This window comes from Chiloscyllium punctatum, chromosome 49, assembly GCF_047496795.1.
Source record: "Chiloscyllium punctatum isolate Juve2018m chromosome 49, sChiPun1.3, whole genome shotgun sequence".
NCBI classification, from domain to species: Eukaryota; Metazoa; Chordata; class Chondrichthyes; order Orectolobiformes; family Hemiscylliidae; genus Chiloscyllium; species Chiloscyllium punctatum.
Genome location: NC_092787.1, coordinates 33,086,600 through 33,158,688, shown reverse-complemented (window position 1 = coordinate 33,158,688; position 72,089 = coordinate 33,086,600). Strand labels below are relative to the sequence as shown.

General features: G+C 41.6%; 1 long non-coding RNA gene across 2 annotated transcripts; it reads left to right on the top strand.

The window, feature by feature from the left end:
* The first annotated feature begins 30,636 nt into the window (after nucleotides 1-30,636).
* LOC140469546 (uncharacterized) lies at nucleotides 30,637-60,187 on the top strand. Of its 2 annotated transcripts, XR_011956145.1 has the most exons (4): nucleotides 30,637-31,132; nucleotides 39,676-39,798; nucleotides 54,845-55,010; nucleotides 58,944-60,187. It is a non-coding gene; the product is annotated as an uncharacterized lncRNA (long non-coding RNA). The 2 variants fall into 2 exon arrangements; XR_011956146.1 differs by lacking the exon at nucleotides 54,845-55,010.
* The last annotated feature ends 11,902 nt before the right edge of the window (nucleotides 60,188-72,089 follow it).

Here is a 72,089-nt window from a genome sequence, read left to right as displayed (position 1 = left end):
GTAGTGTTATGCCCCACTTTCTATTCATGCGTTTAGGTTTCCTTGGATTGCTGAATGTCATTTCCTGTGTTGGTGCTGAGGCTTCATGTTCTTTTTCTCAGATATTTGTGGATAGCATCAAAATCTATGTATTTGTTGATAGTGTTCCAGTTGGAATGCTATGCTTCCAGGAATTCTCGTGAGTGTCTCTGTTTGGCTTGCACAAGGATGAATTTGTTGACCCAGTCAAAGCGTTGTCCTTCCTCGTTTGTATACAATGATAGTCGTGATCTTGGGTCATGTCTTATCATGCTGAGGTGGCATTCGTGGTATCCTGCCTGCTAGGTTTCTGCTTATTTGTCCAATGCAGTGCATTATTACAGATCTTGCAAGGTGTTTTTAAGTGCATTCCGCTTTCCACTTTAAGGTCTTTTCTGCTCAGTAGGTGGGTTTGTCGACACCAATGATGTCAAGTGCTCTCTATAGTCTGGCAGTAGTTTCTGACGTGTCTTTTTTGCAGGGGAGAGTAGCTAGGGTTTCTGGGCGCTTTCTATAGAAATATATAAATATAGACAGGGAGAGAGATTGAAGTAAGTGGATACAAGAGACAACCCTATGAGATATAGAACACAGGAGAGAGGAAGAGACAAAGAAAGGGAGAGAGGGAGAAACAACAAAATACAGAAAGCAGGAAGGATTTTGAGGGAGACACAAAGGCAAAAACTGGGAGAAAAGAGAGCAACAGGCAGTATTTTGCGCATTTTTGGCCCATTGTCGCAGGAAGGATGTACTGGCACTGGAGTGTGTTCAGATGACATTCACGAGGATGGTCGCAGAAATGAACAACTTAACAAGGGTGGAATGTTTGATGACTCTGGGTTTATACTTGATTGATTGTATTTGAGGAGGGTCAAGATTAGTTTGGCGTTCAAGAAGCACAGCAGACCAGATTGCACCAGAGGAGGATGAAAATCGACGTCTTGAGTCAAACCTCTTCATCGGGAATGAGGCAGGCATCCTCGAGGTGGAGACACAATTGGGAGGGGTGTGGGGCTGGGAAGAAGGCGGCTGAGAGCGCAATAAGTGGATGGAAGTGGGGTGAAGTTGATAGGTCAGAGAGGAGGTTGGAGCGGATAGCTGAGAAGAAAGATTGACAGGTGGGACAGGTTATGAGGATGGTCCTGACGTGGAAGGTGGGAAATGGGTTAAGGTGGGGGGGAGGATAAATTAGGAATCTGGTGATTTACACATTGATGCAGTAGGGTTGAAATGTCCGAGTCAGAAGGCATTTTTCCCCTTCGGGCGTCATGTGGTGAGGGAGTAGCGGTGGAGTAGGCCCAAGACCAGCAGGTCCTCGGCAGAGTGGGAGGGCAAGTTGACAAGTTCTGCCAAGGGGTGTTGGTGTTGATTGTTTTGCAGGGATCCCAGAGCTATTCCCTAAAGCGTTCTGCGAGATGGCATCCACTTTCCCCAATGAAGAGGAGACCGCATCAGGAGCAACAGATACAATAAGTGACACATGTGAACGTGCAGGTGAAACTTTGATGGATTTGGAACGCTCCTTGGGGGGCCTTGAGCAGAAATGAGGGGGGAGCTGTGGGCACAGGCTTTGCTATTTCTGCTGGCAGGAGGAGTTGCCATGAAGGGACAGTGGGTTATTAGGCTGCGTGGACCTGACCAGATGGTCACGGAGGGAATGGTCTTGGAGAAAATCTAATAGGGGTAGCGAAGGAAATATGCGGAAAGCGGACAGGGTAGGAGAGGGAAATATGCTAGTTTCTGTGGAGAATGAGGATCTAATTGAAAGATCAATGATAATGAATGGCTTCGGTGGAGTAGATGTTATGAAGATGTTTCCACTGGTAGAAGAGACTATTACACGAGGGCATAGTTTCAGAGGAAAGGCAAAACCTTTTTCAATTGAGTAAAGGAAATACTTCCTCAGCCAGTGAGTCATGCACCCACGGGATTCATTGACATAGAAGGGCATGAAGACCTGGTCACTGAGTTAACTTAAGCTTTAGTTAGATAGGTTTTGTGTATCAAAGGGATCAAGGGTTACACAAGAAAGCAGGAGAATGGGGATTAAAAAGTGTATTTGCCATGATATCAGTGCAGATAAAATGGTCTGAATGATCTCATTTCTGCCCCAATGCATTGAAATTCCAGTATCTCTCCCTCCCTCCCTCTCTAACCGACACAAATAAACACAACTGTTTCATTAACTCCCGGCGCTGTCACAGAAGCGCTCCTCTCTCCAAAATCCCAGTTCATCCAGTCTGTTCCCAGCTCCCTCTAGCTGGAACACAACTCTGCTAGGAAAGGGGCAAACCAAGAGTTTTTTTGTGAGATTAAAGAAGGAAAGATCGAGGTGGAAGGGAAAGCAGCTTCTCAAATGGCAAGGCCAATGGTTGCTATCTGACCCTCGATTATCCTCTCACACAGATACAATCTCGCTAAAACACGCGTGCGCGCGCACACACACACACACACACACACACACACACACACATATGCATATCACAGAACTTGAAATCCGCACAGAGACAAAGTTGCAGATTCAAATCGGGAGAAAGTAAGGACTGCATATGCTCGTGATCAAAGTCAAAAATTGTGATGCTGTGAAAGCACAGCAGGTCTGGCAGCATTCACGTCGCAAGAGAATGCACGTTTCTCGGATAACCCATCATCAGGAATGTGGTTTGTCGGCCTTTGGGGTTGGGGACTGAGAGATGAATGGGATGTGTACGGGGCTGGGGGCAAGATAACTGAGAATTCTAGAGATAGATGAAGGTGGGGAGAACGTGATTCGTCGGAGAGGAGGATGAAGTGGATAGATGGGAATGTCAATGGTCAGATCAAGAGGGAGGTGCAGAGTTGGAGGCTTAAGATTGGGCGGCACGGTGGTACAGTGGTTAGCACTGCTGCCTCACAGCACCAGAGACCCGGGTTCAATTCCCGCCTCAGGCGACTGACTGTGTAGAGTTTGCACATTCTCCCCGTGTCTGCGTGGGTTTCCTCCGGGTGCTCCGGTTTCCTCCCACAGTCCAAAGATGTGCAGGTCAGGTGAATTGGCTATCCTAAATTGCCCGTAGTGTAGGTAAGGGGTAGATGTAGGGGTATGGGTGGGTTGTGCTTCGGCGGGGCGGTGTGGACTTGTTGGGCCGAAGGGCCTGTTTCCACACTGTAAGTAATCTAATCTAATCTAATCTAATCTAATCTAAAGTGGCGGAGGGGAAATGAGGAAACTGGTGAAATCCGTATTCAACCTGTGTGGTTGCAGAGAGCCAAGGTGTCAGATGTGGCGTTCTTCCTCCAGGCATCAGGCAGTTAGGGTTTGTTGATGGAAAAGGTCCAGGACCTGCATGGATACGTGGAGATGGATGGGGAGTTGAGGTGCTCCGCTACGGGCTGTGGGGTTTGTTGTTACGGGTGTCCCGGAGATACTCTCTGAAATAATCCACCAGTTAGTATTCTGTCTCCCCGATATAGAGGAGACCACATCGATTGCAACGGATACAATAGACAATGAGGGGAATTAGGGGAAAAACGTGTAAATTTCTGTCAATTATGCAAGGATTATTTAGGGCCTTCGATGGAGGTAAGGGGGAGGTTTGCGCGCAGATTTTGGAATTCAGGCAGTGGCAGTGGAAGGAGCAGGGAATGGGATGTGGGCTGATGGGGGACGTAGAAATGACAAAGGTCTCGCAAACATCTTCCCAAAACGGTGATTGGAGTGGAGAGGGAACTATATCGCAAGTGGTCGGGTCTGTTTGCTGGTGGCGGAAGTGGTGTAGGATGATGCAATGTATCTGGAGTTTGGTTGGATAGACGATGAGAACCGCGGGTAGTTCTGTCCTTGTTGCATTTTGGTGGGTACAGTTCAAGGGCGGATATGTGGGTCATGGAGGATGTCCTCTGGATGTCATAGTCGACCACATGGGAGTGAAAATTGCGGCCTTTGAACAAGGAATCCGTCTGGGAATTTATATCGTGCAATTGGTCATACTGGAATATTGCCTAACCGGCTGTGCTATTTCTGCACCAACTATCAACTGTGAAGCTTCAACCTAACTGCAATAAAATTGAACTCAAAGAGGGGAACATACTCTTGTGCAGATTTACCACAAAAGGGAAAACCATATCTTTACTCAGGAAACACGATATTTATGTGGGAATGAACTTAACCAATGAAGTCTGTGAATTTGCTTTCAATGCGTTTCTGAGAACAAGGATCAATCCGATTCACAGATGAACATTATGAAATTACACTGATTTGATTTATGAGTGTACGCTTGTTCATTGACTTCTTCTCTGAACAAAAAAGCAAGGGACATAGCAGCACTCACCTTCTTTCTCATCATAATTCAGCAGGATAAGTTGGGAATTATCAGATTGACGCAAAGTGTATTAAAGATGTTTTAAATTCAGGGCAGTGTCAGTTATATTATACAGTGTTCGTCTTTATGCAATTGTGTTTCTGTGTGCATTTCTTTTTGAAGGTATGCACTTGTCTACGTTTATTTATCTTTGCTTGTGTGTGTCATTGCGTTTGTATGAAAATGTATCTGTCAATGTGTAGGTTTTTGTTAGTTTAGCTGCATGTGTCAGTATCTCTGAAAATATGTTATCTTGCCTGTATGAGTGTGTGCTAACGTTCTGTGCATGTGTGTATGTTTCTGTGTTTTGAGAATGTGTGTGTGTGCGTATGTGTGTCAGATCGTGTCTGTGTGTGTTTGAGTTACTGATGGTATGTCTACGCATCAGTGTGTCTATCTCTAACGGAATAAATCTGCATTTTTATAATTGCACGTGAATGAGGTTGTGTATATGAATCTATGTATTAGTGTGTGATTTTATGTCTGTGCATCTTTGTGTCTGCTTGGGTTTCTGTCTCTGTATCTCTGTGTATATCTACTTTTCTCGAACTGTCTCCTGTACTTGCAGATGTGTGTTTGTGTGTCTGTGTGTATGTGGTTGCGGGTGTGATAGCTGGTGCATATGGATGTTATGATTGGAAGTTTGGTCGCTGAGCTGGAAGGTGAGATTTCAGACGCTTCCTTACCATACCAGATAACATAAATAATGGGAGTCTGAAACTGTGGGCAGGAAGAGTTAGGACAGACAGAAATAGAGAAAGATGCAGAAAGAGAAAGACAAATAGACTGGTCCCGACCTGCAGGGTGCAGACAGAGACGGAGAAATCCAAGGAGACAGACAGAACGAGAATACCATGCAGGATAAGAAGAAAGAGAGAGAAAAATATGAAAAAAGCCCAAGGGATGGATTCAAGAACAAATACAGTGAAACAGGGAGAAATCCCATTGCGAACAAGAAAAAAAGGGCAGAGAAATAGCTTAGGGGAAATACACCGAGGGACAGAGTCCGAGAATCAGGGTGAGAGAGGCAGAGCAAGATAAATCCCTGGAAGGGTAGAAGAGTTAGAGATATAACATCGAAAGCGAGTGGGAGAGAGACGGAGGTGGATGCTGATGTCATAAAGCTCAAGTAACAACAGCACGATCCGACAGAACAGAGACAGAAGGAAAGATGTGGAGAGAAGTGAAAAGTGCATTTCAGACATCGGGAAGACTGACTGATGGAACAGTTCTGTTGAAACCCTGGGACGAGAAAAAGTCGAGGGAGGGAACTGAGAGGTGGAGAGAGACTGAACGGGATGGGGAGGAGGTGTGTAGGATTTTGGGGTATCGGAGACTTATTGAAAGCTTTGGGAAGACACACATCTGCGAGTATTTAGGCAGAGAGAGATAGGGAGATAGTGATTTCTGTGGGATTACACTGCACAATAGGCCCTTCTCTTCCCTTCGTGTCACCATCCACTAAGCGAAGAGTACACCAACTTGTGGCAAAAATCCCAGAGAACTCCTCAGTCGCACAATTCTTTGTCGATCTGAGTTTGGAATTGTGTAATTGAACGACAAGGAGACGGCATAGCTTATTAGAATTATTGAGGTCTTTCTCTGTCTGTCTAGAATTTCAGCTCTTTACAGAGGATTCCTCATGATAGAATGTTTTGTTCTTTCTGTCTCTGCATCATTCTGAGATTCATCTTGCCAAACAAACATCCTCGGTATTGGGAATGGAACCACTCAGGAAGATATAGAAATTGATTAAAATAAATATAGTACCAAAAGCACAACAAGATTCCCTCGTTCCTTACTTCCAAAATCTGACTCATTTGCCCCTCAGCTACACCATAGCAAGACGTCACTGCTGGGCTTGAACCTCCGTCATCCTAAAGCTTATTTGCCCAATGCATCCAATGTAACTAAATCCAGAGAAATTGGGTGCAGGAGGTGTCGCAAACTGTCTCAGGATTGGGCCAGCGTTTTTGTTGCAGGGAAACAGAACTACAGATACCTACTGTCGAGGCCGTGACTCAGTTCCTCCTTGATAAATTACAACAGCTGTGTGTCTTCCTCCCCCTCAGAACCCTTTATCCCCCACTTCCAGAATCTGCGTGTCTCCCTGTGCCAGTGTCGAAGCTTGCGTCTCTGAGAAATCCTCCGAGCATGTGTGAGACAGTGCAACAGAAATTGATAAAATTATACTCAAGAAGATTGCATTCAAACATAAAAACAATCAAACACGATGTCTTCACTGAATGATTTCCAAAGTCTCTCCGGTTTTTCAGCTTTTTTCCCTTGGCTGAAACCTCAGACAACAGGAACACGTTTCATCTGGAACAGGACGCAAATGCTGCCCTTGTTTTTTCTTTGTTCTGAGAGAGTGTATATTAAGATAGTGAAGAGGCAGCCACTGCTCAGAGCCCAGCAATCTCCCTCCGTCTCTCTCTAACTCACTCTGCCTCACTAATTTCATCTTCAATTTGCCGCCTCCAACTAGTTCTCAGACACGCCAAGTGTTTATGAAAACAACAAAAACAAGGACAGCAATGTCCTTTCCCCGTCCCTCTCCCTTAAAACGCCCAGAAAACTTGTGCTGCTCCATCCAGTATTGGTACTAATTCGATATGAAATAGAACAAATGAAAAAGAAAGCTAATTCACATGAACAGGCCCTTCAAACCCACAATCCTGCGCCGATCCAATTTTTCTATCGAAGCGTGTCACCTAATTTCCAGTGATATGTATCCCTTTGACACCTGCCCATTCATCTGCCTGTCTGCACACATCATAAAAGACGCTATTGTGCGCGGCTCTACCACCTCCACTGGCAAGTCTTTCGAGATACACATCACGCTCTGTGAAAACAACTTCCCACGCACATCTCCCTGAAACAGTTCCCCTCTCAGCTTGACCTCTTGAGCCCTAGTAATTGAATCCCCACTCTTACAAAAGGCTTCTTGGTTTCTTGCCTGTTTATACCTCTCATGAGTTTTCGGTCTCAACGATTTTTCTCCCTCCTGACCCCAACAACCTTCTCCTTACTGATCAAAATAATCCTTACCTCATCAACTTCTTTTCTTGGTTATTGCCCTCCATATCAGGCAACATCCTGTTGAATCTCCTCTGCACCCTCTCCAACGCATCCACTCCTTTTCCTTATGCATTAACCAGAACTGTACACCATATTCCAAATGTGGTTCAACTTACACTTACTGAAATTTTCCCATGACCTTGTACTGAGTGCCCCATCTGATGAAGGAACACATGCAGTTACTGGACCAAACGATCAACCTGCATTTCTACCTTCAGTGTGTAATGGATTTCCCTGTACGTCAGTGTTGCCCAGTGCCTTTTTTGTTTACCACATAATTCCCTCAATAATTCGTTCTTCCAAAATGCACCATTCACATTTGTGTGGATTGAACTTCATCTGCCATTACTCTGCACAATTCTCCAATCCATCTGTGTTCTTATACATTCTCTGACAGCCCCCCACCCCCACCCCATCACTGACCGGTGCTCCACCAATCTAAGTGTCATCTGCAAATTTGCTAATCAGAATACTTACACCTTCTCCAGATCGTTTATGGATATCAAACAAACAACAGTGGTTTCGGCACGAATTCTTGTGGAAGATCATTGGTCATAGGTCTTCATATTAAGAAACTCCCTTCCACTACTACTTTCTGTCTCCTATTGACTGGATAGTTCTCTATTCATCTAGTTTGCACAGTCTGGGCGCCAGGTGACTTCAATTTCTGCATTGGCGTCACATGGTGAGTCTGCCCAAACGCCTTGCTGAAATCACGTACAGACAGCTCCTCAATAATCAACTTTATCACTTCCTCAAAGTATTCTATTAAATCAGCAAGACTTGACCTTCCATCCAAAAAAAACCCATCTCTGATAAGACAATTTTCTCCCATATGGTAAATAGATCCTCTCAACAAATATCTTCCTCAGCAGCTTGTCTAACACTGTTGTGAAGCTCACCCGTCTATAATTATGTTGGTTGTACTTCCTACCCTTATTAAACAAGAGGACAGACCTAGTAATTATCCAGTCCTCCATAATGCTGCAGAGGAAGTAGTGGAAGCTGATACAATTGCAGCTTTTTAAAGTGATCTGGAAGGGGATAAGAATAGGAAATCATTTCGAGATGCTGGTCTCGGACTGCGGTGGACAAAGTTAAAAAGCACACAACAGCAGGTTATTAACCAACAAGTCGAGAGGAATATGGGACTAGTACTGGCAAACGGGACCCCAGATCACGTTGGACATATGCATGATATGGACGAGTTGGAAAGAAAGGTCTGTGACTCAATGACTCTATGACTCCACAACCTCACCCGTGTTAAAGGATTCTCCAAATTTATCTGTTAAGGCACCAGCAATTTCTTCTGACACTTCCCTCATTAACCCCGAATAGATCCCCTCGGACTTCTGAACTTGTGCACTTAATGCCTTTTAGAATACCCAACACTTCCTCCCTCCAAATGCACACTTGACCTAGAATAATGAAACATCGATCCCTAACCTCGACCTCCGTAACATTCCTCGCCTCTGTGAATACCGGTGCAAAGTCATCATTAAGAAACTCACCCATTTTTTCAAAATCAACGCATAACTTTCCTCCATTCTCCTTCAGTGGGCCACATCTTTAACTAGATACTCTCTTGCTCTTTATTAACGATAAAGGGTTTTTGGATTTGCCTTAACACTGTTTGAAAAGCTTATCTCATGATAACGTTTCGCCTTCTTCATCGCCTCATTTCAAATTGATCTTACTTTCCCAATATTCTTCCAAAGCCTCATCTGTCACCGAGACCATACGTATGCTTCCTTTTGCCTCTTTGATAGATTCACAGCTCAACTGTTATCCATGGTTCTCTCATCTTGTCACGTCCATCGCTCAGTTTCGCACGGCACCTCTGTCCTGCACATGCACCAAACTCTTGCACATATGAAAGGTAGATTTAACCTCAAACAGCTACTTCCAATCCACATTCTCCAGTGTCTGTTGAATTTTGCGATTGTTGGTCTGCCCCTAATTTAGCAGTCTTACTTTTGGACCACTCTCATCTTTGGCCACGAGTTATCTAAAACTGAGGAAATTGTAATCCTCTACTGGTACTTCAACAAGCTGGTCATGCTAATTTGCCAACACAAGCTCCGGTATGACCCGCTCCTGAAACGGGCAATTTTCAGCTTGTTCTGCAAAACGCATCTGGATTCTCCTTACAACTTCTACTTCATGCAAAACTTTAACAGTGAGTAAATGCCAGCCCATTAAAACCTCCCGTCACCACCACCCTATTGTTGCTACATGTTTCAATAATCTGTCGACATACTTGTACCTCAATCTCACGTTTACTATTGGGAGGCCTGTAGTACAGTACCAACATTGTTACTGCACCCTTCCTGTTTCTGAAATCTGCTCATATTGTTACACTGGTCGTGTAATCCATCGTGTCCTCCTTCGGCAGAGCTAAAATATTTCTCTGTCCGCATGCAACTCCTCCACTCGTTTTACCTCCCTCACTATTGCTGCTGACGAATCCACATTCTGATATATTTAGTTGCCAATCTTGCCCTTCCCTGAATCAAGTCTCAGTAATAGGAATAACATCGTGCTGCAAGATGCCAATACAAGCTCTAATGTCATCTGCCTGTCTAGTACACTTATTGCATAAAAACAAATGTACCTCTGGTCAACTGTCCCTTTGGATTTATCATCTGCACACGGCCGACTCTTCCACTTCGTCATTTTGATTTCATTATCGAACTCGTTCCCCACATTAGTTGCAACCTCCTTAATGTACACTAACCTCTTCAGTTGATTCACACCCCCTGCGAGATTAGCATAAACCCCCATAACAGCGTTAGCAAAAGCATTCCCGAGGATATTGGTTCCTGCAGTGCCAGTCGGATTTGTAATAGTCCTCCCTGCCTCAGAACAGGTTTCCTTATACCAAACAACTGAACATCTCTCTCCTGCACCATCCCTCAACTCACTCATTCGTCCTGGCTTTTCTTTCATTTTTTGCGCTGGCTAGCACGTGGCATCATATTAAAGATGATCATTTCACAAGTACAGGCGCCTCCCGGTCCATCTTTGTGCCCTATCTCTCTCTTTATCTCTCTCTCTCTTTATCTCTCTCTCTCTCTCTCTCTCTCTCTCTCTCCCTTGCTCTGTCCCGATTATTCTCTATATCCCTGGTCAGTCATTTCCTGCTCTCAAGATTTGATCAATATCTCTCTCTCTCTCTATCTGTCTCTCCCTTCCTCCCTCTCTCACTCTTTCATTCTCCCTCTTTCTATCACCCTCCTCTCTCTGCTCATGTTCAATTTCTCTCGCTGTTTAGCTTTCTTCTGCTCTCAAGAAATGATCAGTGTCTCTATCTCTCTGTTCTCCTTTATTCCTCTCTCTCATACACACACAAACATACTCTTTCTCTCTGTCGCTCTCCACTGTCATACTCTCTGTCCTTCCATCTATCCTCATTCCATTCTTCATCTCTGCTCAGTTTTCTCTTGTTCTGGGAAATCGATTGCTCTCTCTGTCCTCTAATTCCTTCATGTTTCGATTGAAATGTCCTCTACTGCCCCGCGTTTACCAGTGTTCCAATCTGGAAGCTGATTTGATATTATTATATAACGGCATGCTGATTCATTTGTGTGATCAATAAATCTGCATTTTTCCATTGCTTCCAAAATATTGTGGCATTTTCTCCTAAACCGTATATTATAAGGTATATTGCCCGACGTTCACCTTAAGTTAATTACTGCAGTTATGACAAAGTGAAAATGCTGTCCAAGCTTAAGGTGTTAGCACATCTTAGCTAACACCTTAAGTAACAAGTGAAATGCCAAACCACTGCGATGATAAAAGAAGCTGATCCAATAAAAAGCATCTTTAAAATTAGTATTATATTCACAAAAACTCACAACATTGTTCTCATGCAAAATAACAAAACTCTTAAAACCATTTTTACTACAACAGCTCTCTGGTAACTTTGTTTGATGTTTATCTCGTCATATTTGTCACTCATGCTGCACTTTACCTAAAATTATATGATCATTTTTATACCTGCTCTACGCTACAATTTCACTAATCTCAACCACGACGCCATCAGTGCACGCCATACTTAAATACGCGCTGGTCAGAAGAAAAATAAGTTACCTTAATTTCTCGATTCTGCTTCACTTCCAAAATATCACAAAGTTAGGTCTTATGGTTTCCACTCTGTTACCATGGGGAAACATGTTTTCCTTACTCCCATGTTGAATGCCATGATAATTTCATTAAGTTCTGACAGTTGTCTTCTTAGCCTCTCTGATACGAGAATAAACAGTCAGAAATTGTACAGTTTATCAATTCGACTGAACTCTTCCTTGCTTTGAAGCATGATTGCAAACCTCTTCTCCACATTCCCCAATAAATGTTGAAACATGCGTAAGATGCAGCACACAACGATCTGTTTTATAATCAATTTATGGGACGTGAGCATCGCTGACGGGTTCAAGTTTTGTCGCCCAAACGTTTCTACCCTTGAAACGGAAATGTTGAATTGTTTTGAGTACAGAAATATATTTGCTTCACCAGAGAAACAGTCCTAATATGGAAACATTTTCATCACATGGTTGTGCACCCATTTGTATGCTGCTCTTTCGTCTAGGATGTCAGTAGTTCTAGGTTTGAAGGGTGCTTTAAGATGACTTGATGTTTTTTTTTTACGGAATACATTAGCTAATTTCTAATTTATATCCTATAAATGTTGAATACATTCTCCTTGCTCTTCTTTCCCTTCATTAATTATTTAGATTCAGAACAGCATACATAGTCTTAACTGACCTAAATGCTCTACTGTTTTTAATGAGATTCACCCATAACGACTCACGTGCTCCTGCACAACCATTACAAAATTACCCTTTATTTATTCTTTTACTTCCCAGTCATTTCATCAAAATATATCACATTACTGTTCTGCAGATGATATTCACCTATGACTAATATGACCAGGTCAGCAATGTGTTGGTGAGGTCACTGTTCTTAATTTATAAAAACTGTTAAGATGAAAGCAAACGAGACATAGTTTGTAGATTTGCGGATGACTAAAAAATTGCTGATACAATAACAGTGAAAAACGTAATCGAAGAGTACAACTTGATCAAATGGGGCAATGGACAAATGTGGTGCTTAATTCGGATAAATGGAGGTCTTTCAGTTCGGAAAGAGACACCAAGGCAGGGCTTACCGAAATAATGGCAGAGTCCTAGGGAGCATTTTTCCACACACAGTCCAAATGCACATGTATATTTCCTTGAACGAAGCATCACAGGTAGATCGGTTTTTAAAGAAGAAATTTGGCACCACTGATTTTATTGGTTGGAGCATTGAGTACAGACGTTGAAATGTCACCTTGCTGTGTGTAAGACATTTGTCAGGCCACGTTCGGAATATTGTATGCAATTTTGTTTACCCTGCCTTAAGAAGGATGCATTCAACTGGACAGGACAGAAAAAAAGTACTTCCTACCATGTTACCAGTAGTAGAAGTTTTCAGTTGTCAGAAGTGGTTGGATTGTCTGGAACTTTCTCCCTGCAGCTTAGGAGGCTCAGATGTGACGTTATACGGTTTTCTAAATGCATGAGTGGCATAAATAATGTGGACAGCGAAAGTCTTTTCCACATTGTCGGGGTGCCTGTATCTCAAATGACATCAGTTAAGTTGAGAGGATAAAGACTTAACAGGGACCTGAAAAGAAAATGTTTCAAACAAAGATGGTGTGCAAACCGAAAAACCTGACAAGTGAAGTAGTACAGGTGGATACATTTGCAACATTTAAAGAAAACAATTGACAGGCATGTGGGTAGAAACGTTTTTGGGAGATATGTACCTAAGTGAGGCAAATAGGATAAGTTCAGTTTCGGAAAACGAGCTGGAATCGGCAAAATAGACGAAATGATCTTGCAATATAACTCTGTGATTCTATAACATTGAAATGTGCTCGGTCCTTCTCAGAGCTCATAGTACTTCGAATGTTTAAGTAATTTTCAAAGATTGGAGTTATCCTCGACACACGAAGTGCTCTATAATTCAATAAGAATGAGAGAAAACAATCCTGAAAATCTCCAATGCTCCATGGAGAACATAACTGGAAAGTTCCTCCAGCACAAAGAAGCCGCCAATTTATGACCAGTTTGTTTGCTATCATTCAGTTTTATATCAGCTTTTATGATATATCCGTTGACACCAATGTTAGAGACATTGAAATTAAAAATTATTTGAAGAATTTGCAATCTAAAAGGAAATAATATTAGTACTTTTAGCGTGTTAAAGATTGGTGGGTCGCTACAACCTGATGAAGTTTCTTCCACTGGTAATCAAGGCAGAATATTGCGAGAAGGCAATAAGACACAGGAACCCAATTAGTCCAATCGTCCAAACGAGTTGTGGCGGATAGATTTTTCAATCCCATTTTCCCACATTATTCCAGTAACTTTTGATCTCCGTCGCAATCAAAAGCTTATTTATTTCTGTTTCAAAAATATTGAATGACCTGTTGTCCATGGCCTTCTGCGATAATTAATTACACAGATTCACCACTCTCTGGCTCCGAAGTTTGTTCCCATCTCTGTTCTAACGGGTCTTCCCTTAATTCTAGGTCTGACCCCTCGGGTCCTCGTCTCTTCTGATAATGGCACCATCTTACCAATTTCTAATTTGGTTAGGCAGTTTAGTATTTTTTAAGTTTCAATCATAAACCGCTTCACCTTACAAAAACCCATCGAGCACAAGTCCACAGGTTTTTTCTCAGATATTCAGCCTTTCATTCCTGGGATCAATCTCATGAACTTCCTTTCGACCTATGGAATATATCACAAGATAGCATAGAATACGCCCTTCTGCCCTTGTTGTTGTGTCGACCTTTTGTCCTACTCTATGGGTGAACTAAACTAAATACCCTTCACTTTACTATCAGGCAAGTGTCTATCCAAAACATGCTGCAGTGGCCCTAAAGTATCTGAGACTGCTACCACTGCAGCGCTATGTGTGTAAAGAAGCTACCTCTGACAACATCCCTTTACTTTCCTGGATCACTTGAAAATTATGCCCCATCGTGATAGCCATTTCGGCCCTGGGAAAAATGTAACAGGACATATACTCTATGCATTTCATCATCTTGGACTTTCTATGTCAAGTCACCTCCCATCCGTCTTCACTCCACGAACAAAAATCCCAGCTTCCCCATGGCGCTCTCCCTTCAAAAAAATGTTTTGTCAATAATTCAATAAGGTTTGTCAGGCATGGTCTACCCATTACAAAGCCATGATGACTATCTATTACTCCACTGTGTTTTTCCAAGTAAGCATAAATCCTGTGTCTCTGAATCCTCTCTAATATTTTGCCCAACATTACGTAAGCCTTCGTAAGGCATGCCCTCTAGCACATTAGCACCATGGTAAATCTCCTCTGCACCCTCTCCAAAAATTGCACGTTCTTCCTACAATGGGGGGACCAAAGCTGAACACAAAACTTCAGATGTGGTCTAACTTGGGTTTTATAGAACTGCATTATGACTTTGCGATTGTTAAGCTCAATCCCGCTGTTAATAAAAATCAAAAGGGTCAAGGCATTCTTTCTAACCCAATTGACTTGGCTGACAACTCTAAGGGAGGTTCGTACAGGTCCCGCTGCTCATCCACATTGCCAGGAAACATTTAACCAGGTAATCAGCATTCATATTCGACTTTCCAAAATGAAACCTTTCATACCATTCCAGGTTGAACGCAATCTGCCACTGCATCCAGGTCTAATTGCAAGCTACAACAACCCTCCATACTATACACAATTCGACCAAACTTTGCATCATCAGCAAACATACGGACCCATCCTTGCTCTTTTTCAATCAAGTCATTTACAAAAAAAGAATATGAAAGGGACAATCTAGAACGAATCCCTGCAAAACACCACTGCTCACTGTGCTCCAGGCAAAATACTGTCCATCTATTATCCCATCCTATCTTTTATGGGCCTGCTAATTGTGTATCTAGACATCCAGTTTTCCTGTATCCACTGCCTCCTTAATTTATAAATGAGCCTACCATAGGAAACTCACCAAATGCCTTACTATAAAACATATATACCACATCCATTGTCCTCCCTTCATAAAAATGTGTTGTCAATAATTCAATAATGTTTGTCAGGCATGATCTAGCCATTATAAAGCCATGATGACTATCTATAACTCCACTCTGTTTTTCCAAGTAAGTATAAATCCTGTGTATCAGAATCCTCTCTAATATTTTGCCCATCACTAATGTAAGCGTGACTGGTCTATATTTCCCAGGGTTATCCCTATTCCCCTGCTTGAACATTGGAATACTTTTGACAAACCTTCACTCATTTGGTACTAAAATGTAGACAGTGAGGACGCAAACATCATCGCCAAAGGGACATCCATCTCTTCCCTCGCTTCCAGTACTAACCTCATGTGGATCCCCTCTCTCCCAGCAGGCTCATCTCTTCTCAAGTGTTTTATTATTTCAATCACATTGTCCTAATTAAAACGAGTTTGTTCAAACATATCAGTCAGTTAAATAAGAACATAAGACATAAGAGTGGAGGTCAGGCCATTCGGCCCATCGTGTACAATCCGCCATTTAATCATGGCTCATGGGCATTCGAATTCCACTCATGCACACTCTCCCCATAGCCCTTAATTCATTGTGAGATCAAAAAGAATTTATCCATCTCGACCTTGAAGACATTTTATGTCTAGGCCTCCACTGCTCCATGGCAATGATGTATCTAGGTCAAGCTCTCTCTGACTGAAGAAATGTCTCCTCATTTCCGTTCTAAATTGACCCTCTCTACTTTTAAGGCAGTGGTACGGGTCTAAGTCCCCTGGCATTACAGAAACAACTTCCCAAACTCCACCCTTTCTCAGCCATGCATTATCGTGTATTTGATCTTCCCTCAACATTTTAATGTCTCATGAGTACAATCCTAGGATCCTCAGCCGTTACTCGTATGTTAGGCCTACTACTCCAGGGACCATCCTTGTATTTCTCCACTGGACACGTTCCAGTGCCAGTGTGTCCTTCCTGAGCTGTGGGCTCAAAATTGGATACGGCATTCTAAATAAGCCCTCACTGAAGCTTTATAAGTTCTCAGAAACACATCACTGCTTTTACATTCTAACCCTCTTGAGACAAATGACAACATTACAATCGCTTCATTAGTCACGAACCCAACCTGCAAATTAACCTTTAGAGAATCTTGGACTAGCACTCCCAGATACCTTCGTACTTGGGCTTTATGAATTTTCTCACCATTTAGAAAATGGACCATGCCTGTAATCATTTTGTTTTCCAAAGTATCAGACATCGCATTTGCTCACTTTGAATTTCATCAGGCATTTCCTGGACCACTCTCTTAATCTGTCTAAGCTTTTTGGAAGCCTTCCCACCCCCAGAGTACCACCTGCCTGTCCATCTAAATTCGTATCATCTGCAAACTTCGCCAGCATGTCCCCAGTCCTTTCATCCAGATCGTAACTGCATCATTTGAACAGCTGCAGCCCAACACAGAATCCTGCAGCACACCACTTTTCACCCACTGCCATTCTGAAATACAGTATTTCATCCCAACTCTCGACCTTCATCCTGACAGCCAATCCTCCATCTATTCCAAAAGCTCACTTCGAACTCTATTGCCCCTCACCTTACTTAACAGCCTCCTATTAAGAGCTCTTTAGAAGTCCAAATAGATAACATCCACTGGGTTTCCCTCGTCTTACTGACTTGTTACCTCTTCAAAGAATTCAAAATGAAACCACATCCTCAAATCTTACAGTCACTCTTTATCACAATCAAGCTGACTCAGGATTATTTATATTGACGGCGAAAGCTACACTCACTTGGGAGAGAAACATATGATCTGCGTCTGGCAGCGTTTGGAATAATTCATCTGAAATGTCAAAACTCCAATGCAATCACACTGGGGAGAGATCATTGAAATGTGGGAAATCAGAAAAGTTATTTCTTTACTCATGCAAGCAAGAAACTCACCACCGCGGTCATATGGGGAAAGACCCTTCACTTGTTCTGATTGTTGGAAGCGGGCTGTTTCAGAAATCCAAACTCCAAACACAACAGCCAGTTCTCATCAGAACAAGACAATTCACATGCTCCATGTGTCGAAAGAGATTCGAAAAAGCGAATGCACGACTTGCAGATACAAAATTTTACCAACAAGTGACGATAGATTCAACCCCATAACTCGAGAACCGAATCACCACCCTACTCAAAAAACTTCTGAAATCTGGAGAAATAAATAAGACCTATTTACATAAAAAGGAAACCAGATGGAGCCAACACATCACACGTCTACGGATTACCGAAATTCATAAATCAGAAAAACCCTCAGAAACATAGTCATGGTACCTGGAGCACCAACCTACAGATTGAAGAATGAGCTACACAAAAGACTAAAACATTTAGTAAAAGAGTCACGGCACTCCATCCCCAGCACTTAAGAATTCCTGAAGACCATCAAAGATACTAAGATAGAAGAGAATGAAATAATGGTCTCCTTTGATGTGACAGCGCTGTGTACATCAATCAACATGAAACTGGCCGAGGAAACACTGACTACACACACAGCAAATTCCACCAACTTCATCGACAATGAGAGTGTCATCAACCTTATCACACACTTCAGCTTCAATAGAAACGCCTACAGGCAAAAAAATGGAACATTCATGGGATCTCCGACCAGAGGGTTCTGAGCAGAGTCAGAAATGCAGAGACTTCAACAAATAGCTCTGCCAACCATACAACCAAAACTTTGAGTCCGCTATGTGGATGACATGGTTGTAATCACAAATGAAACAAATTGGAGAAAACCTGCAAGACCATCAATAATATCCTTACTGGCATAAAATGCACTAAAGAGGAGGAAAACAACAACAAACTGCCATTCCTAGATGTCACAATAGAGCGAACAGCCAATGGGGAACTTCAAACCAGCGTTGACAGAAAAACAATATATACAGACCAAATATTGAAATGCAGAAGCAATCATCCCAAAATCCAAAAACGAAGCTTGTTCGCAATATTATTTTATATGAGTCAACATCCACTGCAGCACAGAGTCACTATTCAGAGCAGAGGAAAATCGCCAATACAGTGTATTGAAAAAGAATGGGTAACAATGAACACAGTCCGCCGATTTCTCAAACAAGCAGACAAAACCCTTCCAGAGGCCTTAGCCCGTCTCCCCTATATCAACGATATCTCAGAAATGACTGCCAGACTACTCAGACCCCTTAGCATTATGATAGCAAACAAACCCACCAAAACACTAAAGCAGCAACTAATGAACTTGAAAGACCCGAGACAGACAAAAGCAAAATTGATGTCACTTACGAGATACCGTGCAAGGATTGTAACAAATACAACATTGGACAAACAGGGAGAAAAGTAGCCACCAGGATACATGAACGCCAACAGGCCACAAAAAGATATTACCCTCTCTCACTGGTATCCTTACATATGGATAAGGAAGGACACCACATCGACTGGATAGACACATCCATCCTAGGACAAAACAAACAAAGACACACTCGGAAACTCCTAGAAGCATGGCGTTTCAACTGGAATTCTATCAATAAAGACATCGAGTTAGACCGCATATACCACCCCCAAGAAAAAGCATAGGAAGTGAATTAAGCGCAGAAAATACCGTCACCAAACCAAACAAACTCAAACATACAAATAGAAAGTAGGACTTATCAGCAGTGCTTCGCCTGAGGCCCACTGAAGATGTTACCTCGTAGGGTGATGAGACCTCTGGAACTGAACCGTCCAGCTTTACCGAAAACTAGACCGAGCTTTACTCAGTCTTCCCACCCACTTAGGCAGCAGTAACTTCACAAATAACCACAGTTACAGGTTTATGATTTCTCATGCTTACCCCAATGAACGTACATTGTTTTTTGGATGATTGTACCAATGTTCTTAAATCATGCTGTAATAAAGTGTTCGTATTGTAGAATATAAATGAAATTGCTTATCTGGAGGAATCGGTTTTGGAGCAGCGTTGCAAATGCCCACGTTCGCACCGGGTAGAAACAGTCTAACTGTGCAGTGTATTAACAGGGATTTTCTGTCTCTTCAATATTAAATGAACAACAATTTTTCACTTTTTCTTTGCAAGGATAGGATATTGATGCAATTGACATTTATTTCCAAAATAAACTAATGAAGATCTGTTTCTGGTGACTCTATAAATATGTCTATTCTGGTTATCTTTTCCAGCTTAAAAAAAACAGACGCATTCTGCCATATACAGCTGAAAGGAACATGCTTTAACATTTTCGTGCCACAATGATTACATGCAATGCTGACATTAATTAAGCGCCATATCAATTACTTGCTTGTCAGATCAAGATTCACGCCCTGGCACACTATTAATTGCTCCAGTTCTACTCCCCAATGGTTGAATTATCGAAGGCGCATTTACTATTTTATTAGAAAGATTAATTTTGCTGTTATCCATACAGTCGATAGCTCGTCCATATGTATTTTCTACTGTCAGCCATGGTTTACTATATTCCATTGCTTTCCCTTTATTTTTGCATTTTACTCTCTCGTCTTATCCATACCATTCATCAATAACCACCATTGACACTCAGCCATGCACAAAAAAGCAAAACCTGACACGGGGACTTTTTTTTTTGCAATGTGCAAGTAACATTGCATGTATTCTTTCCGCATTCTGCCATTTCTTCAACTGTCTTTTAACAACGCTGATGAGTGTCGACAGTCCAAGAAATAGAAACAATGCTAACGTGAGATATAGTCTTAATCCATGCTTGTATTTGGGCACTAAGACTCTAGTTCAACACTTTAACACAAAATCCTTGTTCTGGAAACACTTAATCAGCTTTGCTGTCTTAAATTTGTTCTTTTAATGCTGGATTAACACTTAACCTTCCTGACAATTCATGTCCAATCTGCAATCAAGTGTGGAATTGGTGCTGAAATTCAGCGAAAATTGGTCTTAATCAGTATCTGAACGTTAGAATATAAACTTGTAAATTGATTTACCACTGTGTGCATGATAGTCAAGGGAAATGCTCACCCATTGAGAATAACATCCAAAGTCATAATGCTGATGACTATCTTATGATTCTCTGAGGATATTGTTTGTGCCCCTACTGTACGTTCTGGCTGCAGTCACAAGATATTATGTCTGTTCAATAAGGGCATACTCATACATAACAAAATGACAGATCATAAGTATTTTCTAAATATTTCTTCTCGATCGTGATCAATGACGATACCCCTTGTTGATAATTGGTTAAATTAATTCATATTGTATTATTGTATCATTTATAATAATTGCGTAAGTCTGTGGGTAACTTAGTGACATCTTCATTGTCTCTACCAATATACTGAACCTTCCTCTGATAACAAGCTTTCTTGTGGGAACATCGGCAAAGTCGCTTCAATTTATTATGTTGCTTTGTCACTGTTAAAGTTACCTCGTAGCATATTGACTAAAATTAAACTTCAGAAGTTAGATGACAGCAGAATTGGCCATCCAGTCAGGCACCACATGCAACAATTAGTGGTAATTAGAAACTTACATTTGTGGAAGCAGATAATTTGCATTATCAGGTCCACACTCCCTCCTGGGAAGGTTTTGACCCAGACACACCCCTCCAATAATCCTACATTTTCCACAGCCTATACATATAATTGACTGCACAATTAGACAATTTCGAATGGCGAACCCACACACTTTTGGAATGGAGGGCTAGGTCAAACACATACAGAGAGAAGGTTAAAATAAAAAGGTTCCCAGACTGTCAATAACCTGTACAAAGATTACTGACACTGTGAGACAGCGGTGGGAACCACTAAGCTACCACGTTGGCGACTTGGCTGCACTGAATAATAAACTAGTGTAAGACATACCCGCATCAATGTAATGCTGTTTCTTTGAGATTCTCGCTCTATGATTACTAATATGGTGAGCGTTATCTTTTTTAAAAAAAATAGCTTTTAGCTCCTGGTAAGATGATTCCTCTTGTAACTGTTGAGACATTCTTGATCAGGGTAACATCTACTTGTAGCAACTTATTTTGCCTATTGCATGTACTGAGTCTATGATTCGATATCCACAGTATCAAGGCTATTAACTGGTACTGTTGTCATCAGAATGTGGGTGTGCTGTATCCTTAAGAAAGTTAAAGATGTTCTGAAATAAAGAAATAATATACCATGTGCTCCAGCAAGTGGGGTAGCTAGGGTAGCTGGTTCCTGAAAACGACAAAACAGATCAGAACTAGGCCAATCTGTTTCACATATTCTCCCAAAATGCCAAACTCCAATCCAGTTTGACTTCAGTATTTTGACAATCTTAAAAGGCAATTACATGATCCAATGTTTTGTGGTTGTATGAACGGTGAAAATTGAACTGTTCAGATGAGAACTGCCAAACTACCAGCATGTAAAACTCTGCCTCCAAAAAAAAACTCTCTCTGAAGGATACCTTTATCGATAAGTAACCTCTGAAGCACAAATCCCTCAGAAGAATAAAAGAAGATTCGACATTTGGCTGGTTTTTGAAAAGTTAAATTGTGATAAAGCTTAATGGGAAGGTTTTATCAGCCGAGTACTGTAGAAGTAAACGCAAAACGAAAGTGAGGGAAAGAGTTCTAAATGTTTGTTAGTTAATTATTCTGTGTTATACTTTAAGAAATAAAGTTGTTTAATTTAATTATTGGCCTATCGAGTTTTCACAGATTACTGAACAGAATAAATATTTTCTTTATTGCTGGGTTAAATTAAGCAGGAGTGTTTAGCAGTTATTGCAACAGTGTTACAAAAGCAAATTTAGTGTTGGCTAATTCTTGCAGGCTGGTTTCGTTTCTTACCTATCGCTGTCTAAAGCTTATCTTAGTTCTAATTGTCTTTAGAATTATTTGGTAAACAATCACTTGCTGGTTGACAAGCATCATTCTCTCTCAGCCAGGCAATACATTAATTGTACATTCCGGTATCCAGATATTAAATTTACGGATTCCCTTGATTTTTCTAACGTTATGCCTGGTCTTTTTTCGTGTGCTCTGTTTCATTGCACTTGGGTACTGCAAGATTAGTGTGGCCAGTGTTTGCATGTTGCGTCAGATCCCTTGCTTATTGTAAAAGACAGTTGTCCCCAACATGATCATCGCGTGCTATGTCATTTGGGTACTTTTACTGTCATGGCTGAATGGATTACACTTAGTTGGGATACACGGCTATTAAATCATGATATTGTGCCCTGGTTTATGATCAGTCTAACATCCATAACCATTAGTGATATTTGAAGCATGCTAAATTGTCCCTTGAGGCATGTACAATACTTTAAAATGAGAAAACACGCTCCACCCGCCTACATGGTAATCCCTGGACACTTTACTATTGCCAGTGATGCGATTAAATCAGACATCACATTCATAGATTTCTGTAATACTACCATACATGCATCCAGTGCTTCTGTTATTCCAAATGGTTGTTGTCATGTTGGGCTGTCCTATTTTGTGTCCGATGATGACAATAGTAACAAGTCTTGAGGCTTAGTCATTTAATCATATTTTGGCAATACATACAATTTTACCGATTTTGAAGTGCCACCAATGTTACCATTTCGGAATTCCTTTAACATCTTCGTCCACGCATATATCACCTGTAATAATGGCCTCACATGGTCCAGTCCACTGGGCCAACAAACCATTTTGTCCCGTAAGAGTCTAACCATAAGTTTAGTCTTCTGGGTTTTGTTTATCCCGCATCAAATCTCTTTCTTCCGTTTCTAATCCCTGTCCATATCTTCCGTCTTCAATCCATGTCGTACATATCAAATTTTTGCACAAACTGGTAAACTCTGCCTGTGACATTACAAACGTCTACCGTTCATCAACTCAAATGTGTTATATCTTTCTCCCAGAATACATCTAAGTTGCGATCAGCACCCTTGTCCAGGCAACTTCTGTTTCCATCAGTGCATTTGCGAAACTATTCTTGAGCATCAGATTCAAATGCTCTGCTATACGTGAACTCAGAGGCTGATTTGCTAAATTGAAGTTTTGCTTAAATCTGAGAATGGCACACATGCATTTTTATTCCTTTCTGAATAAACTGTGTCCCGTGTTTTAGTGATCGTGTGAGTGCATGACACATCAAGTCCTCATGTTCGTGCTATGGCTTCTGCTGAGCAGTCCCTCCATTCGGAATGTTTCTCACCACTTCGTAAATCTCTCTTTGAGAACTTGGTGGTACCCTTTCCCTATGAATGTGGGAGTGAACAATATATTTATTATGGATATGTTCCCAAGGGCTTCGGTGTTTGGGCTGATACTCAACACTTATTTTAGGAGACCCTCCTGGCACTAATGGAGCAAATGTCGTACATCTCTGGCAGAACTTTACAATGCCCCAAGGCGCCATCAGTAAGTAGCTACCTGATTTTGCATTTTGAGTCTTAGAGTATATGCAGATTAATGATATGTCTTCAGGAGTGTTTTTAAACACGACGAGCATTGTAATTCGAATCTGCATTCTCCAAACACCAGTCCTCCATTTCATGTTGCCAATTTATCGCATCCCAGCAGCTCCTCCTGTTAAACGTCAACTTTAATCCTATTTTTATGATTTCATTGAATTCTTGTATGTGACCAACCACAGGTTGAAACATATTTTGTCGTTTGGCAATTTAGCTATCACTCTCCTCCAACTGGCTCTGCTCCGTGTCGAATACCTCTGTCAGGCAGTGTACTCTAAGGGCAATTAAAATGGTTTCATCAACATGATGCGTTCAGACATATCTCGCAAGGACTTCTTGATTTTTTTTCCAACTGGTCTATCGGAGTTGAATGACAGCCAGTCTGTTTTCTGAACTTGTTTTTTTGCCAAGAGTGAGCTTATGCTCTGTTAATGTATTGTAAAAATTACTACTTAATAGCTAACTATTCTAGTAAAGTGTAGAGTATTCCAATAGAGTTACCCCAAGCCAATTATTTTCTTTATTCTTTTTCATATTATATTTTAACACTATTGTATGAGTAAACTATGCTTAATATCGAGACGTTTGACCAATTGAATTTCATCTGAGCCACCGTTCCGCCCTTGGAAACTGTCATTGGAGAGGGTTACATTCGAACATGAGGAATGTTACAATTAAAAAATATGAACCATTTACTGCAATAAATTGACAAATAAACTGCACAATGTGTAAAACCGGGAAGACGGTAGTGAATACCTTATTTGTGTGTTTCGATATTCTTTCTTAAAGGGGAAATGCACGGCAAAACACATTTCAAACACTGAGGTTTTCGATACATAACTGGGACTTCAGATTCTCTGCAAACCGTGGACAGCGATAATTGGTGAAATGTTACCATGAATAAGAGTTCGCCTCATCCAAAATTTCACTCTTTTGATTTGGAATGTTGTGATGGATTAGCAATTTTAAAACATGGTGAATAAATGGACTAGAGGCAAAACAGCGTGCATTGGAACAATAGCAAAGCAGCTAACCATTTGACTTGACTCCATAATGTACTAAAATTATTATCAAAAAATGACGTCAAAGCCAATATGGTCTGCGGTTGTCTCTGTTGGTATTTATTATTATTGTTATCATCGTCATCTGAAAATTATTGTCTCAAAGATGCTTAGAAACGAATATGCTTGCACAGCTATTTCAGACACAAAATGCGTTAACATTGCACATATCTGCATAAATAAGATCAACCTGATCTCTGTTAGTAATTGTGTTCTAATTATACATCCATTCTTTCAGGTCTCTACGAGAATGGAAATTATCCTTCATATATCTACCCTAACAGTCCAAATAAACTTTTATTTGCGTCAAAGAAATTATTTCTTAGTCTTTGACATTTGCGTGAAAGCAGTCACATTTTCCTCAGTATCTCCTCATAATACAATCACACCGTATCATGAAACAATGTTTCGAATATACATTGCACAACTCTCTTCTCACTGTATTCTTTCATACATGTGCATATGTACAGTGTGCATAAAGAATCTGATGCAGTCTCGCCAAGACCTCTGTGCAGTCATATAAAAAAAAACCTTTACACGTGGTCTGAACTCTCTTGCCAAAGTTTCTGACGATTGATTGCCTTCCCAAACATTTACTGCATGTTCGTATACATTCACTTATCTTTGAGGCTTTAAACTGGTCTTATGCTTACCAACATATTACATTATCCAACAATTTGTTGATGTTCAATCAAACAGTATGCTTTCATTTTTTAATAAATTCAAATCCATTTACTTCCATGTCTCGTCATTCTGTTCTTCTCTGCTTCCCTCAGGTTTCTTCACAAATTTCTCGCAGCTTATATGTCTATCTACTTTTATTTCTTTATTTTCAACAGCAAACCGTAATGCTTGGTTGACAATAGAAACAGTTGGAGTTGGAGCACCAATCGTCATGGTACCACACAACCTCTAAGATTTCATTCTGATAAAGATGGCTTTAGTCCCAATCTTAGTGCTATGTCCATCATCGCATTTTCAATAAATCTTGGTACACAGTTCCAATTTACGTGTGATCTACTTTAGGTTACTACACTTCCATTTGGAATGTGAGAACTTCTGTCGGCCTCAATAACGAGAAACTTCCAAAGTTTCGATTTGGACCAGATTAGTATGCTTTAATAATATTACTTCTCTTGTTACATCTTCACAAATTCGATGAAGGGTTTCATTAAAAGTTACTTATATTTCCACAAATGTTTGTTGACTGGAGGTAAGTCCTGTGAAAACTGAATTACGCAACTTGTTAAGATAGCATTTCGAATATATTCGAACGTTTTGCTTCCTTGTGAAATTGGGCGGAATGCTCTGTGGAATACCCTTTTCTCTCTCATTCTATTTTTCATTGTTGGTTAACTGTTTTAAAAATAGTTAGAGACATGACAAGTAATTGCATGTTAATTATAAGGTTTTCCAAAACTTTTCGTGATTCAGTTCATCTTGTTGAATTGACAAAAGAAAACAGTCATTCTGTTCTATTGTGAGGTGCAAAGAGTAAGAAGAAACCCTGAACTAGTATCAGTCAACTCGGAACTATCAGGCAAAGAGAATGTCGAAGCAAGGATGCAAAAGTGGGTTTCGTAGTTTAAGGGTCCAGTCAATGGTATGTGAGTTTTGGAAAAAAATTAAATTAAAAAGCAGTCATTAATATTGATTGCTGAATGACAAACACTCACTGGTGAAAACGTCCTATTTCGACATAATTTGGTGAAATACGTAAAGTACTCTCGCAGCAATGTATCATTTATAACAATAGCAGAATTATTAAAGTCATGAATCAGCATGTGCACAATCAAATACTTTGTTATCAGAATAATATGAAAAGATTTTATAACATTGAGCCAAAGATTTAGATAGTCGTCCAGCATGCAAACCCTCGTTCTCACTCTTCCATTCCAACTAGGTTTCAAAAATATTAAGCCCGTCCCATTGGCTTGAATTTGGTCCATAAACCTTTCCCATTCATGCACCTTTTCAGATGTCAGACAAATTCTTAAATTAAACTTCCATCTAATACTTCTTCTGGCAGATTATTCATCATACAAATCATCTTCTGTGTGAGAAGATGCCCCTCGGGTCACTTTTTAAATGTTTTCCTTCTCATCCTGAAAATATAACTCCTAACCACACCCTAGGGAAAAGACCTTCGCTATTTACCTTATCTATGCCTCGCAAGACTTCATAAAACTCTATGAGGGTGCTTCTCAATCTTTTACCCTCCAGTGGAAAATGTCCCAGCCTATTCAGTCTCTCCTTATAACACAAACACTCCAGTAGCTGCAACATGATACTAAACCTTTTCCGATATATCTCCAATTTATTCTTATCCTTCCTACAGTATCGCAAACAGATCTGTGTGCATTATTCCAAAAATAGCCTTTCAGACCCCCTGTGCAATCTCAACATAACATACCAAATCCAATTCTCAGTCATCTGAGCATGTGAAATGTTTTTTTTTTAACATTCCTGCCTACCAGTGACCAAGTTTCAAAGAATTCTGTGTTTGAACCGCTTGGTCTCTCTGATTGACAAAACGACCTCGGGCACGACTATTAACTGACAAGTCATGTCCTGGTTCGTTTTACAAAAAAGCATTACCAAATTGAATTTTAAACTTATCCAAATTAAACTCATTCTGCTGCTTCTCAGCACATTGGTCAAATTTATCAAGAAAACGTGATAAACAGAGGCAAACGATTTCACGATCCATTATTTTGTGCGATCCACAAACTGTATTAAATATGCTGCCTGAATTCGTATCCAAATCGTTTATAGTATTCAAAAGCTACATTGAACCCAATATAAATCCCTGTGGAACATTGCTGGTAACAGGCCTTCAGTTGTAAAAAAACAACCACCCACTACCACCCTGTCTCCTACCATAAAGGTAGTATGTATGCAATTCACAACGTTTCCCTGAATGCTGTGTGATCGATTTTTGCACGTCAATCTAACATGTAGAAACCTGTCAAACGCTTTACTGATGTCTATACGAACAACGTCTACGTTTCTGCGTTCATTGCCTTCTTGGTCACATCCTCAACAACCACAATCAAGTTTGGCAAACATGGTTTCCCACGCATAAACCATGCTTACTATCTCTAATTTCCGTTGCCGATCCAATGCATATAAACCTGGTCTCTCAGCTTCCCTTCCAATAACTTGGCATTACTGATGGCAGACTAACCAGTCACTAGTTCACAGGCTTCTCATTGAAAACGTTCTTCAATAAATTCATAACATTTACGAGCTTCCAAACCTCCATCCCTCATGTGTGGCTATGCACGATACAAACGTCTGTGCTCGTGGCCTCACACTTTATCCTGTAACTTCGCAGTACATCTTGGGAGGTGTCTGGGCATGGATATAATTAGCTTCAGAGGGTTGATGTGGGCTCGGTAGGACAAATGAACGTCGATTCTACTACTCCTCAATTTCTGCTTGACCTGCTGTGTTATTCTAGCATGACACTCTTGACCATTGGACAAATGGAGTGCTTACACACTCTTGGAATTCTCTGATGAATACCTCTACACCCCTCGTGCATGTCAAAATATTCACTTGGTCGAAATTTTCCACCTCAAGTATGTACCCTTTTTTTTCTCCATCAGAGCATCATTGTCTTTATTCATCCTTTTCCTGCACACATACTGGCTTGCATTCACCCTGATAGGAAGAAAATTCCGATGAACATCCATTATCTCATTTTTGAAATCCTTCCACTAGCCAGTCGTCCCTTCTCAAATTAATGTGTGATGTGACAGTAGTCTGACAATTCAACAGTACGTAGAGTCATATCTCAGTCTAAACCATAATATAATTTTCTGAATATTCATACATTTCCTGCAGCACAATGGCACTCAATTTGCACCTTGATATCCTTATGGCCATTCACCAGTGCCCCATCAAATAACAGAACAGATAGGCCCTGACATCGGCCGCTGTTCGTCAAAATTGCCTGAATTCGTATCATCAAAACACCAAATTGGCTTCGGTCACAGAATATGAGAGACTGACAAGTGGAAAATATGCACCATTTGATAAGAAGTAAATACGCTGGATTCGCGCTATAAAATCAATTTTAACAGAGAGTTGCATTAATTTTGACATGGAATAAATAATACAACTTTAAAATCGTATTAATACCACGAATGTGTAAAATGTGAATTTGCAATAGATAAGAAATTAAACAAATGAAAATATGACATTTTTTCAGAGATTGAGAAAAAGATGTCCTTGTAATAAATCAAAAATAAAGAAATGCAGGTGATAATGCGAACATATTGAGATAGCTTACAAATGTTTTCTGCAATAGCAAAGTAACAACCTGTCAGTCTGAATGCGACAATGATGTGATAGTCAATGGCAAACTGAACCTGGAGGGACTCTGTGTGTTTCTATCAGAAGATGATCATGATTTCAATTTCTAAAAGAAAATGTTACCTCATATACCTCATGTCAGGCTCCAGGGAGATAAATAGTTGTTTTGAGATAGTGCATTAATAGTGTACAATGGATCAGCACAGCGACTGCTCAGTTGATTTTGAACGTTATGCAGGACAGAAATGTTTTGTTAAGTGGCTGGGTCGCTGTTGTCAAAAAAGAGATAAAGAGAAAATCCAGATTCATCCCAGTTAATTTAATTATCAGTGGCAGACCAGACTGCCTGGATATTGTTCACATAACTTAGCAGAATCGAATGCCTCGCCATGCTGAGAAATGTGCATTTTCTGTGGAAAACTCAGTTTGCTTCTCCTGCAAGCTGATATTTTTTTCCATTAGTTTACTAAGAATGTGCATTACACATCCAAAAAGAAAAGAACAAATAGCAATGCAAATTTCAGCACAAGAGCAGGCCACTCAGTCCTTGAAAAATGCGTGGATCCAGTGCATCTATCTATACCTGTAGACCATTTTCGAGGCACCTGTATCCCTCTACTCCCTTCCCTTTCACGAATCTCTCCTGATACATTTTAAATGATGCTATCGTGCCCACATCTGCCACCTTCACTGGCAACACATTATAAGTACTCATCGCCCTGCACATTCCACGCTTTCCACGCTTATCTCCTCTAAACTTCTCCCCTCTCTCCTAGTAAGTTATAACCCTAATCGGGGGGAAAACAATCTTGCTATCCATCGTTGCTATGCAGCTCATTCAGTAAATCAAAAACAATATCAGAAATTGCTGGAAGATGCGCACCATGTCTGGCATCGGCTGTGGATAAAAATCAGAGTAACCGTTTTGGGTCCAGTAAGCCTTCCTCAAAAGCTTATTTCAGGCCTCAGATGTTGCGGCTTTTTTTTAAACTCTGCCGAGAATTGATGAGTAATTGCAAATAACAAATAATCTATCAACATGCGGCTTATTCAATCAAAGGGAAATCGCAAAACAGATGATGTAATAGACACAAAATGGCTGAAGTGTTGAAAATATACAAACAAAAGTATTGAAGGCACATGTTGGAGTATCTAGGCTTGTCTAAATTTCCTCCAACTCAAGCATAATAAAATAAATCATAAGAGGCAATTCAGCCTCTCAAGTTGGGCTGCAATTTCGTCGCATCATGGCTAAACTGGTGATATGAAAGTTACTCTGGCACTTACGTAGTTAACTTTTTGTTGTAATGCAGGCCCCGGATCATATTACAGGGCTCCAGTAACAGACAATGGTAGTGCATTGTGATCGTCTATTTAAATCACTGGTAGAGGAGCTAATGCTAAAGACGATGGTGTTGTAATGTGAAAGGTTAAGTGTAATGCAGGAAACTAGTGTGGCAGTTGAAGATAAGTTTCGAAAGACAAAGCAACCTAGCATGATTTGCTATGCTAACGTTTTCCAATAGGCGCGGGAACAACAACTCTATACACTGCAGAAGAACAAAGAACATGTGGGCACTAATGGAATACATTTTGCTGGTTGTCATAGCTTTGTTTTTTAAGATTTAAGTTTAATTTGGTGACGGATGTTTTGCGTTTCCTGGTAATTTTTCTGGAACATTGAGTGGTTCTTCCACAACAAATTTGACATGCCAGATGGGACCGGGAAGAGACAATTTCCTCTGAAAAGAGGCTGCAGCCACAGGGCACTTGCCATTTGAACCAACAGCTCTCCTGAGACAGACGGAATAAAATGGCTGGGCACCCACAAAAGAAAGGGTATGTGTTTTGCGGCTAATTTGGACAATATTCAGTCAAGTACGGGAGTTTCTCGGGAACGCAGAAAACTACTGGTGGGTCTCTCCGATCCAACGAACCAGAAGGGTGCGGGGTGCTAAACAAAACTTTCAGGAGATGCAGAGGATAGTTCAGGAAAACTGCACCAGAGGTGTGCAGTTATAGACGAAATGGATTGAGACAAAATTCCACGTGGCGTGTTTACGTTTCTGTGGAGCTTTAAGAAAATAAAGTTTGAAGTTTTATGAAAATAAAGAAAGGCAAGACAAAAATAAAAGGGAATATAGGGGAGTGAGAGATAAGGAACAGGTAAGGTATGTTTGATTGGTGGTAATAGTGATTTGGGATGAAATTCAAAACCAGCAGATTGGCAGATTAAAAATGAAATAATCGAGATATACAGAGTGTTAAAGTGTGACTGGACTGTTGAATATTGCAGACAAGGCCTGTATGGTAACTGAACAGTACTTTTAGAAATGAACAAAGGAACTGTTTACGCAAGGCTCTGTAATAGAGAGAAAAAAGACTTAGTGGTGAGCTACTGGCTGATTGCAGAACATTTATATGTGTGTGTGAGAGCGAGAGAGAAAGAGAGAGAACGGTTGACTTGCAGAAAGGCTTTGTTTATGTCTGTGAATGGGTGAGAGAGACAAGCTCTGGCTTGCAGAAAGGCTGTGAATATGTCTGTGTGTGCGTGTGTGAGAGAGAGAAGTTCTGGCTTGCAGAAAACTTTAGTTTGTGTCTGTGTGTGTGTGTGAGAGAGACTCGGCAGTTTAACCGTTGTGATCTGGTTTGCATTCACAATTGTTTGTTGGTGGTTCAACATTTCTGTTTTGTTTCCCGGAGTTCGAGATCCTGGAGTGCTCAGTCCCGAGATACTAGAAAGACAACAAAAGCTGGTTGAGTAACAGGAGGAGGTGCAAGTAACTTTTTTCACTACAGCAGCGCAAGAAATCTAAAAAGAAAGAAAAGCAAGACGAAGTTGCCAGTGACAAATAGGGTGATCAATGCTAATGTAATGAATTACTTGCTGTGTTGGGAGAGCATTCTAATGCCACATGGCAGGAGCAAGGAAACCACATGCCGATAAGAAATGTTTTTGGAGGGACCTTTTCCACAAGTACCATACAAAGGTCAAAATAAAATTAAGCAACAGCGTTGAAGGAACTAGAGTTTCCAAGGGCAGGGACAAGGAGGTGGTGAGAAGTCAGATTCAGAGAGGATCAGGAATGGTGTGTTCGGGTATTATCAACCAGGCCATTTAAGGAGAGATTGTTCATATTGGCTATGGGCCTCCTGGCGCACCTCTGAGTCACGAACGTGCAGCTGACCCACAAAGCTCTCTGCAGGCCTAAGGGACATATAAGTCCAAATAGGATGTGTTAGGTGTCCCCAGAGAACACCAGTGCGAGGTGGCTACCTCTTATGTTAACGTGGGAAGCTGAAAAGGAAGCTGTTGTACTGGTTAGTGTGGACAAGCATTTGACATATATGATGATAGATAGTTGAGCGACATATACTTGCACCCAAACACAATATACCGCCCACGTTCTCATGTCACGTAAATTTACTAAGACTGTCGGGTTTTTGGGTAAGCTGCAGTTGACATGCTTTACACGTCCAGTAAGTGGATAGTAAAAAAGTCATCTTGTCGTTATTAGTGTCTAACGGTTCAACAATTAATTTTCTGGGTCGGGAAACTTCACTGAAGTTAAAATTAAAATTGGAATGTACTCAAAAGGTATTTAGTGTCGATATAGCAAGTACTCAGTTATCGTTCCAGGGAGACAGAGTGGCCAAAATATATTAGATAGGTGACCTGGATGGTTAGTTTTAGGAAAATTGGAGGAAACATGCTTTTGCTTTAATGCCTTTGGCTGTGCCACCCAAGTCTGAGCTGCATTGTGCAGTGACTTTTCACGAGAGGCAGAGTAAAGTATTTGAGGAGCATTGGCACTGTGAAGTTGTCTCCGCACAGCATTTACAAAGTGAAGCTATAGTGATAGGGAAGCAGGTAGCAACGTATTGGTAAGAAAAATGGTTTTCTGGAGAAATGGCACAGTGTGCCAGGTGCATGGGCCAATGTGACATGGTTAGCAAATGCGGGACAACAGTCCAAGGATTTGGGACCCATGGTTAAACATGTAGAAATGATTGGCAGATGACTACTCCACAAGTCTGGAAATCTGGCGATGATATCTATGTTCGAATTGTGCTTTGTATAGGTATGCTGGGGAACACCAATGTGGTAGTTTACCAACGATGTATGCAAATGAAAGCTGGAGGAACTGGCCATCTGTTTGATTATTGTTTGGATGCACTGCCAGTTCGGTAATGGTCACAACATGATGCGGATGTGGGGAGAATGAAATCAGCGAATCCAGTTGAAATTAGGTTAAAATTGGAGGCACATTTACGTAGATCTTCTCACTATCCTTTGAACCAAGAGGCAGAGGAGGGATTGGCAGGAACAATACAGGGACTACTGGAAGCAGGAGTGCTTTGGGCATCATACAGCCCTTGTAATACTCCATTGCTACCTGTTCCAAAAACAGATAAATTTGAATGTAGGTTTGCTCACTGAACTGGTAGGTACATTTCCAGACGTTTCAATACTCTACAAGGTAATATCTTCAGTTGGCTTCAGTCAAAGCATTGTACATGATTCCTACTTACTATTTATATGTTAGGGTTTCTTTGGGTTGGTCATATTATTTCCTGAGGTGATGTCATTTCCTGTGGTGATATCATTTCCTGTTTTTTTTCTCAGTGGGTGGTAGATGAGGTCTAACTCGATGTGTTTGTTGATAGAGTTCAGGATGGACTGGCATGCTTCTAAGAACTAGCGTGTGTGCCTCTGTTTGGCATTTTCGAAGATGGATGTGTTGTCCCAGTCGAAGTGGTGTCTTTCCTTATCTGTATGAAAGGATACTGGTGAGAGAGGGTCATGTCATTTTGTGGCTAGTTGGTATTCATGTATCCTGGTGGATAGTTTTCTGCGAGTTTGTCCTATGTCGTATTTGTTACACTTCTTGTGAATTACATTAGTTTTGCTTGTTGGCTGTATAGGTTCTTTCAAGTTCATTAGCTGCTGCTTTCGTGTGTTGGTGGGAGTTTGGGCCAGCATGATGCCAAGGGGTCTGAGAAGTCTGGCATTTGCGATATATCTTTGATATAGCGGAGTGTGGCTAGGGTGTCTGGACGTGTTTCATCTGCTTATTTGGGTTTGTTGCTGGGAAATCGGTGGACTGTGATCATTGGGTACACATTCGTTTTCAATACACGGTGCAGGTGATTTCCCTCTGCTCTACGTGGTTCCTCTGTGCCACAGTGTGTGTTGGCTCTTTGAAATGATATTCTGCTGAGCTTCATTTGTGGATGCTTGGATGATTGCTTCTGTATTTTAATATTTGGTCCATATGTGTTATTGCCCTGTAGACGCTGGTTTTAAGTTACCCATTGGCTGTTTGCACTACTGCGACATTTGGAATTGGCAGTTTGCTGTTGTTTTCCTCCTCTTTCATAAGGGATCTCCGATATCAGAGTTCTTAGCAGTGACAGAAATGCAGAAATTCGAGCAAACTGCTCTGCGAAACATCAAACCCAAACTTTGGGTCCGCTCCGTGCATGACACCTTTGTCATCACAAAACGAAACAAATAAGAGGAAATATTCAAAAACGTCAATAATACCCTTCTTGGCATAACATTCACTAAAGAGGGGGAAATCAAAGATAAACTGCCATTCTAGATGACAATGTAGAACGAAGTTACCAAAGGGCAACTTCAAACCAGCGCCTGCATTGAAACAACACATACTGAACCAACATTGAACTACAAAAACAATCATCCCAACATCCACAAACGAAGCTGCATCAGAACATTCTTTCAACGAGTCCATACACACTGCAGCACAGAGGAACTACGTAGAGAAGGGGAAAATCACCTATACCTTGTATTCAAAAAGAATCCAATGAACATAGTGCACCAATGTCTCAGCAACAAGCACAAACAGGCAGACAAAACACGACAAGAAATCCCTGCCACTCTCCCCTACCTCAAAGAAATGGCTGCGACACTACTCAGACCCTTTGGCATCATGGTAGCCCACAAACCCACCAACACAGAATAACAACAGCTAACGAACTTGAAAGACCCTATACAGACAACAAGCAAAACTAATGCCATTAACAAATTTACTGTGCAAGAACTATGACAAACACTACATTGGACAAAGAGGCAGAAAACCTGCCCCCAGGACTCATGAACATCAAAAAGCCAGAAAACGACATGACCCTCTTACATACAGAAAATGAAGGACACCACTTCGACTGGGACAACACATCCACATTAGGACAAGCCAAACAGAGACACGCAGTAGAATTCCTGGAAACATGGCATTCCAACCGAACTCTAACAACAAACAGAATTAGAACCCATCTACCATCCCCTAAGAAAAAGAACAGGAGATGATATCAGCAAAGGAACTGACATCACTGTAGAAAATAACATCACCAACCCAAAGAAACCCAAACATTATAATCAGAACGCAGGAATTATGTACACAGCTTCGCCAGAGGCCACCTGAAGATTTTACCTAGTAGGGTAACGAAATGTCTGGAAATAAACCTCCCAGCTCAGTGAGCAAAGCTACAACCAGAATGTTAACTTGAGCTACAAATCTTCTCAAAGCTCGCTACAGGTAAGTAGAAATGGAGACTGGTACATAATTTGAGGACGAATAGTGAGGAAGATTCACCAGCAGTGTTTCCAAACAACATACATTATTGACTAATATACCAGCAGAAGCAGATTGGTCTTCAGTGATTGACTTGTTGTCTGCCTTCTTTAGTGTTCCACTGGGGGGGAGTCGTCAATATGTGGTTGAGTTTACATACAGGGGAAGGCAGTATACTTAAAATCGAATGGCGTATTGTTGAAGCTTTTGCCTAAGAAGGATCTGTCGGTTGTGACATTGGACAGTACACTCACCAAGTATATTGATGAGTTGTTAGTATGCTCTAGTGCAGTGTGAGCGTGACACCATACCCGTTCTGGAAAGGTTCGCAAATTGTTGTCAGAAGCTGCAATGCTGCAAGCAGCAGTTTGAGTACTTGTGTAGGATGTTTCTAACAGAAGTAACTTGCTTGCACCTGAACAAATTGAGGCAATAACTCGAGCTGCCAGGCCGCGACAGGTGGACAGATGATGACTTTTTTTTGAGATCGTAGGGTTTAGTTCTGATTGAAGTGAGGAGTATGCCCAAATTACGGCTCCTCTGTGGAAAATAATGCAGGAGGAAAGTCATGCAATTCTGCTGAGTGCGCTGCAGTAAAATGAGGAAGCTATGGTAAATTTCAATGCTCTTAAGCAGGCATTGAAGTCGGCTGTGCCTAACAATGAGGAACATTTCCACCTTTACGGTTCAACAGCAAGGCAGGTTATGCACCTACTCCATTTGCACAAGAGATGGGCATAGGGGGAGCAAAGCAACGTATTTCATATTATCACACCAGAATAATGAACTGGCTCATGGGTATCAATCTCATTATCAGGGGATATCGGCGGCTAAGTTTGCATATGAAAATGCATCGTCCGTAATGATGTGCTATTCTGTGATCTTGTACATGCACGATAAAATAGCAGAATTATTAGAAAAAGGGCAATTTTTATTGTTACCTGCCAGGGTAATGGCATTTCAGATGTTATTAACATTTCCAGGCATACATATGAAGAAATGTGCTACAACGATCTTGTGGACTATATTTCACTAGAACATGAACAGAGCCCCGTGATTGCATTACGGTGGTGACTACATTGGCTAAGTCGAGGCCTGATGTACAGTCTGAACCGCTGCCGAATGAAGATAAAGAGGTTCCGTTCGTAGATGGCGCATGTCATAGAGACTCTGATGGATTTCATGCAGGTTTTGCAATCGTGCAGCAAAAACAGTTTCAATTTAGAACAGTTAAATTGCAGGCTTGTCCACAAGCTTGTTCAGCCCAGCTACCTGAACTTAAGGCAAAAATAGGAGCGCGTAAGTTGATGGAATGTGAGAAGGCCGATATCTATACAGATTCAGCCTATGCTTACGGTGTTTGCTATCCATTTCAGGTTATCCTGAAGGGAAGAGGCTTGAGGAAAAGCAACGGAGATGTCACACAAAATTAAAAACAGATTGCACAGTTGATGGCGGTGTTAATGAAGTTAAAAGCACCGCTGTTATGCAGTGCCAGGTACACAAACACACAAAAAAAATGATACCCTGGTTAAACGTAATCAGGCAGTAGAGGATGCGGCTAAAAATGCCTCTGCGAGCACTTCAGCAATAACTGTGCCCCCGGTGCATTTATATCTGAAGGCTGCAATAGCAGGCATCATTGTGATACAAGTTTAGCTGTGCTCAATTGAACAAATACGGTGGAGTTGAACAAAGGAGGAGTTGGGCAGGTGAAACCAAGAAGGCCTGTGGTGTACAGAGGAAGGTTTGTTGGTTGCATCTACCCATTTATTGACCATTCTCATCTCAGAAACACGTGGGCTATATCACTCTGCTGGAGGGGCGTACTGAGGAAGATAAAGAAAGATGGCTTCTGGTCACCTTACTTGCAGGACTCAGTGGATTATACATTGTCACAATGCGATGCACCTGCTCAAAATGATATCAGAAAGGGGATCGTGACCCCTATAGGACACATACCGGTATCTCAGGGACGACTTGAGCATTTGGGGATGACTGTGTGGACATGGTATCAATGGTGTGAACGAAAATACGATGTTGGTAGTAATCATTAAATTTAGTAGTTGGGTAGAATTGACCCCTGTATTCCTGATGAAGGGCTTTTGCCCGAAATGTCGGTTTTACTGCTCCTCGGATGCTGCCTGAACTGTTGTGCTTTTCCAGTACCACTCTAACCTAGACTCTGGTTTCCAGCATCTGCAGTCATTGTTTTTTTCCCGTCTAAAGACTCAGGTGCAGGCAAAATGACAAACTCCTGATCAAGTGAAATTATTCTGAGAACTGACATACTGTCAGACATCAGTTCAGTTAATGGGTCTGCGTTTATGCAAAATGTGATCAAGTTGGAGCTGCAAATTTTGAGGATCAAACAGAGATTAGGATGTGTGTATCATCCCCAGTTGCAAGGTATGGTGGAACGGGTTAATGGAACTTTGAAAGATAAGTTGAATAAAATTAGCACAAGTGCCAATCGTAAGTGGGTTGATGCACTGCCACTGGCACTGGTGAGCCACCGTTTGCAGACTAGCATGACTGACTTGATGCCGCATGTAATGCTTACCGGTAGACCAATGCCAGTATCCAAGTGGAGGGATCAGTATGACAGGCCTAACTTGAAACAAAGGGAGCTAGAACGTATGCATTATATGCAATAGCTAACTATGATGAATGAGCCTATCCACAAACAGGAAAAGCTGAGGTTGCTGGTGTCTGCCAAGGAAGCAGGACCTATTAAACGTGGAGATCAGATATGTGTATGAGGTTTCCTGATGAAGTGGACCAGCTGGGAACATCTAGACCTTTCAGGGTAACCAAGCCATCACCCACTGTCATTCAATTGGAGGGAATATCCACGTGCATGTCATCTCAATGAGTGCACCAACTGCCCCACAGATGCAGCGAGATTGTGGATCTGAGGTACGTGAAGGCGGAGAAGGGGTGAGAAGGGAACTTGCTGGGATTCGATGCACCTACTCATGATTTTGATCAATCAGTGAGTGCGGTCTTCGGGAATACTACCAGGCCTATCAGAGATGAGTCAGAGAACGGTGATTTCTTTTACTCATTGTGTGTTTGTGGATGGGTTGAGGAGGTCAATGATGACGCCTTACCCAGCCTTGAACCTTTCTACTCTGAAACAGACTTGGGGACCATCAATTTGGCGCACCTGTCTAATCTCGTTAGTTAGTGCTCATGCCCTATTGCAGCCGATTTACACCGCCGTAAACGGGGGTTTTATCCTTATCCGGCAATGCACATTGTTGGAAAGAAAACCCGGGTGCATCCCTAACGAGTTCAATGTTAGGAATAAGATTGCCGCGTGCAAGGAGCACCTTTCCGCGCCATTGGCTTTAGCAAAAATGCTGAAAGGATTCATTGTATCTATTACAATCTGTGGAGAGTTAATAATTGCACTGGTATTGCCCTGTCGGCATCAGTTGAGCAGTTGGATGCAACCAGTAGGATAGCATGGCAAAATAGGCAGGCCTTGAACTGGCTGTTGGCTGAGAATGGTGGTGTCTGTGTAACGCTTGTGGTATATTGCCATACATTTATACCCATTAATGCTAGCCCAGTGGGATAATTTGCTAAGGCAATGAATCAGCTGAGGAAGTTACGGAAGGAGGTTAAGGACAATGTGCGGTCCGGCCATTGCTTTTTTTGTTGGTTGTAGAGCATTTTTGGTGGCTGGGAGGCTTGGTTGGCCAAAGTTATGATTGTTGCTGGCATCCTGCTGATAATCGCTGCATTTGTCCTTTGATGTATTATACCTCATCTTTTGTTTAGTGCATCTTGCTGTGTGCCTGTTCCGTATCGATCTCGTGGTATCGGGACCAACCCCATCTTCCACAATGGTTCCAACTCTTCATTGCTATGATCTGGTGTCTCTGAAGCATTGTCTGGATGCAGGTACGTGAATTTTGTATGTTACTGCGTGCTTCGATTGTGCGGCATCCATGGGTCATTTTTGCTATTCTAGCTATTGTAGGACGTGTTGCTGGCCCAGTGACTCCATGTACAGAGGGAGGATCTGGTCAGACCTACACCCTCGAAATTGGTTTTGATGGCTTTCGATCTGTAGCTACCGATCTGGTCTTTGTGCGTCCAGTATCATTGTATTCTTCCTCAAGGTAAGGCCAATAGGACTCAAAATGGGACTGGGAAAATGTCGACATTAATTTGCAAGTTATGTAGTTAACTTAGTGTTGCAATGCATGTACAGGATCATATTACAGAGCGCTAGTAACAAATAATGTTAGGGAATGGTGACAGCCCAGTTAAATGAAAGAGATGAGCTAATAGCAAGGACGATGAGCTAATACCAAAGGGCGAATAATATGAAGGTTAATTGTAATGTAGTGGTTCAGTATAGCAGACGTTGATTAGTTTAGAGAGACAAAGCAACCCAGTATTATTGTTTAAGCTAATGATATCAGGCAAGTACTGGAACTTGGAATATATAAGATGCAAATGACTGGTGGGCAGACAGGAAAAATATCTTTCGGTTGCCACAGCGAAAAGATGTTTTATTTCGTGAAGGACTTTCTTCATCTGGTAATTCTCACGGAGTATTGAACGATTTGGAAGGAAGGGCCTGTATCTTGTGATTTAATTCTCAATGACTCGATGACACTATAACTGGAGAAGAACCCGGTCTTACATATTTCAAAAGTTTTTTTTTTGCATTGTAATAATATTCTATTAATTCTTTCTTTCTTCCTTCCCACATTAACAATGTCTCATTTACCCATATTGTTGGCAATTGACCGCAGTCTTGATTGACTTTTTTGATGCGATGTGATATCAGATGTGGCCATTGGTCATTGGAGGAGGTGTTGGTCGTATTTTCGTCAGACCGTTAATCCGGAGACAAAATTAGAGTGGTGCTGGAAAAGCACAGCAGGTCAGGCAGCATCCAAGGACCTGGAAAATCGACGTTTCGGGCAGAAGCCCTTCATGAGGCTGGGAGCCTCCGGGCTGGAGAGATAAATGGGAAGGGGTGGGGCTGGGGAAAAGTTTGCTAAGAATTCAATAGGTTTTTGGAGATGGGGATAAAGAGGATAGATTGGAGAATACGGTGGAGCGGATAGATGGTAAGGAAGATTGAGAGGGTGGACAGGTTATGAGGATGGTGCTGACTGGTCAGTTTTGAACTGGGCAGAAAAATGTGTTGCTGGAAAAGCGTTGCAGGTCAGGCAACATCCAAGGAGCAGAAAAATCGACGTTTCGGGCATAAGACCTTCTTCAGTTCCTGAACAATGGCTTGTGCCCGAAACGTCGATTCTCCTGCTCCTTGGATGCTGCCTGACCTGCTGCGTTTTTCCAGCAACACGTTTTTCAGCTCTGATCTCCAGCATCTGCAGTCCTCACTTTCTCCCAGTTTTGAACTGGGGTAAGGTGGCGGAGCTGAAATGAGAAAACTGGTGAAATGCACATTGATGCCCTGGGGATGAAGCATTCCAAGTTGGAAGATGAGGCTTTCTTCCTCCAGGATTCAGGCGGTGAGGGTGTGACGCTGGAGGGGACCCAGGACCTGCATGTCCTCGGCAGTTTGAAAGGGGGAATTGAAACGTTCTGCCACGGGGCGGTGGGGTTGATTGGTGCAGCTGGCCTGGAGATGTTCCCTAAAGTGCTCTGGGAGAAGGCATCTAGTCTCCACAATGTAAAGGAGAACCCATCGGGTGAAACGGATAAAATAAATGACTGTTGTGAAAGTTCAGGTGAATCTTTGAGGGATGTGGAAGGATCATTTGAGGCCTTGGGTGAAGGATGATGGGGGGAAGGCGTGGGCACATGTTTTGCAATTCCTGTGGTGGTGGGGAAGGCAGCAAGAGGGGAGGTTGGGTTGTTCGGGGGCGTGTCCAGGAAGTCACAGAGGGAACTGTCTTTGCAGAAAGTGGATGTGGGTAAGGAGGGAAACATATCCCTTGTGGTGGGATTATTTTGTAGGTAGCAGAAATATTGGCAGATGATGCGGTTTAAGCCGAGATTGGTTTGCTGGTAGGTGAGGACCAGGGGGTTCTGACCTTATTGCGGTTGGATTCGTAGGGTTTGAGGGTGGAGGTGCGGGTCGTGGATGAGATGCATTGGAGGGCATCTTCAAACACATGGGAGTGGAAAAAAGGTCTTTAAAGAATGAGGCCATCTGGTGTCTTCTGTTGTGGAACTGGTCCTGTTGGGAGCAGATACAGTGGAGATGGAAAAATTGGGAACACGGGTAGCAGTTTTGCAGCAGATATTGTGGAAGAGGTGTAATCCAAGGAGCTCTGGGAGTCGGTGGGTTTGTACGAAGTGTCAGTGTTGAATCGGTCATCGTTGGTGGAGATGGAGACGTCCAGGAAGGGGAGGGAGGGATAAGACATGGACCAGGCGAATTTATCATCGGGGTGGAATGTGTTGGCGAAGTTGATGAATTTCCCAACCTTCGGCACTCGATGTTGCGCCGACTGAAGCCTACCTAACATACACTCGCCCAATAACCTCCATATGCTTATCCAATGCCCGCTTGAATGACCATAAAGAGGGAGAGTCCACCATTGATACTGCCAGGGCATTCCATTAACTCACAACCCGCTGAGTAAAGAATCTAACCCTAACTTCTGTCCTATACCAACCTCCCCTTAATTTAAAGCTGTATCCCCCAGTAACAGCTGACTCCATACGCGGAAAAAGGTTCTCATTGGCAACCCTGTCTAAACTCCTAATAATCTTGTACACCTCCATCAAATCTCCCCTAAACCTTCTTTTCTCCAATGAGAACACCCCCAAGTGCCTCAGCCTTTCCTCATACGATCTTCCTACCATGCCAGGCAACATCCTGGTAAACCTCCTCTGCACCTGTTCCAGTGCCTCCACATCCTTCCTATAGTATGGCGACCAGAACTGTACACAATACTCCAGATAAGGCCGCACCAGAGTCTTATACAACTGCAACATGACCTCAGGACTCCGGAACTCAATTCCTCTACCAATAAAGCCCAGTACACCATATGCCTTCTTCAGAGCACTATTTACCTGGGTGGCAACTTTCAGAAATATGTGTGCATGGACACCAAAATCCCTCTGCTCATCCACACTACCAAGTAGTCTACCATTAGCCCAGTAATCCATCTTCTTATTACTCCTACCAAAGTGAAAGACTTCACACTTAGCTACATGGAACTCCATTTGCCACCTTACTGCCCAGCTCTGCAACTTATCTATATCCAGCTGTAACCTGTCACATCCTTCTTCGCTGTCCAGCACTCCACCCACTTTCGTATCATCCGCAAACTTGCTCACCCAGAATTCAAGCCCCTCCTCCAGGTCATTTATAAAAATGACAAACAGCAATGGTCCCAAAACAGATCCTTGTGGAACACCGCTAGTAACTGCACTCCAAGATGAACCTTTACCATCAACTACTACCCTCTGTCTCCTTCCAGCCAGCGAAATCCTAATCCAAACCTCTAATGCACCCTCAATGCCATACCTCCGTAATTTTTGCAGTAGCCTACCATGGGGTACCTTATCGAACGCTTTGCTAAAATCCATATACACCACATCTACTGCTTTACCCTCGTCCACTTCCTTGGTCACCTTCTCGAAGAACTTAATAAGGTTTGTGAGGCACGAACTGCCCTTCACAAAACCATGCTGACTATCCTTGATCACATTATTCCTATCCAGACGTTCATAAATCTTATCCCTTAGAATTCTCTTTAAGACTTTGCTCACAACAGAAGTGAGACTCACTGGCCTATAGTTACTAGGGTTGTCCCTACTCCCCTTCTTGAACAAGGGGACCACATTCGCTATCCTCCAGTCTTCTGGCACTATTAGAGTCTTATGATAACCACAAACTGATTGTCAACTGTCAAGAACAAAAAAAAATAGTTTATGCATGTCATTCACTGAAAGAAGCTAACTTGGTCTTGCTTCCATGTCACTCCAAGCCTTCAGCAATATGGCTAACGTATGGGTAATTAAGAATAGGCAATAAATACTGTCCTGGCCATCGACACCCTGATAGAGTGACAGAGTCACAGAGATGTACAGCATGGAAACAGACCCTGCGGTCCAACCCATCCATGCCGACCAGATATCCCAGCCCAATCTAGTCCCAGCTGCCAGCACCATGCTCATATCCTTCCAAGCCTTCCTATTCATATACTGATAAAAAAAACTCTTAAATTTTGCAATTGTATCAGCCTCCACCACTTCCTCTGGCAGCTCATTCCATACACGTACCACCCTCTTTGTGAAAACGTTGCCCCGTGGGACTCTTTTATATCTTTCCCCCTCACCCTAAACCTATGCCCTCCAGTTCTTAACTCCCCGACCACAGGGATAACAGTTTGCCTATTTACCCTATCCATGCCACTAATAATTTTGTAAACTTCTATAATATCACCCCTCAGCCTCCGCCGCTCCAGGAAAAATAGCCCCAGCCTGTTCAGCCTCTCCCTATAGCTCAAATACTCCAATCCTAGCAACATCCTTGAAAATCTTTTCTGAACCTTTTCAAGTTTTCACAGCATCTTTCCGATAGGATCGAGACCAGATTTACACGCAATATTCCAACAGTGGACTAACCAATGTCCTGTACAGCCGCAACATGACCTTCCAACTTCTGTACTTAATACTCTAAGCAATAAAGGAAAACATACCAAACACCTTCTTCACTATCCGATCTACCTACGACTCCACTTTAAAGGAGTTATGAACCTGCACTCCAAGGTCTCTTTGATCAGCAACACTCGCTAGGAACTTTCCATTAAGTGCATAATTCCTGCTTATCCTATGAATGATTTTAAAAATTGTGTGTTATCACGTATTCAACAGCTCTCTCTCTCATAGTCAGTTCACCTTTCTTCCTTAAATCAGAGCTAGGATGATGTCAGGAGCTGGGTGGGTTGTGGAATGTTTATTACTGAGCAAAATTAAGGTCTCATAATATGGCATTTATGTCCCCTTCCAACATTTTCCCGATGGTCAAGAGTTGACTGATGGATCCTTAACTGACAGACAAATGGATCGAAGAAAATCCAAAAGTTTTCCATAGTTATGTGAGGAACAAGCGAATGATGAACATAAGATTTCGACCATCGGGGACAGTAATGTAAAGTAGTACGTGGCATTCGTGGAGTTAGTAAAGGTTCTAAATGGATATTTTTCATCAGTATTCATTCTGAAAAAAAAAGCAATGTTATCGGAGAGCATATTGAAATGCCGACTGCTAGACCAGACGGGGTTACTAAGGAGGGGTTAGCCGTTCTGGCAAGTGTGAAAATAGGTAAGTCCAGCTACCATTCAGCCATATCCGACTCATTTGAAGAGATGGTTATTCGGGGAATGTGCCCAAGGAAGTGTATGAGGACACGAGCACAAACCCAGTAGCTACGATGATTGATCTTTTGAGTATACACCTATGGCAGGGAGAGAAATGTAATTTGCGAATGTTAAATTCTTCCAATGTGTGTCCTCGAGTCCAGTCATATCGTGAGAGGATATTAAGTATGAGAAAAAAACATGATAACAGCTAGGGCGTTCATCTGGGACTTTCATGGACGTGGAGAGCTGTTGCTGGCCGCATGTTCTGCTTGTCAAACTTTGGGGGCAGAGCTCGCTTGCATCTGGCTGGCTTGCAAACGAATCTTCATTCCACTTTGACAGCTGTCCGAGTTTTCAAAAGTTCCAATAACTAACATTTTCATCGAGTACAGAGTGTTTTACTGATGATTTTATGATTACATAGTCTCCAGGTTGGAACGGATGAAATGGCTCATGCTGGTTTCTGCGCATGGACGATTTCACAAGATCATAATTAAGTGTTATAATTTTACTGAGTGGTTGGACGTAGCGCAGCAGTATTTCTTGTGTCTGGAGTAGTGCTCTCTCTGTGGAGAGTTTGGGGTCAGGGTCTCTGTAGACATTGATCTCCCCATATGAATTTAGAAAGCGGTAACTCCTGTCGTCCAGTTCACCTTGCTCTTTCGGGTTTACAGGTCCAAAGGCAAGGCGTTTGGCTATACCAGACTTGTTTTCTGTGTGATGCTTTTGTTATCGTGGTGTTAAGTGTGCCATTCATCCGTTCTTCCAAGCCTTATGACTGGGTCTGATACGAATGTGATGTTTTCACGCAATCCCGCGTGTTTTTTCTCATATTCCCTGTGCTGGTCGCGGTGGAGTGGGTACATTTATCACTCCAAATGTTCCCTGGGAGCTTGAATCTGGGAATAACATCCTTCATCAGACACGTAACTACTGTCCAATCGTCATCCCTTTTTGTGTAGAATGCTTCCAACCATTTGGAAAGTATGTCAAGGACTACGAGGAAATATTTGAAGCTGTGCTTACCCGGCATGTGGGACAATTTAATTTGTAGGTGGGTGAAGTTTTCCTCATGGTTGTGCAAGTGGTTGTACATTATGAGGTTGCCTGCATTGATTTGGTTGCATAAGACACACTGTTACTGTCATGCTTTCGGCGGCAGCTGCAACTCTGAGCGCATACCAGTCTTGTCTCAATGCATATGTCATTCCCCCTTTCCTGTGTGGCCAACGCCATGGACTGCTCGGGCCATGACTTGAATGTGGGCTTATGACGACTCATTCAGGAAAAAAATCGCAGTTTAATTTCTGAAGTCAAAACTTGTTTCAATTCTAAAATAGTAATTTAACGCAGAAAAATACTGATACATCGCAAACTCCCTGGAATTTATCAATATAATAAAACGGATTTGTGCAGAAAGAATGCTTCTTGAAATATAGCGCGATGTGTAGGGGCATGGGTAAATGTGAGTATTTGAAACAAATGTGAAATAGTGAGAGTGGGGATTTGAAAGTGAGGGTGACAGATCCAGTTCATTGTAATTGATAGACTGTGATTGTGAGGGAGAGAGTGTGACAATGAGGGAGTCAGTGCGATGATGTGTGAGTGAGCATGACGGAGTCATTGGTGTAAGGGAATGCTTGTGACGGAGAATGAGTTGCTGTGACCGTGAGGAAGCCCTTGTGATGGTGAGTGATTGAGCGTGACCGTGAGGGAGTCAGTGTGACAGTGAGAGAGTCTCTATGATAGTGAACCAGTTAGTATGGCTTTATTCGAGTCAGAGTGACAGTGAGGGAGAGAGCATAATAGTAAGAGAATGAGTGAGACAGTGAGGGATTCTGGGTGACTGTGTGGAAGACATTGTGATGGTGAGGGAGTGAGTGTGAATTTGAGTGAGTCAGGGTCACGCTGAGTGTTTCGGTAGGACGGTGTGGGAGCTAGTGTGATGGTTAGGTGTGATAGTGGAGGAGTAAGAGTGGCAGTGAGGGCGTAAGTGTGACAGCAAGGTATTCAGGATACTGGTGAAGGAGTCAGTGCGACTGTGTAGGAATGAGTGTGATGGTGATGGAGCAAGAATGATCGAGAGGGATTCAGTTTGACGGTAAGGTAATTAGGGTGAAAGGGTGTGAGTCAGTGTGACCTGGGAGGATCTAAAGATTGTGATGATGAGGGATTCAATGTAGTTGTGTGGGAGTAAATGTCACAGTGGGCAGGCCAGGGAAACAGTAAGCGAGTGAGATTTTAACGTGAATGAGTCAGAGTAATTATCAGTGAATCAGTGTAGCGGGCAGTGAGTGACTATGAGTTGAAGGAGTCAGTGTGTCTGCAAGACCGACAGCGTAACGAAAAGAAGTAGATTTGACTGGAAGAGACTGAATGTGTCATTGAAGGAATGAGTGCAATAGTAAGCGAGTTAATATGACGGTCAGGGGGAATTAGTGATGATGAGTGAGATCATGTGATACTGAGGGACTAAGTGTGAAAGTGGTGGACTGACTGGCCGGCAAAGCATAACTGTGTCAGCGGGTTACTGAATACGACAGTGCAGGAGAGGCAGTCGAGGAATAATTGAGATGGTGAGGGATTGAGCGTAATTGCATGAGATTTAGTGTAAGAGTGAGGCAGTGAGTGTGGTGGGGGCAGAGTCTGAGTGACGGCGAGAACTTCAGAGAGCCGGTGAAAAAGTGAATGTGGGATCGAGGGACTGAATGTCACAGTGGGGACGTGACTGTCATAGAAAAAATGCGGGAGTGGGGGAAAGAGTGTGACACTGAGAGAGTGGGTGTGATGGTGAAAAAGTCAGTGTGCAGGTGAGCAAGTCAGCGTGATGGTGGAAGAGTGAGTTTGGCAGTTGTATAGTAAATGCGGAGTTGAGACAATCGTGTGATGGTGAGAGACTCAGTGTGATGGAGAGGGCGTGAGAGTGACAATGAGTGATTCAGTGCAATGGTGAGCATTCACTATGACTGTGTGGGAGTGAATGTGACGGCAAAGGGTCAGTGTGATGGCAAGGGTTTCAATCTTCAAGTGAGGGAGTGCATGTGACTGTTAAAGTATCACTGCGATGGTGAGAGGGCTAGTGCGACGGTGAGTATTCAGTATGCGGGTGTGGGAGTGAATGTGACGATAAGGACGTCAATGCAACCGTGAGGCTGTCCGTATGGCAGTTAAAAGGTCATGTGTGATGGACAGACAGTCGTTATCCTAATGGGTCAGTCAGTGTGATGGTGAGGGTGTGAATGTAACATTGAAGGAGTGAGTGTTCCAGTGGGGTGGTGACTGTAGCAATAAGAGTTTGTGATTGATGGTAATCATTTCAGTATGATGATGAGCTACTGAGTATGACATTGAACATTTAAGTTTGTCGGTAAGACAGTAAGTGTGATGGAGAGGGTTTCAATGTGACAATGGTGGAGGCCATACGACGGTGAGGCGTTTGGTGCTATGATGAGGGGTCAGTTCGGCAGAGACTGTTTCAGGTTGCCGATGAGCAAGTCAGTGTGATGGTGAGGGAGTCAGTGTCATGGTGAGGAAGTCACTGTGACATCGAATCACTGCGACAATGAGAGAGTCAGAGTGACTGTGAGCAAGTCAGTGTGAAGGTGATCATTTGAGTGGGACGGTAAGGAGATCAATGTAACAGTGAGGGAGTGAAAATGATTTCGAGTGACTCCGTGTGAATATGAATAAGTCAGTGTGATGCTGAGAGAGTCAGAAAGATGGTGAGGGAGTTAGTGTGATTGGGAGAGGTTAAGAATGATGGATGGCTGAGTCAATGCGACAGTGTGGGAGTTATTGTGTCAGTGAGAGAGAAAGTGTGAAGGCGATGGAGTCAATGTGTGCGTGGCCGACTCAGTGTGAATGTGAGGGAGTTTTTGAGATGGAGAGATTTTTGGTGTGGCAATGAGGTCATAAGTGCAACTCTATTTGAGTGATTCCAAACGTCAGAGTGGCAGTGAGGGAGTCCGTGTGACACTGAGGGAGCGTATGTGGTGGTGAACGAGTCAATGTAATGGTGATTGTGTCAGTGTGATGGTGAGCAAGTGAATGTGACGTTGAAAGTATGAGTGTGTCAGTGAGAAAGTTAGTGTGATGGTGAGGATGCCTGTGTGACATGCGCAAGCCAGTGTGAGTGCGAGTATGAGAGAGTTAGTGTGCTGGTTAGTTGTTCAGTCTGATGGTGACATAGTCAGTGTTACGATGATCGAGTCAATATGAATGTGAAAGCGTGAATACCAATGGATGCGTAACTGTCCTGGAGTAACTGTGATAGTTGGGGAGTGAGTGTGACGTGAACGAGTCATTGTAATAGCAAGAGAGTCAGTATCATGGTGTGCAAGACAACGTGACAGAGAAAGAGTGCAGATAATCCCATGCAGGTGTGCTGGTGGTGAGAGAATCTGCATAATAGTGCACGGGAGAAAATGGAGGTGTCGGATTGAGTGAGATGGAAAGCCAGTGAATGTGACGGTGAAGGAATGAGTGTGATTGTAAGCAAGAGAGTGTGATGGTGAAGAAGTCAGTGTGATGGTTAGCATTTCAGTAAAATTGTGAAGAAAGTTGGTACGATGTTTAGGGACTTTGTGTGTCAGTAAGGGAGAGAGTGTGACAATAAGGAAGTCATTGTGGCAATGAAAGATTCACTGTAATGTTGCATTGCGCAGCATGACGGTGAGACAGTCGGTGCGTGGTGAGTGGGAGAGTGTCATGTTGAGGGACTGAGTGAGATGGTCAATGAGCGAATGTGTGAGTAAATGTGTCCAGGTGAAGGTGACTGAGTCAGTGTGAATGTTAATGTGTCAGTATGAAGATGAATGAGTTATTGTATTGGCGAGGGAGTCAGATATACGATGAGCGAGTCAGTGTGTTGGTGAAGGAGTCTGTATGAAGGTGAGAAATTCAGACAGACGGTGATGGAGTCAATGTGATGGTGAGGTACTCAGTGTGACTGTGAAGACGTTAGTCGAACATCGAGTGTGTTAATGTGAAACTGAGTTTATCACTGGTCCAGCCAGAGATTGAGTGTGAGAGAGAGGGAAAGAGTGCGAGGTTTTACGGCAGTCGTTTGACAGTGAGGGAGTTAGTATGTCAGTGAGCAAGATAGTGTGATGGCGAGTGAGTCAGACTAACGTTGAAAATGCCGATTGTTGGTGCATGCAAGCATAATGGTAAGGGATTCACAGTAGTGTTGATCCTCTCCGTGTGACCATAAACAAATCAATGCTGAACTGCCGATGTCAGTATTACACCAAGCGGGTAGTTGTTACAGTGATACAGATAGTGTGATGGTCAGTGGATCAATGCATAGTGAGAATATCAGCGTGACAGTGAAAGGGTCAGTGTTATTGTAATCAGAGTGTTTGAGAACACATCAATCAGATGTTGCTTGTGTCATAGTGGCGGTGATTATGTCAGTTTGAAAGCGTGGGATTCTGTGTGATTGTGAAGGATTAAGTGCGATTGTGCACGAGTTAGTGTGAAACTGAAAGAGTCCGAGTTATGATGAATGAGTCGGTGTGATGGTGGTGATCGTGTCAGTGCTTCAGTGAGGGGTCAGTGTGATGGTAAGGGATTCAATTACACGATGATGGAGTGTGTGTGACGGTGAGGGTGTGAGTGTAACAGAGAACGAATCTGTGTCGTGGAGATGACGTGGATGTCACGATGGGGGAGTCAGTGTCAAGTTGGGGCAGAGAGTGTTTTGGTGAGTTATTCAATGGGAATGTGAGTGAATCAGTGCTACGGGGAGGCTGTCAGTGACTCGGTGAGAGTGACTGGGACTGTGATAGATCATTCAGACAGTGAAGGGGTCAGTGTGATACTGAGCGATTCAATGTGACCGGGACAGTGTGAGTGTGACAATGACTGAGGCAGAATGGCGGTGCCGGCGAGTGTTACTATGATGCACTGAGTGTGATGTTGACAGAGTCAGTGTGCTGGTGATGGACCATGTGTGGTGGTGAGTTAGTCAGTGTGATGTTTAGCGGGTTGGAGTGATGATGAAGCATTAAGTGGTTTGGTGAGCGAGTCAATGCGATGTAATTGTGACAGTTTGATGGTGAAAGCTTGCGTGTCATTGTTAGCACGTTGGTAAGACGCTGAGCATGTTAGTGTAATAGTGACTGAGTCACTTTGACAGTGAGAGTTTGAGCGTGATGGTGGGCTATTCAATGCTACAGTTCGAGAATCAGTGTGGTGGTGAGAGTTTGAGTGTGACAGTGAGGGCGTCTCTGTAACTGTGAGCGAGTCATTGTGACAGTGAGAGTGTGAAATGTGTGATTGGGACGGGAGCGAGACCGTTGAATAGCGAATTATTCAATATTGACTGTAAGGGACTCAATGGAGGCAGTGAGGATTTGAACATGGCAGTGAGGGATTCAATATGACAGTGATAGAAGGAATGCGACAGTGGGCATTCTAATGCAACAGTGAGCGATTCAATCTGACGGCGCGTGTATGAATGTGACAGTGAGGGAGTCAGTGCGATGTCGAGCGAGTGAATGTGACAGTACGTGACTGTGTGTGAGAGTGAGGGAGTCATTATGATGGTGAGGGAGTGTGGTTGATGCTTACAAAATGGGTGTGATGCTGATTGAATGTGTGCAATAGTGAGTAAATCAGTGCGATTGTGAGGAATTCATTGTAGTCGTGTGAGAGAGAGTGAGATGGTGAGGAAGTCAGTGCGATGGTGAGAGAAGGAGTGCGATGATGTGTGAATTCATGTGATGATGTGTGGTGGTGTCGGAGTGACTGTGATTGTGACAGAGTTAGTGCGATTTTGTGTTATTCAGTGTTATGATGAGGGAGTCGCGGTGATGATGAAGGATGCAGTTTGATGGTAATGGAGTGCATAGGCCCTGAAGGAATCCGTATGTTGGCGAGGGAGTGAGTGCAATGGTAAGGGAATCAAAGTGATGATGAGGGAGTTAGTGTACTGATAAGCGAGGCAGTTGGAATGTGAGGGAGGGATTAGAACGCTTTGGGAATTTGTGTGATGGTAAGTGAGTGAGTGTGACGGTGATTGAATCAGTGTGACTTTGATAGATGGAATGTGATGGTGTGGAGTAATTATGATGGTCTCCTGGTCCACATGATAGTGAGGAGTCAGTGTGAATGTGAGGTGGTTATTGCGACTGTGAAGGTGCTCGTATGATGAAGAGAGAGTCGGTGTGATGCTGAGTATATCAGTCTGATGTTGGGGCTGTCAGTGTAATAGTGAGGGAATTAGAATGGCGGTACAGCAGTGACTGTGAGAGAGTGAGAGTGAGAGTCAAAGAGTCAGGGTGTTGTTGTGATGATGGTGTGTAAAATTCTAAAATTGTGAAATAGGAAGAGTGCGTGGTCCCTTTAAAAAATAACACTTTTCTCCTATCCTTAGCAATTTCAAATAAAAGAAACAAACGTCAGAACAGCATTTTAAACGTCGGTGCAGAGGTCAGCCGAACTGAATCATTTTGTATAGAACAGCCAAGCGGTATTTTTACCCAGACAAGCAAGTCTTTTCAAATATAACAAATTATTCTTAACCTAACCCTGAGACACTGAAAATCTATCAAATTTAAATCTGATAGTGTTGACAACCTTAAATCCATCCTATTCTAAATAAATGAATTGGTCATCAATGTTTAAAGATGAGCGTAGTTTGGAAAAACGGGGAGAGCCAAATGCCAACTGAACGGATAGCAACTTTCATCCCTCAGGAAACGCAACATCTTGCAATATATTGCACTGTGGTCTGTTTCGCAATGATTCAAGACAGCAGATTTCACAGAAATGACAGGTCTGTCACAAAAATTTGGTGGAGAGAGGCGTCTTGGAAACAAGATAAGCAGACAGGGCGAGAAACATTTCGGAAGTCACCTTCGATGATAACCTTCAGAGACGAAGTTTTCATTTATTGTTTTCTGCCTAATTGGATAGCTGTAGGTGGGATCTGTGTTAATGAAACCGCATAGTAGTACAATTTAGCTCAGTGACACAATGGACTTTTGTTATGAAGGAGTTATCGTTTTCTTAGGAGCACTTTTAATTTGTTCACTGTTGGTGTTAGACAAACAAATTGTAACTTGCGGATTATAGAGTGAGTGAAGGAATTGCCTTTCATTTAACAAGTCCTATACAACAGCTTGGGTGGGTTGGGGGAGTGGTGTGAGGTAAGTTATTCGTGTTGCCACAACCTTTTAACAGATTTTGATGGCGAAAATACCTACTCTGGGTTTTTCGTGTTTAATTGTGCGAAGGAGACTTGCACTCCTGAGAGAGGATGACTGATGTTTCAGTTAAATTATCAGTTTGGTTCGAACCTTTCCCCTTCTAAACAGAAAGGGGTCTAGCTTTGGATCTGGACAGATCTGAATGGAAAATTTCTTACTTGAACAGATTCGAGGCACGAAAGTTTCCTGCTGATTTAAACAGAGTTGTGGGCTAGTGTGCTACATCTTTGAATGAAACCAAGGTGAGAATAACCTGGTCAATTTCGATTACTTGCATTTGAGTAACTCAAAACTGGTGGAAATGAGGTTCTTGCGTTTGAAGATGAGTCCCATATTTGTCAGGAACGTTAATAACAACAGAGGACGGATATGATTAACAGCGTAAATCATCACAGATGTGTATGATTTCGTTGTCATTGCAGAGACATGTTTGTAGGATGGCCACGATTGGGTGGTAAATATCCAGGGTATCTGCCTGTTTGGAAGGACAGAAGGGAGTTAAGGGAGGTGGTGTAACTGTGATATTTGAAGACGATATCATGTCGGTGGTGAGAGATGATAAGTTTCAGTTGAGATGTATTAATCAACTTGCGTGAAAATTAGAAATTCTAAGAAGACAAAGTCACTGATAGTTGTCGTCAATTGGTCACCAAATCATAATGTCAGGATGGGGCGGGGCAATAAACAAAGCACTAACTAATGTCTGGCTAAATGGTACGGCAATTACGATGGGGAGTTTTAACCTAGATGTCGATCAGGCTAGCCTGAGGAGGAGTTTTTTTGACTTTATTCACGATAGTTTTATTTAACAGCATGTCGTGGAACCGACGACTGAGGAATCTTTCGTAGCTCTGGTCCTGTCTGTGGAGAAAATAATAATTAATGTCCTCAGAGTTAGGGATCTTCTTGGAAGGAGCGATCATATGATTTTTGAATTTAGGATACAATAGAAAGTGCGAAGATAAAATTCAAATCCAGTGTCCTAATCTTAAACAGGGTAGACTACAATCGGATGAGGGAGGAGTTGGCTTAAGTAGGCTGGAAGCAACGACATTATGGTGGGATAGTTAACGAAGAATGGAGGACTTCTAAAGTAATTTTGCATAGTGTTCAGTGAAAGCATACACCAGAGAAAAGCAATTGCTCTCGCAAAAATGTAATCTGTCATTGGTGTTTAAGGAATTATAGGAGGCTATCAATTTGAAAGGGAAAGCATGCAAAGTGGTAAGGACAGGGTTAAACTAGATGATTGGGAAAGGTTTAAAGGTAAACAGAATGCCACAAAAAGAGTCATAAAGAAAAATCAGACTGATAATGAGAACATTAAAAAGCAGTACAAAATATTTTTTAAAAATTCAAACGCTCACTGCTGAATTTAAACAGGAAAAAGTGAGAAGAGAGAAATACTAGTCATGTTTCATATCCTGCAGAGCGACTCTGTGTCTTATCAATCTCTTGAAATTGCATATAATGGGTCCAAACTCAGCAAATTCCCGGAAGCAAAGCCAATAGTCCAGCACATTCAGTTTCTTGTTGACTACGCAGAAGGATCCAAAACGTTCAAATGTGACGGAATGTGATGGAAAACCTCGATCTGTGAGTATCCTCTCAAATGTAAATAAGGCGTCATGATGTTAATATTTCAAAATTGAATGGGAAACGGCCTCCTCAGCTCCTTGACAAAATATTTGTTCAGAAATTGTCACCACTGAAACCAGTCTTATTGTTTTTTGTGTTTTTATCAATAATTGTGAACGATTCTGTGCACGTTGTTTTAATGCACATCCTGCTTAACTTCAGAAAAAAAAATCAATTGCCTGTCAAATGTTCTGGAGTAAGAAATAGAGCATCTCAGGTAATCGAAACGATTAGGTGATAGGCTAGAACGGTTGCTAGATGTCATATGGAGAGAGTCGAAAAGATGCATCATTTCATGCAAACGACGAATAAATTCATGTCAGTTCCACGTGCAAATATAATACAAAAGAAGACATGTTTTACTTCATTTACAATTGGAAAATGTTGAGATTATGTTTAGATATGCACCACAATGAAAATTAAAACAACATACAATCATAAAACTTCGCAGATCAAAAGAAAGCTATGAAACACAATGTGTATAAAGTAGCTCACAAAAGAGAGAATCAGCGAAGCGTATTCTCCAGGCCGATTTTCGGAGCCCTCTGATGTCGTCACTTTCAAACGTCTATCCAAATCTCTTTTGAAACGTCATATGGAATCTGTCTTACAATTTCCTGGACAACACACTCCAAATTCGAATAACTGTATGAGTAAAGAAGTCTCTCTTCACCTCACTTCTGGTTCTCTTGTTAACAATATTGATACTTTTACTTCTTTGTTTCTAATGCACCATTTAGTGGAAACAGAATGTCCTTCGTTGCACTGTATATATTGTCTGTAATATTGAGCTGTCCAATAAGGTCATCTTTTAATTTCTATGCTCCAAGCAGAATAAATCTTTCTAACCTTCTTTCCCAAAGGAAATATTCATTTCTGGAATAATTGTAGGAAATATCCCTTATTCTCTGTTCAGGTTTATGATATTCTTACTTCAGTAAGGTACCAGGAACTGAGCCAGAGTCCTGGTTCTGACAATTTTTTTAGAGGTGAAGCAGCACTTCTTCCTTTTCAGCATTTTACCTCAGTGATAAATCCGAGGATCCAAAACGACTTCTTGACAACTGATTAAGCTTTACTGGTTAACTTCACAGAATGCTTCCTGACCTTTTGTGGTTTGCCAGGACCAGACACTCGACCCGGTTCTCCAGCATCTGCAGATCTCACTTTCACCTTATTCCAGCCTTAGCCTCTCTCCTGCATTTCCGATTCTCTTCCAAATTTCTAGTACAATTAATATTGCAGAATGTATAATAAGCCTCCTTTTTCTTCCTTGTATCCCATCAATGTCGTGATTTATTCACTCTATCATTACGTAGCCTATAATTATTGCTCATATGCACATACTTAGTTTCCACGATATTTATCTTTCTTTTGAAATTCTCCCATTCTCATCCAATGATTTATCAACCATAATGAATTACTAATCAGCGTCGTCACGTTCAAAGTTTAGATGCCTAAGATCCAGCCGAGGATCTTAAACTTAGCCTGATTTCAACCCACTTCCAAACAATTTTCAGTATTTGTCGTATTCTGATTACTGTTTTCCAAATGCTCCGCCATTCTGCTGTTCTCCAAATGGCCTGCCTCATTTACTAGAAGCCGATTCCGGACAGTTCCATGTCTGGTACGACTGGAAATGTACTCTTCCAGAAACGTATACAACACACTTTGTAGACATGTCAACCTTTCATTGTCCCAGAATTTACACTTCTCAGAGTCCGCCCTAACGTATTTAAAATCAAAAAATATCACAACCCAACTTGCCCAGCGAGTTTCCTTGATCTGAACGCCAATGCTCTCATCTACTTCATCCACAATACTTGGAGATCTCTTCTAAATATCCACAAGCTCACCACTCTCTTCCTGCTTCTGACCTCCAGGCATGCAGGCCAGTGGCATCATATGACTGAGATGCTTTCTGTGAAATGCTTCCTCGCTTGCCACCTTCATAATGATTTTGAAGGAGAGTTGTGTTCAACAGGAGGAAGAAAATCCAAAAGAAGGTGGCACTGAGAAGAGACATTGAGGATTCTGAGATAGGTTGCCTTGCTCACTGTAATTGTGAAAGGCCCTTTTAAGGATCCAGCGACACAAAACAATGAAGCCCCAAAATTAGATAAATGTAGTGTTTCCTCCCTTCCTCCATCCTCGAGAGAGAGGGAGAAGACTTTAGAACGACTGATCATATTTAAGGGACAGCAGGTCATCTGCATTTTGCGTCATCTTGATCTTCAAATATGCCAGAAACTCAGGGAAAGCTAACGATATTTGGGCCATATAAAACGTGTGAGGTTTTCGATTAACAATTTTTTTTAGAGGTGAAGCAGCACTTCTTCCTTTTCAGCATTTTACCTCAGTGATCAATCCAAGGATCCAAAGCGACTTCTTGACAACTGATTAAGCTTTACTAGTTAACTTCACAGAATGCTGCCTGACCTTTTGTGCTTTGCCAGGACCAGACACTCGACCCTGTTCTCCAGCATCTGCAGATCTCACTTTCACCTTATTCCAGCCTTAGCCTCTCTCCTGCATTTCCGATTCTCTTCCAAATTTCTAGTACAATTAATATTGCAGAATGTATGCCTCCTTTTTGACTATCCAGGATAGTCAAATCTGCATTTAGTGTCAGACAGGTACAGTTGACTTAGAGAATCAACTGTTCGCACTGGGCAGCGTTCAAGAAAGAGAGAGGTTTCTTGAAGAGTCAATCCAGAGGGTTATCACGCGACATCGTGATAAGCAGTCAAGGAGGAGTGCAGAGATGGCAGGAGAACTGGTGACCATTCGCCAAGGAAATAGAGAAAGCAGGTGCAGGAAACACAAGTATCTTTGGAGCTATGTCACATGTATTATATTTTGGACTCCGATTTGTTGAGCAACTTGAGTGAGTCTGGGTGATGGCGTGAGAGAAAACCACAGTACCGTTGTGTTGAAGATGCGCTGGAAAAAAAACCGGAGAGGCTGGAAGGCAGATTAGTAGTGGTGTGTGACTCAATCGTTAGAAAGAACTACGTTTAATTTTGCAGCTATATCGTAAGGACCATATGATGTCCTGTCTCCGGGTGCAAGTGTTTGAAACATAAAGAGAATGATTGCATAAGTTAAGTAAAAAGGTCAGTCATTGGGGTTCATGTTAAACGAATGAGATGGCGATGGACAGCATGGAGAACTTGCAGGAAACGTTCCGTGGATTGAGGTATAGATTGAAATACAGGAACGAATCCATAATAGTAATGTGGCAAAAATCTTAGATGTTTAGTATTTTACGAATTTCAACATTTACACAAAACCCATCAGCATGACTTGAGGTGTGACGTACGTTGGAGGAGTTCTGATTTCTCAGACACTGGGATCATTGTTGTGCAAGCACATTACTCTCCTTAAGAGTTGGGCTTCTCCTCATCACAAAGAGTACAAAGTTTGCTGGAGGGGATTTAAACTTGCAAGGTCGGAGAGTGAGATGGGTAATGGGCAGAGATTCGGAAAAAAACTGTGAAGGCAAAAAATGAGAGTGTGGAATGGGGAAGAAGAAGTGATGGAAGTCATGCATATTGACAGTGCCAAAGCGATGGGAGTATTGAAATGTGCAAGAAAACGAACAGGCAGGTGTGTAAATATTCGTAGAAAAAAGAACAAAACTGGGGAGCAGGATCCAGAAATTGCTTTTTGGGTTATGATATTGCTGCATTGAAAGAAAAAGTCTTGTATAAGTTAAGCAACCTGTGCCCCTGTGCAATATTAAATAAGGCAGGTTCCAGTGCATCCTAAATTGCAAGATCCATTTGCAAAAGTTCAGCATGATGTGCTTTTAATGGCAGTTAATGGAACTTGAAAGGTTTGTGTAAACACGTGCAGTAATTTTACATGAATTTCTGTTGTACCATGCAGCTTTCCTGCACTTTCAGTGGAGGAATATTTCTGGAAGGAAGTCAAGAACATCTGTAATGAAATAAGATTGGATGAACCATCTTCACAGACATCTTAGTGCGCTTATAAGAGTACACAGTGCCAGAAGAAATGGACTGCATTATTTCCCTCTCACAACCACATATATACCCATACATATGAAAAGAAACTATCGAATGTAACAACATAATTAGTCAGATGACAAAAAACAACCAATTAGAAATAAGCATGATCATTTACCACAGTTTGTTTTTTTTCTGAATTGAATGTGACCCATGAATGAAATGGAAACGAATGATCACGTAAACCTATTTGGAGTTATGATTTGGTCGTTTCTCTTGTCAGATGGAATAAAGTTAAAGGTTATATTTAATTGTGTTCTCATTATGATTCAATAAATCGCCTCTTACCTTGAAGAACTGAAGCTGTACACTTACATGTACCCCACTGGGAAATATATTTTTGTAATTTTAAGTGGTTTGTTCTACTTAGAACAGGTAATGTTTCCTGTACTTTTGCTATCCTGTATGGGTTTATGAACTGCTTATATTTTAACGAGAATTAGGTTTTGCAAGCAGAACTATGAAAACTATATTATGCTGTCAGACCACAACGATCCCCTTTTGGAACTATTCATTCTGTGAGGATTATCTTTGCACAAGTGTCACTCTCTGGGCACATTCCCACCAATCGTTTACTCCTGCACCCCGCCCCCACACTTCCTCTAAAATATATATCTTTCCTAACTGCAATCAACTCTGAAGATGGATACTGCACCTGAAGGACAAAGAACAAACAAACTTACAGGATCAGAACAGGCTCTTCGAAATTGCAAGCCTGCGGGGATCCAGACTGTCTAACTAAACCTGCCGCCTATGGCTCTATTCCCTTTGTTCCCTGACCATTCATTTGTATGTCCAGATACATCTCACCGGCCATCATTATTCTTGTCTTACCACCTCCGCTGACAACGGATTCCAGTCACCCACCACCCTCTCTGTGAAGAACGTTCCCCTTACATATCACCTAAACTCTTCCATTCTCACTGTGAACTCGAAATCCCTAGAACTCCCCGAATGTTAAGTCTGGTTCTTTCTCCGTAGAAGGTACCTGAGATGCAGACACTTTAAAGTAACACACTACAAGATTACTTAATAAAAAGTGTGATGAAGCACAGGTGGATTAGTTGGGCCAGGAGAAATTGAAATAAACAAGTGTACAATCTATTTTGATTTTGTAGGTGTGCATTATTAAACAATGGGTCAAACTCACAGTCGAGGAACAGAAGGGCAAATAATCAAAAAATTCAGAGAGTTTTACAGGGCAGAAGGGCACCATGTGATCATCTGCACCCACTCCAGAAAGAGCTCCCCAAGTAGTACCACTGTCCAGCGCTGGCTCGGTCGTCCCCTACCTTCAACCCTTTCAAACATATATTCAACTTTCTTTTGAAACATTCTATGTAACCTGGCTCCAACACTCTCCCAAGCAATGCATTACAACTCACCAAATCTCTCTGTGTAATGACGTTTCTCTTCACCTCATTCCTCGTAGTCTTACTAACAATATTGAAGTTGCGACCACACGTCACTGACATATTAATTAGTCGAAATAGAATATGTTTTTTTCACGATTAAAACCATATATAATTTTAATTACGTCATTGGGATCTCCTCCTTATCTTCTCAGCTTCAAGAAAATCAAGACCAGTGTCTCCAATTGTTACTTGAATCTAAACACATTTTTTTCTGGTACGATTGTACGAAATCTCCTTTGTACTCTTTCCAGGGCTTAAAGTGGGCGCCATAATTGAAAACGATACTTTAAACGTGGACTCACCAATGATTTTTAGCGATGTGGCATCATCATTTACTTGTTGTTTTCCTCTAGAGCCCTGTTTAAAACCTCAAACATCTTACAAGTCTTCTGAAATAATATTTCAAATTATCTGTTAACCTTGGGAGAATTATGTGGAATGAACCCTCATTCTGTCCTCTGCTGTACTAATCTCAAAAGTGTACTTTTGAACCCATTTTGTCTTTATATGTTTCTGACACCAAACTGTAGTACCTCACAGATTTCTGCATTAAATTTCATCCGACAAATTTTCAAAGTCCATCTTAAGTCTCTCAGCATCATCCTCACAATTCACAACTCTCACTGGCGTCGTATCATCTTCAACAGTAGATCAATAAGCAACTCCAAATCAGAGAAAAGCAAGATCCCAATACAGTTTGCAAGGGAACACCATTTTCAACTCATCTTCAATTTGAAAACGACCAGCTGTAACTATCATCTGTTTCATTTTCGTTTGCCAACATCGATTCCATGCTGCCAGAAACGCACCAATCCTAAGCATTCCTCCTTTGGTAATTAACCTGCTGTGAGGAACCGTATCCAAACATTTCTGCAAGTCCAAATGTACAGCATCCATAACGTTATCGTGATCTGCTACTTGCATCACCTCGTCCATGAAATAAACCAAACTTTTCAGACATGAACTGCCTTTCGCAATGCTGTTTGACTGTCTGGAATTACCTTGGTTTTCTCTACCTGTATATATATCTTATCCCGTGTTAGGTCTGCCATCAGTTTTCTAACTCCGATGTCAAACTGACTGGTTTGTCGTTTCATCAGTTTTTGTTTATCCCTTTCTATTGATCAAAATCTAGGGAGGCAGACCTTAAGCATTAACACGATGCATAGTGGGAAGCCTCACATTCCTAACAGTGGCTCGGTAAGTCTCCGAAGTACAGCAGCAAGTTAAAGGGTTAGTTGGGGTACAAGATACTTGCTGAGCTACAGGCTGACCATTAAATAAAAAGTGCCAGTATGGTTCGAGGAGGTCCCAAATCAGGACACATCTTTCGGAGTCAGCTCTAGTTGATTCTACGTATTCCAGAAGTGGACAGGAGTGAAAGTTACCACCTAACATTTTGTTTACAGAGATCAATAACAGATATCCTTGATTAGAGGAACTTTGTAAAGTAATTAGTGGGGCTTTGCAAGCTTGACCAACTAAGCTACATGCTCGAGTAATACATCAAAATTTGAAAACATTAAGCAGGAGGATGGAGGGGCCTTGTACAGAGACGCTACACTTCGGCATTATCTTCTAGTGAGAGATGAACTAATTTATGTACAGGAGGCTGTGAGACAGCTTATTAAAGCTGCATGCCGAGGACTAATGTTCTGCTGGGTGAGTGGCATTTCAGTGAAATGATTCTTAACCGGGAGGGAAGCCATTAACAGCAAAATGATTTCCACAACCTCTCCTTTTTTTTTACATAATCTGTTGAGCAGGTCAGGAGCTTCAGTAAAAGAGGAATGTAAGCAGAGCCAGGAGATTGAATGGACAGGGAAGCTCAGAATCGGACAGATAGTCCTCAGAATAAGAGGTCTCAGCGCTGTTAGGTCTGGATTCTGGGGCTCAGTGCCCGGACTAGCCAGGCGGATGCTGATCAGCTGAAATTATAATGGAACAGAGTGTAGCAGCAGTGAAACAAAGCATACACAACCCTGCTTAATGAAACTATCAAGGACCACGAGAATTGAAAAGAAAACAAGGACAATAAATCCTTGCAGTAGGTCGCTGCTGCAGGACAAGAGCGATGAGCCCACCCAACTCCACATTTCCCACCGAGAGCTAGGCTCCCTTTGAGGCGGCGTTCTCTTGTAACGACATTTGTGCGTCCACACGAATATTGCTTTGACTTTGACTACTGTGTGGCTTGCTCTCAGAAACAGGTACCGGCCTTGTCGCCTCGGCTCCAATTTTCTCTGGTCCCAAGACTGGGTGTACCTGTGAATATAAACTTTGAAGAGTTTTGGTTAACTTGTGCAGATATTTCACACTTGTCCCCTACTATTGTGGAAGCAGTATCAGACGTTGGAAGTTTTCCCACTCATCTACTAAATACATTTGCTATTATTCAGCAATATTTGCAACAACGTATTCGAGGTAATGCTATGAAATTTATTTGTATACAAGTGAAATGGCCGACCATGCAAGCGAGTGGTTCGAGAACCCCCTCTTGCCAAAGTGTGTACAACTACACTCATAATCAGCTAAAATAGGCAGGAAGTTTCCATGAGGCTCCGTAATGGTTGGTCACACCAAAAGCTCAAAGAGAGTCAGTGATGGTTTTGCAAGTTTTCCTTATGCGAGGATGCAAGCATGTTGGTCCTAGCGTTAGCTCCAAGGCAGCCACACGGGCACTTCGCTCCTCAGTGGCCACATTTCTATAGTTAAAGTAAGGGCCTGCCATTTGTCCGGGGTTTTTAGCTGGCTTGTTCCCAGTCCCAAAGATGTAGTACCGGGTCCTGCTGTCACGTTTTCCAGGTTCCTCTCTGGAATCAATTCTCAACAGTCTTTGCTGGGCGGACATCTGAGGTTGATTCCGCCCCCCACGTGCATGTAATCTCAATCAACCTCTTCAGTGTTGGCACACGGCGTGCATGGATCGCGAGGTTGTTGGGCATATTGTGTTTTTCCTGTAATTTGTATCATTCTGGCCATCGCACCCCATTTGCGAACAGAAATTCTTAGACGATTTAGACATTGTCAGTACTGAATTCATGATCTGTGGGAAAAAAAACATTCACGGGCCTCGAGCTCCAGGCAGCAAAACATAAACATTCAGTGACCAACAACCAAATGTGATTTCAACGCAAACCACAAAATGTTACACTTTCTGCAAGCTTCAGTGACTCAGTGCTGAGGGGGGATCTTTCGCTCTCTGTCAACGTTCATCCTTTTCCAGTTTTTTTAGCATCTGTTGCTTTCTTGCTCGTGAGGAGAATGAAACATTCACATTTCAGAACAGTCAAAATGAGAAAGTTTCAATTCTAACAACATTTTCACGCCAAATTGTCTGTGCTTCTTATTTAATCCCTGGCCCAGGAAAAGTATAATGGACTCTTTATTTATCATCAAATGCGTCACCTGGACTAAATTCGCAAATGTTTGGAAATCCTGAGGCATGCAACTATAAGTACAGTAGGTTTGCACTCCCCAATTAAAAAATGTTGATCACTAGAGTGGATCAGGTCATCTGGCATCATGCTCCAGACTTCAGAGCGGATCCAAGGCTTGTGGATTTGGATTTATCTCTTATAATCCTCAGACAAGCAAGTTTTTTTTAAAATTATCAATCACCGTAAATCATAAGATGCTTGCACCATCATGGCATTTTCGGAAATTTAGACCCTGTTGAGTACTTACACGAAGAGCTTGTGGACAAGTATCGTGAGCTGCAACGGTATTTCGACCTGCTTTCTGTCCCTGTCCATCCCTCCTGCTCGTTTGGCAACCGATAACAGCGGCAATCCGGTCTGGGACGGTAGTTGTTTGGAACATAGGGGATTCGGGTGCTGGTATGGTGGGAGGGTTTACGAAAGAGTTCCCTGGACGCTGTTCTCGATTATCTTTATCGGGGGTTGATGGCTCTTTGCCACTTCCTTAAACTCAACAATGGAATTTCTGACGTTAAATGTTGCACCTCGTCTGTTTACCATGGCAAAACATAGTCTCCTCTGAGCGGGCAAAAGCACGGTGTCCCGTCTGCACAAGATTGTCTCGAAACCCTGGGTTGTGCTTTGATCTTGCTTGTAGAGTGATTCGATCGCTTCCTCACCTCGGTGGTCCCAGATGCAGAGCTGTCACCTGCAGGCAAACAAAGTAGACACAACCAAAAACAAACAACAACAACAAAAAAGATAAAACACTGGCGCCGGGTCCAATTCCTCAAGGCTTCTCCAAGCCTGGCAATCAGCAACGTTTGCAATCCTAGATATTTAGATCTGCCCATTTTCCATCGCATCACAAGGAAAAAAACCTTCAGGCTGAGATCAGGAGTATGAAAATGTGTTGCTGGAAAAGCGCAGCTGGTCAGGCAGCATCCAAGGAACAGGAGAATCAACGTTTCGGGCATCAGCCCTACTTCACGAATGAGGAAAGTGTGTCCAGCAGGCTAAGATAAAAGCTAGGGAGGAGGGACTTGGGGGAGGGGCGTTGGGAATCCGATAGGTGGAAGGAGGTCAAGGTGAGGGTGATAGGCTGGAGTGGGGTGGGGGCGGAGAGGTCAGGAAGAAGGTTGCAGGTGAGGAAGGCGGTGCTGAGTTCGAGGGATTTGACTGAGACAAGGTGGGGGGAGGGGAAATGCGGAAAGTAGAGAAATCTGAGTTCATCCCTTGTGGTTGGAGGGTTCCCAGGCGGAAGATGAGGCGCTCTTCCTCCAACCGTCGTGTTGCTATGGTCTGGCGATGGAGGAGTCCAAGGACCTGCATGTCCTTGGTGAAGTGGGAGGGGGAGTTGAAGTGTTGGGCTACGGGGTGGTTGGGTTGGTTGGTCCATGTGTCCCAGAGGTGTTCCCTGAAACGTTCCACAAATAGGTGGCCTGTCTCCCCAATATAGAGGAGGCCACATCGGGTGTAGCGGATGCAATAGATGATGTGTGTGGAGTTGCAGGTGAATTTGTGGCGGATATGGAAGTGTCCCTTGGGGCTTTGGAGGGAGTTAAGGGGGGAGATGTGGGCGCATTTTATGCATTTCTTGCGGTTGCAGGGGAAGGTGCCGGGAGTGGAAGTTGGGTTGGTGGGAGATGTGGACCTGATGAGAGAGTCACGGAGGGAGTGGTCTTTTCGGAATGCTGATAGGGGAGGGGAGGGAAATATGTCCCTGCTGGTGGGGTCCGTTTGGAGGTGGTGGAAATGACGGCGGATGATACGTTGGACATGGAGGTTGGTGGGGTGGTAGGTGAGGACGAGTGGGGTTCTGTCCTGGTGGTGGTTGGAGGGGCGGGGCTCAAGGGCGGAGGAGCAGGAAGTGGAAGAGATGTGGTGGAGGGCATCGTCGACTACTCTGGGGAGAAATTGCGGTCCTTGAAGAAGGAGGCCATCTGGGTGGTACGGTTTTGGAACTGGTCCTCCTGGGAGCAGATGCAGCGGAGACAAAGGAATTGGGAATATGTTATGTCTTTATTCTTTTGTTCTCTAATTTTCTTATTCATGTTCTCCTTCTTTAATGCTCTAATTTCCTGATACAATATGTTCTTATTCTCTTGTGTTCTTAGTCACTTACTTTTCTACGTTCTTACCCATTATGTTCTTATTAACTTGTGTTGTTTTTCTCTGTGAATCTTATGTTTCACTCTGCTGTGTTCGTATTTTCATATCTATAAATGCATCTATCTTCTTATTCCCTTGTTCTCATATATTCGTATGCTTTTATGTTGTTATTATCTCAGGTTCGTGTTATCTTACCACCCTATTCTCTTACCTTCTTGTTCACCTAATCACTTGTGCTCAAATTCGCTGACCTTCTTATGACATAGCCTTCCAATTATATTATGGTCGCATTCACAACGTTCTGAATCTCCTAGGTTTCTATTAACATCAATTCGCATTTTCTTATTTTCTCATTGACATAGCCATATATATGTTCTGATTCACTTGTGTTCTGATGTTCTCATTTGCATTTATTTCCTGTCCTCACGCTCTTGTGTTCTTATTCAATGATGTTTTATGATCGTATTTTCTTTGTACTTATTCTGTCACCCTATCATTATCGTTTGTTTTATATTCTGTTCTGTTCTTGTTTTCGTATGTTCTCCTGTTCTTCCTTTCTTATATTCTCAAATTCTCTTCATCCATGATGGCCTTGTTCTATTATGCTATTGCTCACTTGTGTTCTCATTATTTTGTTCTTGAATTCTTTTATTCATGTTTATTTTTACTCTCTGAAGCTCTTATTTTCTTGTTCTATGTTCTTATTCTCTTTTGTTCCTATTCTATTATATTAATTTGTTCTGATGATCTTTCGGTCATATTCACTTAAGTAATTTTTTACTTGTTCTTTTCTTTTCTAATCTTATGTTCTGATGTTAATATTCATCAAACATCTTATGTCTTAACTATCTTATTCTCATCTGTTCTTACGGTCTTATTGTGTTAGTCTCTTACGTCCTTATTATATCATCTTTGCTTTCACTTATGTCCTCTATCGCATATTCACTAAGGATGCGATTCTTTTATGTTTTTGTTGTCTTACCATCGTATTCTCTTATGTTCTGAATCACATCTGTGCCTACGCTGTTATGTTTCCATGATGTTACATTCTTAACCTGTTCTGTTCATATTTTTTGATTGTTATTACAATCTTAACACTTTTGTTATCATGTTCTCAATCCCTTATGTTCTTACTCAGTTATATTTTTATTATCCTATTCACTTATGTACACATTCCCTAATATTCTCATTCTCTTAGTCTGTTACTGTCATTGAGCTTTGTTCTCTTTATCTCGCACATTCGTAGACTATTGTGCTTTTATTTTCTTATTTTAGATTCTTATTTGTGTCTTGTTCTATTAGATACTGATTCTCTTATATTCTTCTGAACTTAATTTGTCATGGTCTAATTCTCTTATTCTCCAATGTTCCTTTTTTCGTCTATTCTTGTTCTCTTATATTCTCTATGCTTTATTCATTTTTTCCACTGTTCATGTACTCTTATTCTCTGCTGTTGTGATCCTCTTATGTTCTTAGGTTTTCAGTCTAAAGGTTTAATTGTGTTTTTCAGGTTCTTATTATATTATGTTCTTACTACCTTCTGTTTCTATAATCACTTCCCATATAATCTTTATCAACTTTGTTAATTTATCTGCAGGTTTTTGATTCGGCGTCCTTATTGTTGTGGTTCGGTTTACCGAGCTGGGAATTTGTGTTGCAGACGTTTCGTCCCCAGTCTAGGTGACATCCTAAGTGATTGGAAGCCTCTTGTGAAGCGCTTCTGTGATGTTTCCTCCGGCGTTTAGAGTGATGACATCACAGAAGCGCTTCACAGGAGGCTCCCAAGCACTGAGGATTTCACCTAGACAGGGGACGAAATGTCTGCAACACAAATTCCCAGCTCGGCGAACTGAACCAAAACAATGAGCACCCGAGCTACAACTCTTCTCCCAAACTCTGTTTCCTTATATTCTTCTTTTCATGATCATAAGTCGTCTTATGGTCTTCTCAACTTATTTTCTTCTTATCTTGTTCTCTCGTACTTATATTTGAAGCTTGTTCTCTTATGATATTATGTTGTTTTTGACTTATTATTTTTCTCTTTATTCTTAATGAGGATGAGGGCATCGCTGGTGAGGCAGCATTTATTGCCCATCTTTAATAGCCCAGCGAGTAGCTGAATGTCAGCCACTTTGTTACGGAGCTGGAGTCACATGTAGGCAAGACCAGTTAAGTATTGACAAGTTCCTTCACTCAAGGGCATTAGTGAGACAGATGGCGTTTTTATTTCGAGCAGAGGCAATGGGTATAGAGCAGTCATTGGACATATAATTCCAAATATTTGTTGAAATCAAATTCCACATTTTGTCATGGTTCGCTGGATTTATAGTCCACTGATTATACAATTAAGCCATCACATCCCCATCACATTTTATGAGCATGCTCATGCTCTCTTATGTTATTCTGTTCCTCCTCACTGACGTAGTTTGTCAATTATGTTGTTTTCTCTTTAATTCTTACTATTTTAATTTCTGCATTTATTTTGCTATTCATAAATGCTCTGACGTCTCATTTATCTGAAGGTCTAATCCTATTACTCTCCTATGCTATTCTCCTCCTACATTTTAAACTCGAATGTGTTTCTTATTTTTAATTCATGTACCCTTATATTATTATTCGCATATTCGCTTACGTTCTAATTCCTTCATGTCCTTATTTTCTCATTCATCTAATGTGCTTTTTCTCTGGAGTGCTCATTATCTTAAGAGTGTATTCTTTTCTTTTTTTACTCTCATATTTTTCTTAATCTGTTTTGCATTGATGTTCTCACTTTCTTACGCTCTTATATTCTTATAATCGTATTACCAGATGCATTTATTATCTGATATTCTCAATCTCTTATTTGGTCATTGAGCATTCTGTTCTTACGCTTCTCTTACCATTTAATATTCTCTTATTCATAATCTCGAAAATTCTTATTCTCTTATTGGCTTGCTTCTTTCTGTGCTTATTCTATTATTTTCATTATTGGGTCAAGTTAAAATTACACAACACCAGTTTGTAGGTGAACAGATTTCCCTGGAAGCATTATCTTTCGTAGCGCTGCTTCGTCATCAGGTGGTTGTGGACCAGAATCATAAGTCACAGAATTAGAAGGAACAATATTGAATTGCCATGGAATTAAATAGTAAACAAAATTAGCTTTAGTCTTTTATCATTAGGAATGATCATGTTATTTTCAGTTCCTTCAAATGTAAATCCCAGATTTTTTAAAGTTATACAATCAATATAGTTATAAAAATAGGAGCCATTTCATAACAGACAATGCATTGAAGGTATGAGGTTAAAGTCTGTATCTCAATGTTCGTTCAGACTGATTGCATTTCTAAAATGGGATTTTCAGAATCGTAAATGAATAATGCAGTTTTCGCGCAAAATAAAATGTTGTGCAGCAAGCACAAATTCATACAAAAAACTTTATATATGTGCGAGTGCAGGGTAGACCAAGTTAGTGTGGGCACGTGAGTGTCCATGAGAGAGTGTGTGTATGTGTGTGCAATGGGGTATATGTTATTGAAAGGGTGCGTGCGTGGGTTTGAGTGTGGGGATATATGTGTGTGCGCATGAGGGAGAGCTTTTGTGTGAGAGAGAGTTTGTGTGAGTGTTCAGGTCTTTGTGTGTGCGTGTATGTGTTTGTGTGCACACGCGCCTCTGTGTTTACGTGAATGCGTGTGCTTGTGCTTGCACTTTGTGTGCATGTTTGTGAGAGAAATCTCAGTGTAGTGAGGTCACCTGTATGTGACATGAACCCAAGTTTACGCTTGACGTCATCCCCATGGGTACCAAACTTGGCTGGCAGCCTCTGCTCGGTCACTTTGCATTTTTGCCGAGCTCACAGTCAGCCTTGGAGGATGGACAACCGAAGATTCAAGGCCGAATGTCCTGGACCACTGAAGAGCTCCCCGACTGCGAGAGAACACTCCCGGTTGGTGATTGTTTCCGGTTTCGACTCAGCCTTTGTTGTTGCCTCTGCTCTTTTTCACCAAAAACGCGTATACCAGTGCATCATGGTTTATGTTGCATTCTCATGGACTCCTGTTCTGTTATTGTCTTTTTCATTTTTCATTCTGTTAGTTTGTTATGTCTTATAATGTTATGGTATTCAGATCTCATGTTCTTATTGTCTCGTTCTCTTAATGCTTTACCTTTCCTCTGTTTTGTTTTTATTCTCTCATGTTCTCATGCTTTTAATCTTATGCTCTATTGTATTATTTACTTACGTCCTAACTGTCATGATCTTATTCTTTCATGTTTCTATGTTCTGATTCTGTTATTCACGGTCTTCTTCTACAATATTCTTATGCTCTGATGTTTCTATGTTTATACTCGGTTATTATCTTATTCACTTATACGATTTTTTACTTCAGTTCTAAAATGTTTATATCTTATGCATTTACGTTCATGATCATAAATGCTATTATGTTCTTATTCCCTTATTCTCGCATGTTTTTAGCTGGTCATTCACTTTGGTTCTTATTTACTCACCATGCTATTCTCTTATGTTCTAATTCGCATATTGATGTATGTTCGAAGTCACCTATGTTCTTATTATCTAACCTTCACATTCCATTATGTCTGTATTCGGATATTCACTTATGTTCTGTTGTCTTCGTGTCTTCTAATTCGCTTTTGTTCTTGTGGTCACACGCACCTGTGTTCTTATTTAAATATTTTCATATTTTCTGTTGAGCTTATGTTCACATTATATTATATTCTTATTCAGTCCTATTCTTATTCTCTTGTGTTTTTATGTCATTTGTCTCTTATTTTCCCCTTCATTCTTCCCCATGATTTTATGGGCGTAATTTACCAATCACTTATGTTCATTTTCCTTTGCTCTTGAATTATTTTAGAGATGTTCTTTTCCTCTTATGCTCGTCTGTTCTTGTCTTTGCGTGTTTTTATTCTCTTGTGTTTTATTCTATTCTGTTCATATCATCCTACTGTCTTATGTCCGCTCTAACGTCTGTATTTTTTGTATTCTTGTCTTGTGTCGTTTTTCTCTCATGTTCTCATTTTAGAGTTTGCAAATGCAATGTTGGTGTTATTTTCTTATTCCTGTATGATCTTATGCTCTGACCTTGTTAATCACTAATGTTTATCCTGTCTTATCTTCATGTTCTTTTTTTGTTCTTATTCACCGAGACTCTTATTTTCTACGTCACTATTGTACATATTCCATTATAATCTCATTATGTTATGTTTTTATTCTGTTGTGTTCTTAGTCTCTTATGTTCTTCCTCTCTGATATGCTGTTTTTAGTTCTACCCTTATATCCTTATTGTATTATTTTATCAGTCAGTGTTATTCTTATTGTTTTGGTCTTGAATTTGAGTATTCATGTTCTTAATCGCTAGTGCTCTGATGTTCTTGTTCTCCTATGCTCTTATCCTCTTGTGTTTTTTTTTCTAAAATGTTCATATATTCCTGATATCTTAGATGTATTGTTTTTTTCTCTTTTTTTGAATTTTCATTCTCTTACGTTCTTACCTGAATATTTACACATGTTCTTTTGGTCTTATTCTCTTGTTTTATAGTTCACCTATGATATTATTATTGTACGTTCCTATTCCCTTATGTTTTATTTGCATATTTACTTATGTTCTGATTTGCTTCTGTACTTATTCTCTTTCTTTATTAACTTACGTTTTTATTTTGTTGTTTTCTTATTCTCCAATGTTAATGTACTTATTCTCTTCTGTTATCGTTTTTTCATTCCCTTATTTTCTTCCTAATTTACTGTCTTATTATTTTATTCTCATGTATTGTCATTCTCTTATGTCCTCATTCTCTTCTTCTGTTATTCATTTGGAGTGTTATCGTCTTCTCCTCTAAATTTCTTATTCACTTACGTTTTAATGCTGTTATTTATGATTGCCTTATGTTGCATTCTCATGTATTCCTATTCTCGTCAATTCGTTTTCTCCTACTTTAAAATTTTCTTATCTCTTTTTCTAATATTCTTATTCTATACGAATCTTTTCTTTTCATTCTTTTATGTTCATATGCCATTAAACATATTCTTAATTTGTCTACTTCAAAATCTTATGTTCTTATGAT